This window comes from Gossypium raimondii, chromosome 13, assembly GCF_025698545.1.
Source record: "Gossypium raimondii isolate GPD5lz chromosome 13, ASM2569854v1, whole genome shotgun sequence".
NCBI lineage: Eukaryota > Viridiplantae > Streptophyta > Magnoliopsida > Malvales > Malvaceae > Gossypium > Gossypium raimondii.
In genome coordinates, this window is record NC_068577.1 from 49,189,304 (window position 1) to 49,261,392 (window position 72,089).

Genomic DNA, 72,089 nt, shown 5'->3' on the forward strand with positions numbered 1-72,089 from the left:
AGCCCAAGGCCCAAAATCTAAATTGGCCCAATTGGGCCCAAAAATTAAACAGCATCAGGGAACCCTTGGGTTTCCTGCCTTGCCTAGCGCCGCACCCACCCCTCTGCCGCCGCCGTTCGCCTTGTCCCATCTCCATCTGCCGCCACCAACCCTACTGCAGACAGCTGCAAACACGCAACAAGGAAAAAGAGAAGCAGACAACACAGAATAATAAAAAATATTGAATCTTTTATTTTCTGTTCTTTCGGCTATAAAGCCGAACATTTTGTAAAGAAACAGGGGGGATTTTTCAAAAAGAAAAAGATGAACATTCAAGAAATAAAAACAGAAAACATCTTTTTGTATTCTTGATTTTGATCTTCTTTATTTACTTTTCTTTTTTTCATCTTTTTATTTCTATTTCGTATTTATAATCAAATAAAAAGAAAAAAGGTAGGAACTCACCTGTGTTTGGTTAATATTTTGGGGATTTTAAAAGCGGATTCGGGCTTAGGAGGTTAGAAAGGGTCGGATCTGAAGTTTTTTCTCTTTTTCGGCCACCGCGTACGGCGGCGCAGGCACCGACGACCGACGGCCGGTGCGGTGGCCACTGATCGGAGTATGGCCGGCCAATGGGGCTTTTCAGAGAAAAAAAGGAGGGCTGAAATTTTTTTCTTCTGAAATGGTTTAAAGTGATTTTTTTTTTTCAAAGTTTTTTGGCTTTTATAGCCTTATAAAACGGCGCCGTTTTGCACCTAAGGGTCAGGTGCCAAAACGACGACGTTTTGGCCCTGACCCGCGCGGTGACCCGACCCTGGGTGAGGATCCGCGTGTTTTCCTAATATGGGATATTTGCGCGATCAGTCCCTCCGCTTTTACGACGCGTTGCAATTTGCCCCTTTTGCTTTCTTTTCCTTTATTTTAATTTAGCCTGAAAATTTTACTTTTGTTTCACTTTGGTCCACTGCAGCACTGCGTTTTGAGGCTTTGGTCTATTTACATTTCGGTCCCCCCTCTTTCGGCGCGTCTTACATTATAGTCCTTTTTGTCTTTTTTATTTCGAATTTGCCTAGTATATTTGTTTTTATTTTAATTTAGTCCCTTTTTAGCAATCTTATTATTTTGTTAATTTTTTTAATGTATTATCATTCATTCTTATCATTTTGTTTATTATTATTATTATTATTATTATTATTATTATTATTATTATCATTATTATCATTATTATTATTATTATTAGTACTATTAATTATTAGTTTTATTTTCCTTATTTTTCTTTTCTTTTCTTCTTCTTTTTTTTCTTTTTCGTTACTGTTTTGTTAGTATGATAATTAATTTCATAATATTTTAGCTTTATTTTTATTTTAAATATATATATACACGTATGCATTATGCATTTACATGTTTTTATAATAACCTAATTTATATACATACAAACGTCTATATATAAGTATTTTTTATATATATATATTCTACACTTTTTATACATATATACTTGCATATCTATATACATCTACATGCATCTTTATATATATACGTGTATATAAAGATATTTTTATACACCCTTATAATATATATATATATACTTACATATACTTCATACCGTCAAAATATACATTTTGTTTATATTCTTTATATTTCATAATTTTACATAACTACACATATATGAACATTTTTATATATACGTACATATATATTCTTTATATTTTAAAATATATTTTATACATATGTATTTTCTATATATTTTATGATTCACATATGCATACATATTTTAATTTATATCAATATACATATATATATATATATATATTTTACATTTTAATTGTATTCATTATTTATTTATTTCTTTTCATTATTATTTGGAATGAATCTTTTATTTTTATTCGTTTGTATACGTTGTTATTTTGCATGTTGTCGATTTGTCCTTTTATTTATTTTATATTAGTTGCAATTGCTCGTATCATTTTTATATTTTCGTGTTCATTGTGATTTTGCCATGTATAACAAAAAATGTAATCTGCTTTCACATTCTTTTATTACGACTTCGTGTTTTATTTTACTCGATATGTCAAAATTTGTCTTAAATTAATAGCATCTCGTGTTAAGTTTCGAGAAGGTCGTACCATAACTTACTGGGTTTCGATTTTCACAATATCTAAATACACGAATCTTTTCAAAGTCAAGTTTTTAAACGATCTCGGGAATTAAGAAAAGATCATGTTCTAACTTATTGGGCATGATCTTTTTTCTAAACCCGAGATAATTAAATGTCTTTTTAAATAAGTAAATTTTTTGGCATGTATTCTCGTATCGGGAATTCGATACGTCGTGTCCTAATGCATTGGATATGACATGTCGTTTTCTCAAGATGAGGATTTTTTCTAAAAAATAATAAAGGCAATGTTTTGCGTTTGGAGATTCGAGAAAACGTGCCCTAATGTGCTGGGTTTCGATTTTTCTCGTTCGATCAAATAACCAAATATCCTTTTAAAATTTCGAAGTAAGACAATATTTTACGTTTGAAAATTCGAGGAAATGTGCCCTAATGTGCTGGGTTCGCCAAATAGCTAAATATTCCCTTAAATCTCAATCCATGTCATTCAAGTTTTTTTAGGATCGTATTTTAAATCTCTTTAAAGTTTTCAGTTTTCGACACCAAGACATTAAGTAATCAACTAGGTACCAATTTTGGGCGTATCGAGGGTGCTAATCCTTCCTCGTGCGTAATCGACTCCCGAACCTGTTTTTCTAAATTTTATGGACCAAAAATGTTGTTTTAATAAAATCAAATCGTTTATTAAAAACAACCACTTTACAATGTGATCCGATCACACCTTATCAAAAAAGGATTGGTGGCGACTCCCACATTCGATTTCATTTTTCAAACCCCAAGTCGACCCCGTTTTTATTAAAAAAATGGTGTCAACAGCTTGGCGACTCCACTGGGGATCTAAAACTGAGAGTCAAGCCACGTGTTGATTACTTTTTGTCTTTTTCTCGAAAATCAAAAACTTGATTTAAATATACGATCCTTTCGTTGCATTTTATTCGTCTTTATTACGATCTTCATCATTGTGATTAGTTTAAATTCAGATATGTTTCTGCGCATTGCATTGCATTGCATGACCGTGGGTCACACCTTTTAAGTAGGAGTGAGAAGCTACGCCTTCGTGAGGTTTTCACCTTCGCATGGGATAGTGAATCGCTTTCGGGATACATCCGTACCTATGTCTTCGTGAGGTTTTCATCTCCGCATGGCCATAGGGAAATGTATTCCCCTGAACTGAACTCAATCCGTATGAGCCTATAATGGGTGAGGATCGAGGAATCTACTGGTTCAGGTACCCTTACTTTAGAACCGAACTACATATAATGAGCCTTAAGAGCCTACCCTAGGTAGAACCACACCGAATGCCTAGAGGTCACCCAAATTTTGGTTTAATTTTACGATCATTTTGTTGTATTTTGTCTGTTTTTGTTACGATTATCATTCCTTCGATTTGTAATTGCTCTATTGGCTTGAATTTTGATGTATTCCTGCATATTGCTTCCCTGACATTGCAGTTAAAAAGATTAAAGCCACAGCGGCGAATCCTACTTCCCTGGCGGTGCAGTGGAACAGATTAAAGCCATATCGGTAAATCTTGTTTCCCCGGTATTGCAGTTAAAAAGAATAAAGCCACAATGGCGAATCTTACTTTCAAAAGGTTACGAGCTAGTAATCCTATCTCCCTAAGATTATAGTGGAGTGGATTAAAATAAAGGATCTTATCTCTCTGAAGTTACAGTAGAGTAGATCGCATCAGGTCTTATCTCCCTAAGATTACAGTGGAACAGACCGAAGGATTTCAGATCTTATCTCCCTGAGATTACAGCGGAGCAGATTGAAGATAGTAATCCTATCTCCCTGAGATTACAGTGGAGCGATTAAAACTAGGATCGATTTCTCCGGGTTACGAGAGAGTAGATCGCACTGTGTCTTATTTCCCTGAGATTACAGTGGAACAGACCAAAGAATTTTAGATCTTATCTCCCTGAGATTACAGCAGAGCAGATTAAAGATTGTAATCATATCTCCCTGAGATTACAGTGGAGCAGATTAAAACCAGAGATCTTATCTCTCTGAAGTTATAGTGGAGTAGATCGTACCAGGTCTTATTTCCCTGAGATTACAAAGTGGAATGCATCAAGAATTTCGAGATCTTATCTCCCCGAGATTACAATGAGCGATTAAAGCTAGTAATCCTCTCTTTGAGATTACAAATGGAGCGAATTAAAATAAAGGATCTTATCTCTCCGGGTTACAAGAGAATAGATCGACGATCTTATCTCCTAAGCGAGAGTGGAGTAGATCGAAGATGGCGAATTTTACCTCCCTAAGGTTACAATGGAGTATATTGAAGCCATAAATTCTACCTTCCTGACGTTATGGAGTGGGCCGAAACGCCAATGCCTATACCTCTGAAGTTGCAGTAGATCGGATTAAATCTATCATAGCAAGTCTTATCTCCCTGATGTTGCAGTGGAACAGACTAAAACCACAAACTTCATCCCCCTGAAGTTGCTGCGAAGAAGATTGAAGCTACAAGTTAGATCTCTCTGAAGTGCAGTAGAGTGGATCGAAGCAACAAGACGCGACGAACTGAAAAGAAGCTATTTGAAGAGAAGCGTCAAGAGAAGTCAAGACTCGACGAGACCGGGCAAAAATTGGTCCCTTTTGATGTCTTTGCTCTATTCTCGTTACACGACAATGAGTAAAGAGGGGCAGCTGTAGGGCCCAATTTTATGACTCAGGGCCCATTTGAAACCCAAACCCTCTACCTATTTACAACAACAGCCCAAAACCAATACAAACCCAATAACCAGCCCAACTACCCTAAACCCTAACATTTTCAGAAGCCAAAAGCAGTAAGCCTAACCCTAGGTGCGCCGCACCTAGGGTCGGCCACTTGACCTGCCTCCACCGCCCTTGTCACCTCAGCCTCCTGCCGCACCTGCTCCACCTGTAAGGAGAAGAATACGCACAGAGAAAAGAAAAAAACAACAGAGAATGGAAAAAGGGGGATTTCGGCTTTATAAGCCCAGAGAAAAAGGATGTAAGGGGGACTTTTGTAACAAAAAACAGAGATTAAACGGAAAGAAAATAAAAAAAAAAGAGATTCAAGGTGATTTCCAAGTTTTTTTATTTTGGTTTCAATCTTTCCCTTTTCTTTATTTATATCATGGTTTTTTTTTTACATAACGAAAATATAAAAAGGGTGAAAAGAGGAGAAACTTACTTGAAGGAGGGCTTTAAAAGCCCGTTATCGCGCTTCGTCGGCCGTCGATTTGGTGCCAGTGCGGTGGATGTGCGAACGACGGTGGGAGGCCGATCGTTGGAGGGCAATTTGAGAGGGTGCTACAGTTTTTTTTTTAATGGGGGGATAAATGAACAAAAAAAATAAAAAGGGGACTTAAAAGGGAAAGCTGAAACGGCTACGTTTTGGGTGGTTTCCCCACACGCAAAAACGACGTCGTTTGGGGAGGCCGACTCGTGACCCGACCCGTTTAGCAGAGGATCCGCGCGTTTCAAGACCGAATGGGTTATTTGCGCTGCGGATCCCTTCGTTTTTACGTCGATTTCAATCAGGTCATTCTGTCCTTTTTTAGTATTTTCAATTTAAACCCATTTTTCGCGTCTATTCCAATCTAGTCCTGCGCAAAATGATGCGTGTAAGGAATAGGGATATTGCGCGATCGGTCCTCATTCTTTAAGCGCGCCTCTTTTCAGTCCTGCACCATTCCTTTGGTTTATTTAAAGATTTAAACCCCGAAGTTCGTTTTAAAATTCAATTTGCCCTTTTTTTTGACATTTTGGTTATTTCTGTTTTTTAAATTGATAAATTTGTTACTATTGTCCCTTATTATTATTATTATTTACTCATTTATATTTTTTAGTTTTAGTTTTTTTTATATATATGTGCATACCTTTGATTTATACATTAACATACGCGTATTTTATATATGATTCTATTGTTAATACAAGTATCTATATAGATCTATACAGATTTTACTTCCACGAATATGAATGTATACTTGTATGTATTTTTTACCATTTTATATATATTCATATACATACTTTTATATTTTATAGTTTATCTGCTCATTTATATATTTGTATTTATATTTTCATATAATATATATATACATACATACTTACATATATTTTTACGTACATAGATTTCCTCACATTTTCATAATTTTATGCACATGTATATATCTTTACTTTTATAATTTTATTTATTTATTTATTTATTTCATTTTTGATTTGAAGTAATGCTTTAATTTTATTTGCTTGTTTACATTGCTATTTCATATGCTATTGATTTGTATTTTTTCGTTTATCTTATTTTCGTTGCTTTTACTCGTGTTATTCTTACATCATCATATTCAATATTGTTTTGTTGCGAGCATTAACATCGTGTTTTTATTTCCACTATTTAGTGTTAGATTATTTTTATTCAACACATAAATTATGATTTTTGAATAAACAAAATTTTGTGTTTAGATTTGGGAAGGTCGTACCCTAATTTACTGGGTTTTGATTTTCACAATAAATCTGAATACACGAATTTTTTCAAACTCAAGTTTTAAACGATCTCGGGAATAAAAAAAGATCGTGTCCTAACTTACTGGTCGTGATCCCTTTTTTAAATCCGAGATAGCTAAATACCTTTTAAATAAGCAAATTTTCATTATTCATTCACGTTTCGGGAATTCGAGATATTGTGTCCTAACTTACTGGATATGATTCTTTTTCTTGATTAACGTGAAATATGTCCCCTTTTTTTTTAAATTTTTCAACATTTTAATACAAGGATCGTATTTTTAAAATTCTTCAAAGTTTTAAATTTTCGACACTAAGACATTAAGTAATCAACTAGGTACCAATTTTGGGCGTATCGAGGGTGCTAATCCTTCCTCGTGCGTAACCGACTCCCGAACCTGTTTTTCTGAATTTCGTGGACCAAAACCGTTGTTTTAATAAAATCAAATTGTTTATTAAAAATAACCGCTTTTAAAGGTGACCCAATCACACCTCATCAAAAAAGATTGGTGGCGACTCCCACTTTCGTTTTCATTTTTCAAAACCCAAGTCGACCCCATTTTCATCCAAAAAATGGTATCAACAATATTCATGGATAATCTCATCAACACAGGCAAGGATGTGGAGCTACTCCGTAAAAGTAGAATTATTGATAATTGGTTAGGAAACGATGAAGCAGTTACCAAAATGTTTAACAAACTGGGGGACTGCATTTATTACAGTCGAGAAGACGTCTACTATAAGAACATAGTTATTCAAGTGAACAAGCATTGCGAGATAAAATGTAACATATGGAAATGGAAGGCGAAATTGATGAAAGATTACTTTAACACTCCCTGGTCGCCCATATCATTTCTTGCTGCGTTTGTCTTGCTCGTGCTTACTATAGTACAAACTATATTTTCGCTTCTTTCTTATTATCACTAGAGGCAATAAGACTACTGAAGCCAAAGTTTATGATATCAAGTAAGTATAAGCTGCTAGACCTAACAGCTAATGTTATTTCTCATCTTCATGTATATGTATGATTCTTTTGTTTTGTTAGTCATGGATTCATTTTGTATGCATATTTCACAGATCATCGTCGCCTTTTTCTGGTGCTTTGGATTGATGATCAGGGGGTTGACTTCTGCTATATGTTAGTTTTTGAATTTCAGGCAGCACTTGGTGACTATCCTTTAAAGGTGTCATCTTGTTTCTAATGTAATTTCTAGACCGGCAGTTTACGTAGTAGTGCCTTTGTCATATCACTTAATTAATTTGATTCTGTCCAATAACCATCGGTCTAGTTTATTGTTCAAGGGTATTCATTCAACTTCATTGAGGTTGAAATTTGACTAAAAGAACCAAAAGTCTATTATGAGATTAGAAGAATTCCAAATAAATTAATAATAATTAGAATTTTTATTATCCGTGTATATATATATATATGAAAACCATGAATTCAGAATATAAAAGTGTGCTTAAAAATAACATATAAAAATTAATAAAATGTATAATTTGATATTAATTAATCATAATATATAAATTATGTATAATATTAAAATGCAAAAAATTAAATTAAATTGTTTATCTTGATATTATCATCAATTTTGAGTCAATGTAGAGTTAACGTGGCACTACTTCAGTCAAATACATTATAAATATATGTACAATTGATTGAGGTAACAAAGTGTGCATAATAAGATTAAAATGTACAAAAATATTAAAATAAATCTTTATTTTAGTGGTAAATTAAAATTTTACTAATGCAATTGGTATGAGTTTAAATCTCACATATTTTTATTAATTTTAAAATAAAAATTAAAATACTCTCGAATAATATAACTTATTTTAATTATGAAATGATATTTCTGTAATTTTCAATTGAATTGATGTCTAATTAACTCATAATATCAACTCAATCAAAATTTAAATAATAATATAAATATTATAACATTAGAAATCCAATTCATCATATTTGATATATAATTTGATATATAAAATATCTAATACTAAATAATAATTCTTGCTTTAGTGCAGAAAATGATATCAAAGAATAACGACTTGGCTACCACAGCGTCAATTAGAGTTCAACTTTCAACAGTTAATCCACCTTCCCAAGAGGAGGTATTTGAAAAAGTATTCTATTGCTTTTGCATTGAGTAAACTAATAAAATAACTAAAACCCGTTCCTTAATAAATTTGTTTAATGTTAACAAGAAAGTTTTACAATTTTCAAAGTGCCTCATCGACTACGTAAAGTAAATGAAAAAGCCTACGAACCAAATGTGATTTCAGTTGGCCCCTATCACTACTGTAAGCCACACTTGGCGAGGATAGAAGGTTTAAAAAAGAGGCAGTTTGAGAAGATCGCTAAGAAAACTAACCTTGGTCTCAACGAATTTCGAGAGGCGATGAAGTACTTGGAAGGAAAAACTCGCAAATGCTATGAACAACCTCTTCATCCTGATCTTGAAGTTAAAGAAAATTTTTTAGATATGATGGTGTATGATGGTTGCTTTGCTGTTCAACTAATCTGGATCAGTCATCTATATGATTTTAAGGAACTGGGACAACATGTTTCATATGACATTCGGTACGATTTGTTATTACTAGAAAACCAACTTCCTTTCTTTGTGCTTTTGGAGTTGTATCGCATGATAATACCAAATCCTGGACCTCGAGGACATTTGACTCAGTTGGTTGCATTTGCTCTTACTTTTTTCGGAAGGCATCCCATCTATTTACCCGAAAATACTAGTATCAGGCATCTTCTACAGTTGGTATTCCTAAAAGAAAAATCCAAAGCTCACAGAGCTTTGTTGGTGTATAGAGCAAAGAACAAGCAAGTTGGCTGAGACTTGAGTAGAAATGCTCGAGACTTGTAGAAGAAACAAACAGAATTCAAACTAGAAAATTGAAAAACAAAAGCAAAGAAAATGAAGAGTATATGGAACAAAATCTAATTGAATTCATTCATTGCTTGAATAATGGCATAGTGCCAATACATAAACCAAGCAATTTGCTTGTCAAAATCAGTGTATAGTTACCTAATCAATACCTACTACAACTAATACATTGAAACTTGTAAAAAAAAAAAGCTTGTACACATAAACAAAGTTAAGTTAACAGCTTATTCACCATCAAATTACATCAATCATCAACCTAACATAGTTCAAAATGAACTGAAATACATTACATCAACCTAAGCTTACAAAATAAACAAAAAATGAATAGTTGCACTTGCTTCAGCAGCTCCTGCATGGCTCGATCTTCATGGCCTGCTTCTTGACTGCTTTAGTTGTTACATGCTAACCAAATTTCAACACTCCTCCTTAGTTAGCATGTTACAAACTCGTAGTCTCTTTCTCAAGTCCTCATACTTTGTCACACTAAGAGGCTTGGTCAAAATGTCAACAAGTTGATCATTTGAATTGCAATGAACCAGTTTCACTTCCTGTGCTTGCTCCATTTCTCTGACAACATGTAGTTTGATGTTGAAATGATTTGTTCTTCCATGGAACACTGGATTCTTTGCAATTGTAACAGCAGACTGATTGTCACAAAAGATCTCTGTTGTTTCCCTTTGGTGCACATTCAAATCAACCATTATTTTCCTTAGCCAGATGACTTGGTTGACAGCACTTGCAGCTGCAACATATTCAGCTTCAGCAGTAGATTGAGCAACTACTGTTTGCTTCTTCGAGCTCCAACAAAACATAGCTGAACCGAGATTGAAAGCATACCTTGAGGTGCTTTTCATGTCATCCATCGAACAAGCCCAGTTACTATCAGTATAGCCAACCAACTTCAGGATTTTAGCTTTGCTATACAACATTCCATGGCTCACGGTACCTTTGATGTACCTGAGCACCCTTTTTACTGCATGAAAATGCTTCTCATTGCAACAATGCATAAACCTAGAAAGCAAACTTACAGCAAACATAATGTCTGGCCAAGTGGCAATCAAATATAGCAAACAACCAACTAAGCTTCTATAGTTTGATTCACATACCTTCTTAAAATCACCATGGCTCAATAACTTTTCTCCAACAACAACTGAAGTGTTAGTTGCTTTGCTGTTTTGCATGGAGAACTTGGTCAAAATCTTGGAGGCAAAGACTTTCGGACTTAGAAATATCCTATTCTGTGCTTGTGTCACTTCCATCCCAAGAAAATAGGTCATCCTTCCTAGATCAGACATCTCAAACATCTGCTGCATTTTGGTTTTGAAATCAATCAGCATTGCTTGGTCTCCTCCTGTCACCAGCAGGTCATCAACATACAAAGATACAATGAGCTGAGTCTTCACTCAATCCTTCCTAACATACAATGTTGGCTCACTAATGCTCCTTTCAAATCCTAGATTGGCCAAGTAGCTATTGATCCTGCTGTACCAGGCCCTTGGTGCCTGTTTCAAGCTATACAAGGCTTTCTTCAATCTGTAAACCATGTGCTCTCTACCAGCCACTTTGAAGCCCTCAGGTTGTTCAACGTAGATCTCTTCTTCAAGAAATCCTGATGCGGTCATTGAAAGTACCAAAAATATCCTATCCCTAATAAATAATGAAAAAGAATAGTAAATGGAAGTATGGTCAAATCCTCAGGGACTGGATTTGCATAATATCTTGTTTTGTGAAATTCCAAGCAGAATCTTGCCCAAGAAAACCTGCGTTCCTGAAAAAAAATAAGAAAATAACAGAATTAAAGGTTTGGATTTGAAAACGAAAAATAAAATAAAAACAGAATTAAGAATATTGAATCGAAAATTCGAGAAATTAAAAATAGAGTTGAGAGAAAGGAAATTTTTATGGGAGAAGCCTCCAGTTGTCTCGTTCCGCCTTGGGTTTAATCTTTGGCTTTTAGATGATCCTTCCCAGACCGAATAAGCCAGTTATAGTGGAAGAGGACGCCTACGACCACCAGCTCCAAGGATTTAGACTTACGATTTAGTAGAACCTGACTCTAGCCAACAATCGCTTCTGCGGGATTGTCTTATGCTAGATCAACAATTCTCAATGGCGAATCCCATGTCATTTTGTCTCTTGGGCTCGCCAACCTCTGACGCAGTAAGCTAACGAATCGACTGTGCAACCTTCCCAAAACATACAAAGCGGCTGCCTTTACGTACGTTGAAAAGATTACTTCTTAAGGGACATGGACGGAAGTGTCAGCCCCGTAGTGCAGAGAAACGATAAATACTCAGTGAAAAGGCTAAGTACAAAATCTAAGCCTCAAGAACCCTTTTTGGGGAATATTGACAACTTTCAACTAGATGGGTTTAGTGGCTCATGGTTGTGGTGAAAAAGAAAACAAATAAAATAAAAATGGAGATTTTATTGAAAGGAAATATGATAAGAACAAAAGCCTAGACTTTTGGGGAGAAAGTGTTTACAGAAAAATATGGATCTCTTTTGAGTCACTTCACCTCTATTTATAGTGCTAGGGGAGATAGTCTAATCCTATTTAAATTCCTAAAAGATAAATACATTTAATTGAAGAAAAATAAAGATAAATAAAATAAAATCCTAAAATTAAATAATCCTTAATAATTATCTTAATATTAATTATCCTAATATAATTAAAATAGAGTCTGATAGAATAAAATCTCTTCTTTTTGCATTTCAACCCTTGTGTCATCTATGCTTGCACTTTTGGCACCAACTTTTCCTTGTGTCGCATATTGGCCCATTTTATCTCTAAATTCATGCTTTTGGCCCTTAATTTTGCTTTTGCCTCAAATTTTGTCCCTATGAGATAAAAGATCATAAATAGCTCAAATTAGTAGGATCATACTCAGAATAAATACATAATTAATTCATAAAAATATGTTATTCTAGAATGTTATCAAATCCATTGAGGAAGGCTGACTTCACATCGAGCTGGTGAATTTTCCACTGCATTTGTGCTGCTAAGGCAACTAGCAACCTGATGGTGTCTAGCCTGGCCACTGGTGTAAAGGTCTTCAAATAATCTGTGCCACACTTTTGGCTAAAACCTTTCACAACTAGCCTAGCTTTAAGTTTGTTCAAGCTTCCATCAGCATTATGCTTAGCTCGATAGACCTATTTCACCCTAATAATCTTCTTGTTGGCTGGTCTTTCAACTAAATCCCAAGTTTGGTTCTTCTCAATCATGTTGATTTCATCAGCCATTGCCTGCTTCCACCCTTGCTGAGCTTCAGCCTCTTCAAAACAACTTGGTTCTGCTATGGCTACTTGAGCTTTTTCATAAATCTCAGCCAATGGTCTAGTGCCCCTGACTAGGGGTGAGCAAAATTTGATTTGACTCGAAAAAATTGAAAAAAATTTGAATTTCGAGTTAAACGAATCGAGTTATTCGAGTTAATCAAGTTATTCAAATCAACTTGAATTTTTTTTCAAATTTCGAGTTCGAATCGAGTTGAGTTTTCGAATTCGAATAACTCGAATAATTCGAATAATTCAAATATCAAACTATAATATTTTACATTTTTACCCTAAACTCTCAAACCTTTTTGCTTTTCCCTCAAAACTTTTACTCCTTCCCCCTTTTCCCCCAAAACTTTTACTCCCCTCATCTCCCAACCCCCTAATCGACCCATAATTCATTTCCCACCAAAATTTTACCCTCCCATTTAATTTTTCTCAAATTTTTACTCCCAAAAACCCTCAAACCTTTTATTTTCCCCCAAAATTTTTACTCCTTCCCACTTTTTCCCTAAAACTTTTATTCTCTTCCCATCCCACCTCTCATCTACCCCAAACCCTCCCCCCTCTATTTTTTTTTAATATTTTCCCTCTAAAATTTTACTCCCCCTATTTACTTTCCCTCAAACTTTTATTCCCCAAAACTTTTTATTATCCCCTAAACTTTTACTTCTCACCCTTTACTCTCAAATAAAAAATCAAAATTATCCAAAAATCACTAAATATAAATAGTAATAATTTTATTTATATCTACTATTTATATTATTAAATTAAATTTCACATTTTATATTATTTATATTATTGAATTGTTTAGTCATATTGAATATTTATATTAAAATTGAATTATTAATTATGTCATAAAATATTCGTGTTAAAATTTTATATTGGTATCAATTTCACATTTTATTTTTAAAATAACTTTTATTAAAAATCATATTTTTACATTTAATACATTTTTAATTCCAAAATGCAAAGTGACAAGAATCAAGATAATTGAAACAACTAAGTAAGCAAAGAAGCTAACCAGTATATAAAAAATTAATAAATAAATTATGAGGTGATAAAAGTTAATAAAAAATTGATTAAGGTGGACAAATTTTATTACGATGGGTGACAGTGGTTACAAGGACCCAAAATTATTTTTTTAAAATTTAACTCGAACAAATATATTCGATTTGATTCGATTCGAATTCCATCTCACTCGACTCGATTCGAGAAAACTTCAAATAAAGTTAGGATGATAAAATGATATTTGAAAACTCGATTAACTCGAAAATTTTCGATTCGATTCGATTCGATTCGATCGAATGCTCACCCCTACCCCTGACTGGTACATCATCAAAGTCCATTTCAGGACCATTCTGATTATTTTTAGTTTGATCTGTTATAAGATCTTCACAAACTGTCTCTGGCTCATTCTTCTCCCAATTCCAACTGGAGTTTTCATCGAATACTACATCTCTACTTACAAACACCTTGTTTGTTGAAGGATCCAAGATCCTATACCCCTTTCTGATAGTGTCGTAGCCCACCAGAATACCAGGTTAAGCCCTTTTAGATAACTTGTCCCTTTTAACAACAAGCACATGTGCATAGTAGATGCAATTAAAGACCTTTATGTGAGCCAATGATGGCTTGAATCTAAACCATGCCTCAAATGGAGTTTTTAGAGCCAAAGCTTTGGTTGGAAGCCTGTTTTGGATGTAAACAGTAGTATTGACTGCCTCAGCCCACAAGGTCTTGGGCAAATTCTTCTCAAACATCAAACACCTGGCCATATCCATCAAGCTCCTGTTCTTTCTTTCACTTACACCTTTCTGTTGTGGAGTATAGGTGTTGGTGAGCTGGTGTTTGATGCCTACTTCATCACAAAAGGCTTGGAACTGAGCTGAGGTGTACTCAGTCCCATTATCAGACCTTAGGGTCTTTAACTTGCAGCCTGTTTCACTCTCTACAGCAGCCTTAAACTTTTAAAACACAAAGACCACCTCTGATTTCTGTTTCAAGTAATAAATCTAGCAAAACCTCAAGTAATCATCAATGAACAAGATAAAGTACCTACTTCCATTTAGTGACTGAGTCTTCGTAGGCCCACATACATCAGTGTGCACAAGCTGCAGCCTTTCTAAGGCTCTTTAGGCCTGACTTGAGGGAAATGGAAGCTTGGCCTGTTTTTCTAGCTGGCATACTTCACAAACTTCCTGCTTTTCAACTGAACCAATGAAGTTTTCAGCCAAATCTTCTCTGGTTAGCTGGTCCATTGATCTGTAGTTGACATTATGAAGTCTTTAGTGCCAAAGCTTAGATTCATCCAATAAGGCTATGCAGGCTGAGTCTGAGCCATTTGTCCAGTAAACAACAAAGCTCTTATCAACCATAGTGACTAACATAAGCCTGGATCCATTTGGGTAATCGATTTTGCATTCCTTGCCTTTAAACACAACAGAATAGCCTTTCTCCAATAGCTGAGCTATGCTGAGCAGATTTCTGTCAAAACAAGTTTGTTGCTTATGGGAGTGTTTATCAGCACATTCCTTATTCCTTTAGCTTTAATGAAATGACCATTACCTATTTTCACCTTTGTTTTGAAGCTTCTATCAATTGTTTTGAAGATGGTAGCATTATGAGACATATGGTTGGTGCAGCCATTGTCTATGAGCCATCAGTTTGCTATTTTTTCTTTATTGGATGTGCATGAAACAACAAAAACCTATTCTGCTTGGTCACTGCCCTCTTTTGCTACTCGAGCTTCAGCCTTTAGCTATTGTGGTTGGTACTGCCTTGGTTTGCTTTTACTTCTGCAAACCTTTTCAAAATGGCCCGTCTTTTTACAGTGTTGGCACTGAACATCTGGTTTAAACCAACAGTTGGCTTCAAGATGACCAGGTCTTTTGCAATGCCTGCAGGGTTTATCCCTTTTTCTTACAACATCTGACTTAGACTTATCTCTCCAAGTCTTTCTGCCTTTGTAGGCAGAGGTGCTCGAGTTAGGTTTGGTTTTTACTTGGAAGGAAACTTCTTGGTGCTCCTTCAGTCTACTATCTCTCATTTGCTCTTATGCATAAAGAGCATTGATTAACTCTATCAATGTGATGCTAGTCAGGTCCCTTGAGTCTTCGAAGGATGAAATTTTTGCCTCATATCTCTCAGGCAGCGTTGAGATTACCTTCTCCACTATCCTTACTTCATTAAATTGCTCACCAAGGAGCCTTATGTTGTTTACCACAGCCATAATCCTATCTGAATACTATTTGACAATTTCTTCTTCCTTCATCTTCAAATTCTCAAAATCATTTCTCAAGTTTAATAGTTGTTACTGCCTTGTTCTCTCAGTTCCTTAGAACTCCTCTTTCAATCTGTCCCAGACTTGTTTTGGTGTCTTACATGTCATGATCCTTGTAAAGATCACATCTGACACAGAGTTTTGGATGCAAGACATGGCCTAGTGCCTCTTGGTCCTTTCATCAGCATGCTGCCTGATCTGAGCCACAGTTGGATTGGCTCTTAGTGGCTCTGGTTCAACATCTAAGTTGACCACCTCCCATAAATCGAATGCCTGCAGGTAGGTCTTCATTTTGACCACCCATATATGATAGCCCTCTCTATTGAAGACTGGTGGTGCAGCTGGTGAGAAGCTTGATGAAGCCATGTTTTAAATGTTGAACTATAACAGGTCCACTGAGATTGCAGCTCTAGATACCAATTGTTGGTGTATAGAACAAATAACAAGCAAGTTGGTTGAGACTTGAGTAGCAATACTCGAGACTTGCAGAAGAAACAAACAGAATTCAAACTAGAAAATTGAAAAACAAAAGCAAAGAAAATGAAGAGTATATGGAACAAAATCTGATTAAATTCATTCATTTCTTGAATAATGGCATAGTGCCAATACATAAACCAAGAAATTTGCTTGTCAAAATCAGTGTATAGTTACCTAATCAATACCTACTACAACTAATACATGTAAAAACAAGCTTTTACACATAAACAAAGCTGAGTTAACAGCTCATTCACCATCAAATTACATCAATCATCAACCTAACATAGTTCAAAATGAACTAAAATACATTACATCAACCTAAGCTTACAAAATAAATAAAAAATGAACAGCTACACTTGCAACAGCAGCTCCTGCATGGCTCGATCTCCATGGCCTGCTTCTTAACTGCTTTAGTTGTTGCATGCTGACCAAACTTCAACAAGCTTGATACCTAGCGCAACAGAGCTGGAAGATGCAGGAATCCATTTCTTTGATGTCTCTATCCAAAATATGCAAAACCAGGAGAAAGGGAAAACGAACATATTTGATATAACGTTTGATAATGGAACCAAAGAACTCAAGATTCCAACCTTAAAAATCGACCATTCCACAGAGCGTATGTTCTGAAATTATATGGCCTACGAATAATTATGGGGGGTGCAAAAATACTATGTTCATTATGTGCTATTCATGGATAAACTCTTCAACACAGGCAAGGATATAGAGCTACTCCGTAAAAGTGGAATTATTGATAATTGGTTAGGAGACGATGAAGCAATTACCAAAATATTTAATAAACTGGAGTATTTCGTTTATTACGACACAGAAGCCTTCTACTATGAGGACATAGCTGATCGAGTGAACAAGCATTGCAAGATAGACTAGAACATATGGAAGGCAAAATTGAAGAAAGATTATTTTAACACTTCCTGGTCCCCCATATCGTTTCTTGCTGCGCTTGTCTTACTCCTGATTACTATACTACAAACTATATTTTCGCTTCTTTCTTATTATCAGCAGAGGCAGGAAAACTACAGAAGCCAAAGTGTATGATACCAAGTCAGTATAAGCTGTTATTTCTCATCTTCATGTATAAGTATAATTCTTTTGGTATGTATATTTCACAGACCATCGTCGCCTTTTTTTGGTACTTTGGATTGTTGATCAGAGGTTTGACTTCTGCTATATGGGAGTTTTTGAATTTCAGGCCGCACTTGGTGATTGTCCTTTAAAGGTGTCATCTTGTTTCTAATTTAATTTGTTTTTGAATTTTGCTATATCGTCGCCTTTGTGGATTCCTCTTTTCATATCACTTAATTTGTATCTGTCCAATAACCATGGCTTTAGTTTATTAGTGAGGGTATTCATTCCATACAACACTACACCAAAACAGGCTTTTAGCGGCACTTTTAGCGGCATTTTTTATCCAAACGCCGCTAAAGATCGATAATTAGCGGCGTTTTTTAGAAAGCGCCACTAATGCTTAGGGATTTAGTGGCGCTTTTGGTAAAGCGCCGCTAATGCTCGGGGCTTTAGCGGCGTTTTTGAATTAGTGCCGTTAATGCTCTATTTTTAGCGGCGTTTTCAAAAAAGCGCCGCTAATGCTCAAGGATTTAAAATAATTTAAATTATTTGTTAAAAATAGAAAAATTAAAATAGTATAAGTTCTTTTAAACATAATATATGGCATAACCTTATATATGGAATAAAAGGCGGCATCACGTGTTAAACTAATTCAATTATTATTTCAAAGTTTATATAAATAAAATAGACATAATGATTTATTTATCCTTCTAACTTTACAAAAAATAATTACAACCCTTCATTTAATTTTTATCTTTTAACCCTTAAATTTATATTATGTATTAAATCAACTCAAAATAGATGGGAAAAATTATTCTTTATTAACTTTACTAAACATGGAAGCCAAGGCCCTGAAATGAAAACAATTTTCATCTAAGCATTTTTATAACTGATACACTTTTAAATTAATAATGGTAAATTTACTTGTTAATCCCCTAAAAATAATAAAAAAATTATTTAATCCTTATAAAAATATAATTAAAATGGTAAAATTACATTTTTAACTATCCTAAAATATATAATTTAATTCCATCTCCTCCAAAAAATAAAAATAAAAGAAAAACATTACCGTTAATCCAGTTCATAGGAAGCTGAAAGTGATACCCGGTTCGATGAAGCTGTTTTACAGTAAGTCCAGTTTTAGATTGTAAATGTGGATAAACCTTATGAAATGCTTCAACGACGCCATTCTTACTTATTATCTCACAAAAACACCCAATTATGAAATAAACTAACAAAATATTTTCTGTAAACTCCATTGAAATGTCGAAAGCCGAATGTTGAAACAGAATGGTGATTCATTTATATAGGACTGAAATTTAACAATTTCAATATATATATATATTAAAAATGTTTAGATAAGATAGATTTTTATTTGAATTTACCAGTAATTTATAATATAAACATTAAATCTACAATTCTTGATTTTCTTTTTTTAAATAATTAAAATTTTATTCTTATAGTATTTAAATAATTAGGGATTATAGATTATAGATTATGGTTTATGGTTAAGGGTTGGGGTTTAAGGTTTAGGGGTTAAGGGTTAGAGGTTAGGGGTTAGGGTTTATGTTTTATGATTTAGGGTTTAGGAGATAGGGGTTAGGGTTTAGATTAATTGGTGTAATAGATAGGACCAAATTATAACAAAATGGCGTCGTTTTATTCAAAATAAAATAATTTTTTGCAGGTGGGCAATAGCGGCGTTTTCTATAAAAACGCTGCAAAAATACTTTAAAACTACGCCGTTTTATCCACAAATTTTCCCCTAAAACCCTAAAATTTCCCCCTAAAATTATAAACTTAAATTTACCGCTTCATTTTAAAGGGTTCCCACCGAACGGAAGAAATAAGAGAGCATGAGAGAAGTAAAGGAAAAGAGGAGATTCCAGCACCGCCGTCCGAAGAGGGGGCACAACCATGAGCAGGGTCAGAGTCAGAATAAGGAGACCTCGTAGGCGATTGTTGCGCTAACTGACGATCTTAAAAACCAGTTCATCAAGCGGGTAAGAGCACAAGTTTCTCTCTCTTGCTTTGAAATCTAAACCCTAGAATATTGCTGCAAATCTTGAGATTTGAAAGAAGTTGGTTTCAGAGTATTAATCTCCGTTGGCTAAAACGTTAAAACCTAAAAGTAAATGGATGAAGCATGATTCGGCTCATTATCAACCAAGGTAACCAGCACTTCCGACATAAAAAAAATAAAGAAACAAAAGACCCACTTCGACATTCGAATAATACAAATCCTAAATCCAAATAAATACCCCCACGCAACCACAGTTTCTCTACACTTTCTAAAACCATTTCAATCAACGCTAATTTCTTTCATTTCATTCATCAAGGGAAAAGAAAAGCAGAGTTGAAAGATGGGGACTTATAGGATGTGCGGGTGCTTTACTAGGAAGTTCAAAATCATTGAGGCGGCACCACCACCGGATGTTATAGCTGCATTCGAGAAGTGCGCCGAAGGTGGGCCTCAAATGACGGCAGAGCAGTTGCATAGGTTCTTGGTGGATGCGCAGGGGCAAGGCGGTGCGAAGGTCTCCGACACGGAAGAGATTCTGCTGCAGGGTCTGCAGAAACGACACCATATGGCGAAGTTCAGAAAACACGCACTGACCCTCGACGATTTCCATCATTACTTGTTTTCTGCAAATCTAAATCTACCAATTGATAATAAGGTGACCCGTTTCTTATTTTCGATGATTTGGTTTTTTCATCTGTCCCATTTTGTTATTTATTTTTTTCATTATTTTTATGTTCTTTTAGATAAGCTTTTTTTTTCATTATTTAATTCTTTTTGCATTTGTTGATTATAGTTTCATTGTTATAATCGGTTTTTTGCAATTTGTTGGATAATTTTTATTTTTTGCAATTTTCTTTGGCTTGTTACTGCAAATCAAATAGATTCTTTTTATAGGCAGGCAGTGGTAGAAATTCAAGTGTTGTGCATTGGTATTAAGTACTATGTTTGGTGTTTCAATTTTCTATATTTTCGGATTGGTTGACACCAATCACTTGGATACATGCAGGCTTCTTTGGCGTTTACAAGCCTGGTCATTGCAGCTATTCCTACACTGTTTGTAAGTGTTCTGACATCATATTTGTAACTTTTGTCGTAGTTTTGATATGCTAATTAACAGTGATGAGTTAGTTTAAGGTTGTTCATGGGGATTTTGTCGTATGCCTACTATATACTTGATATTTTAAACTACCCCTTATACGATAATTAGGAAGTCTATGTCAGCCTCAATCAAAGAAAGGAATGCTTCAGTTGAAGATAAATTTGAGCAAAGGTTTTCAGATTCGATACAATGATTAGGTCTAGTTTGCATTTACAATAAATATCATTTGGTTGCACGATTTGTATCCTATTTCTGACTGATTTTTTTCCCTCATCATTTTGTTTGCATTGTCTATCCCAAGCAGCACTTGTTTATGTTATTTATGGTGAATAATTTCTGTTTGGGTTGAGGGTATATTGTTTAGACATATAGGCTGCTGAATATGCTGAAATACCTTGGTTAATTCAAAATGTGATTATTTGTTCTTTTATGGGTCGCTAGTTAATACTTTAACCTTAACATACTTTGAATGTTCAAGGTAACGATGTTTAGTTGTCTTCCTGTTCATGGCTGTTGTATTTGTATAGTTCTTCCAGATAATGTTGAATAAATTTAGTGACATCAAGAACTGGTCATTTTGATATAAGCTGGCTGCAAGTTTATGCCTTTGTATGTGTTCCAGTAAAAATTGGACAAAAATGTATGACCCAATTCATTACTGCACTATAAAATGACAAAATAATATTTACAATTTTACAAAATATAAAATTATAACTTAGTTTTCTAACAATATTTTGTAAATACAAAATATAAAATGTATGACCCGATTCATTAATGTATAAATTTGGTTGGTAGATTTTTACAATTTTTCAGCTAGATATATGCTAATGTATTTCCAAGTAACTTTCTCTAATATGTAATGACAAAATGGAAGCAATATCGTTAGATATATGCTATTTTTGCCTTTGAAGCCTAACATGTGATCACAAATATCTAATCCAAAGATTTTGAAACGCATGATGGTATCTATTCTTCCACTTCTTGGATTTTCTCATTTTTTATTCGATTTATTACTTTAAAAATATAAGAGATGTGATGGAATGCATTTTGTAGTTGTCCTTGTTTATGAAAGTTTGTAATGCCTTATACGTGTTGGAAGGGATCAGGTTAATTCTCACATTCTTGTTATAGTCAAGTACCTTTTTCATTCTCTTCTTAATTTGACACCCATCTCTTAATATGTTAATAGAGAGAAATTTTGAGCATTAACCAGACAATTATTATATCATGCTTTTCTGCATGTTTAAAGTTTTCCTTAGTGGCTGCGTTTTATTAGGTGATGATATATTAGAAACTTGTAGAAGCCAAAGCTAAAATTAGCAGACCTTGTTTGGAAACTGATTCAGCCCATAAATGGTGATTGTAAATTGTGTGAAGTTCAAATTACTAATTAGTAATTGGCCTTTGTATGTGAACTGTCCTTTGGGATCTGCACTTTATTGTATGTTTAAATATTATAGACGTTCAAATTACTAATTAGTAATTGGCCTTAGTATGTTCAAATTACTATAGACTTCAGGTGGTCATATTCATTTTCTTTATTAAAATTTTCTTCGCTTCATTTTCTTTGATATTTTATTTTGTTTTTCTAGTATTTTTCCTCTTTATTTTGATTTTAATATTTTTTCATATTTGAAGAATCTTCGATTGTTTTCTATATACTCATTTCTTGATCGGAGTTTGGCTTTAATTTATGCCAGTTTGAATGTCCCAACAGTACTGTGGCTTGTGGTTTTTCATAACTTTATTGTTATAACTCTTCTTCTAATTTCTTTAAAAAATTAAAAAATGTATAGTATATTTTAGTCGCTGATATTTTGTTTGAAAATTTATCTAATCTCCTTTGTACTTAAGTTCCTTTACTATGCTGCTATGTTTTATCTGGTACTCAATAAAAACCCTAGATAGTTGGCTATGAATTTTCGTTTTTTTTTTCTCAGCATCTAAAAGTATAGTTCTTTTTTTTTTATCATTTATTTTAAGTGAACGATTGTAGTAGAAGATCTCATGGGAACTTAGTTTAATTGTGGATTCACCATCTTCACCTCCTGAAGAGTCACTTGTGCCTTATAATGACGATGAAGATGATGAAAGGAGAGCATTGAATCACATAGGCAGCAGAGAAGAAGATGGTCACAGAGTTGAAAGTGAAGAAGATGATGAAGATGAAGATGATCCATATCCCTGGAGTTGATTACTGTACATTATGAACTTGTGCATTTTTTTTTTTTTGCAATCAATTAGTTGCACTATTTGAACTTGTAATTTTGCAATTTAAATATTAACATGATTTTTCAATATTTTGATTAAAAAAATTAATTTATTATATGATTAAATATTATCTTTTTGACTAAAAGTATATATATTTAATACTAATTAATTTTTTATATTAATAATGTTTGATTTTAATATTTAATGGTATTTTTAACGGCGTTTGTATCAAAGCGTCGCTAAAGGTCTTGAGCTATAGCGGCGTTTGCGGAAAAAAGTCGCTATAGGTCTGAGTCTTTAGCGGCGTTTGTGAGAAAAGCGCTGCTAAAGGTCCTGGTCTTTAGCGGCGTTTGTTTCTAGAAACGCCGCTAAAGTTAGCGACGCGGTCTTTAGCGGCGTTTTTTCCGGCACTTCTCAAAGCGCCGCAAATACTTTTAGCGGCGCTAAGCTCTTCTCAAAGCGCCACAAATACTTTTAAAAGCCTGTTTTGATGTAGTGCGATGATATACCTGGTCCAAGTAGAAAATTGTTTATCATGATATTTGTATCAATCTTGAGTCGATGTTGAGTTAATTTGTGATACCAATTCAATAAAATACATTATTAATATATATACAATTGATGGATATAATAAAGTGTACATAATAAAATTAAAATGTATAAAAATACTTAAACAAAGCTTTAGTTTAATTGTAAATTAAAATTTTACTAATGAAATTGGTATGCATTTAAATTCCACTGTATGCATATTTTTATTGGTTTTTAAATAAAAAATTGAAGTATTTTAAAATAATATAATTTATTATAATTACGAAAAAATTATAAGTTTTCCAATTAAGCTAATATTTGATTGGTTGTAATATTAACTCAATCAATAATTTAAATAATAATATAAATAGTATGAGGTTAAGAAATCCAACTCACCACATTGAATGAATCTACACAGAGAGTAATGTTTAGTTTTTAAAGAATAAATTAATTTAATTGAACATGTTTTTGTTATAAATTTTCAACCAAATTTTTTAAAAATCGAAACGTTTTTGTTATTATCTCTACGAATTTCAATAAATTTTAGAAGGTTTTTTTTTGTCTTATATTAAATATAATTTTTTCTTAAATAAACTAGTGTCTAGTGCGATTTTACACATCTAATAAATACATTTCCATTTGTAAACAAATAAGGACACAATTTGCTGAAAATATTTTAAGAAGTGTAAAAACCAAAATTTGTTAAGGATATCTATGAAAAAACTGAAGTAGAAAACCCATACAATACGATTCAATCACACAAGAAAGACTGCAATGTAATACCAAAAAGCTCCACGGTTGATTCATGATCCACTCAGGAGAACTAGTTTTAGCATAGCACAATAGAGACATATCATATGCAATAACAGGATTGTGAAATAAGCTGGAAAGAATTTCCTGGTTGCAACTTGCAACTTAAAATGAGATTCGAGAAGAAACAATAAGACCAATAATGTCACTATCGCTAACCTTATAAATACACTCGAGCAGATTGGCCTTGATGTTATTAAGGAACAATTTGCAATTTCAAAATTAATCTTTAAACCAACATCTATATTAATTAACCATCAAGGTACAAAGATTTCAGAGGAGATCTTACAGTTCCAGCTTGGGCTTGCATTGCCTTAAACTCTGCAGCTCTTGCAGCCAACTCAGCTTGCCTTGTCTCCTCTTACTTCTTCATAAATTCAAAGGCCTACAACAACAACAACAAGAAGCCATTAGCATCACATAACGAATAACCAAACAGGAAATATACAAAATATATAACTCAACCCTCCTCTAAAACAAGCAAAAATAATATTTAAAAAAAAAAAAAAAAAGACATTCTGGTATGCAATGTGAAGAAACCTTTTTGGCATTAGAGGAGCTGCTGATTTCCCTCAAGGCCTTGGCAATGTAATACCAAAAATCGATTGAACCAAGTGGTTGGACCAAATTGTTCAATTTATTTTTACCTTTCTAGTTTTTTAATAATTTTTTATCAAACCAATTAATCCTTGCAAGTGAGTGCATGCATGCTAGATATTTTGGAAACTTGCTTTCATGTTAAGTTATACTGATAATGTTTTTAAGAAGGTTAAATCGTACATAATAGAAATGAAAACAATAAAAATGAGTTTCCCCCCGCCCAGGATACTATACCACGCTCTTTTTAGTTCTTTGGTAGAATTTGATGACCATCGATGTAGCTCAGAAACTGATGATCGTCGGAGTAGCTCAGAGTTCTACTAGACTAGGCAACATTTAACGCAAGTAAACTCAATTTTACTTACACTAGAACTGAATTGTTGTTGATACAAATATGGCCCTAAGTGTTGGATAACTCCATCGACCCCTCCTCATTTCAGAAACAATTTGAACAGATAATAAACTTACAATCAACTTCAGCATCAAATATATTAAAGCTTAGTAAGAAAGTGTTGGATCTGGTATCCTGAGTATAGTATATTCGTTTGTAAACTTGTAATTTTTTCAAAAAGATTGAATAATAAAACAAATTTTATTGATTATAATTAATATATTTTGTATTATTGTCCTCATGTGGTTTTTGCACACAAAGTAAAATAAAAGCAAATATTGTTCATTGATTGTCTAATGTTTAAACTGATACGAAGGGGTATTACGTGGATGAATCGTAATACGGAAAGACATCATGTATTAGTAGATGAATCTAAACATATCCTTAGTCTAATCGAAAATGAACAAACTAATCGAAAGTCTAATATGTTGTCCATCAAGTTCAATTGGGAAGATGTTTTGTCTTAATCATCAGAGCGGATGACTCCTAAAAGATAAAGACATAGATGTGATTGACAGTACATCGGACTAAGACCCAAGAAGAATATATTTTGAATCTATTTATGGATTTATTCACTTGTGACATTCATCGTGTGACATACCTAAATCTTGAATGGATGGCGGACTATGTATGCGTGACTCGTAAACTTTGATGTAAGTAAAAGCTTGAGTTAGAATAGATGAGGAATCAAAAGCTGGTGTGTTGGGTGTATGACTTTTACAATATGTAGTGTCATTCACAATAGTGGAATTTATAGTCCGAGACATGGGTAAATGATATCCTCTCATTGGCATTACATAGTTGACGAAAAGTAAACATGATCATCAGTCGTTCTTCTTTGTGACGAATGACTTAATTGCTATTTGATAGTAATCGACTTTTCACAAAAGAAGACATAATGGTTACCATGAGATAAAATAGGATCATGTTGGAAGAACATATATTATCCCAAAGAGATTAAAGATACCCTAAGGGTAATACACTTATTACAAGGTTATTGGACGAGCATTGATCGAGTTGCTTTCGTAATGGTATGTTGTGAGGGAAAACGCAATCCCGATACTATAATGGAATGACTTTGTGACTAAATGAGTTTATAATTAATAGGTGAAAAGTTGGCACTTAATTATAAATCATTTGAGCCCTAATTGCTTATATCCAGTCGGTCCCTCCTCTAGCTCGTTGAAACTAGTAATTAATTGCATGTTGAATCAAAATGAACGAAATGAATAGAAATGAAGAAATGAAAAAATATTCGTAAATGATTATGGCTTTCTCCAAAATGGAGAAATGAAATCATTTGAAAATGAATTTGGTTTTCTCAAAATGGAAATGAAAATGAAAATGAGAAATAAATCCATATAAAATGAAATTGGATTTTTCAAAATGATCAAGAATGAGTTTATGTTTTTGTACTATTTTAAAGCCAAAAGATGAAAATAAATCATTTGGTCATAGTAAACAAGTTGAATTGTGAAATATTAAATATATTTTCTCGAAAATTTTACTAGGGCTAAAATTGTTATAATTATACAGGAGTAAAATTGAAATGAGAAAATTACTTAATTGAATATAAATAGTGAAGTTTATTTTGAAAAATAGAAAAAACAAAATCAGGTTGGATCAGATTACAAAATACTGGTCAAAAAGTCCAAGAAGTACTTACAATTGGTAACGATGTGAGAGATGCCCAAAATCCCCTTATAGAATATAAAAGGGCGGCCACCCTAATAGGAATACTAGGGGATGTCGCCCACCCTACTCCTACTCTAAGTAGTTATTTTTCTATTTAAAATAAACCTTTCAAATTTAGTAAAGGTTTTACATTCTGTCCCTATAAATAGATGGCATCGGTAGAGTTATAAATATAACTTTAAGATATTGTCATTCTCCCCGAAAATATAGAGACTTTTATTCTTTTAAACTTAAATATTTTTTCTAGAATAATGATTTTATTGGTTGATAAAAATCATTTAGTCGAAAACACAATTATGAATTCGATCTAGGGTTTATTGGAATAAATATCACAAACCAGGTTGATTTTCAAAATTTTAATTTTTCGCTGTATAAAAAAATCGTTTTCGACCCGAATTTTTTCCAATGGAAACTTCTAAGACTCTTCCCTGGTATGCCAATGCCAACCTAAAAATAAGGACAACATTAATTGGACCACATGATTTCGACCTCCATTAGCAACAACCGGTTTTCTTCTCCGTTGATGTTCTCTAACCTTATAATCCACCACTTCACGAAATAAGGTGGGGTCATAAGTTTGGCTATTTCCCTTAAACTCCTTATAAGTTTTTTTTCTCACTCCCGTAAACTTCTACTTCAACACTAGCCACAAGTTTGGCTATTTCCCTTCCCCAAAATCCTTTAGTTTTAGCTGCGACTTTTCTTAATATATCACCACTCAATTTGCTGCTGCATTTTGAAAATATTCAGAAGCACGCCAAGTTGTCATAACCCAACCTGAGCCTTAAGCTATGTACTTGTCTAGGTACAACTTTAGCAATTTGACGCGTTCACCTTCCTAGGGCAAAAGGTATCTTTAGGTCCAGATTGTGTATTTTTCTATAAAATTATAATATATATATATATACACACACATAGTTGGTGGGTTACGTCAGTTCAATCAAACACTTACGACATGCTTGGTTTGCTGGAATGGAATAGAGTTGTGAAGGAATGTTATTATGTGAGATTGAAATAGAAATGTTATAGGTAGATGTGAGCATTCAATCAAATCGTATGAAAAAATTTTGAATTAATTGAGTTGACGAATCCTATTTTATCATCCTAACTCGATTTGAAATTTTCTCGAATCGAGTCAAGTGAGATGAAATTCAAATCAAATCGAATATATTTGTTCGAGTTAAATTAAAAAAAAATTTAGATCCATGTAAACGCTACCATCCATCATAATCAAATTTGTTCTTAACTTTCATCTCCTCGTAATTTATTTATTAATATTTTATATACGGGATAACTTCTTTGTTATCTTCGATTTTTATCAGTATGTATTTTAAAATTAAAAATATATTAAATATAAAAATTTATATTTTAATAAAAGTTATGTTAAATATAAAATGTGAAATTGATAACAATATAAAATTTTAACACGAATATTTTATGACATTATGAATAATTCAATTTTAATTGAAATTTATAAAGATTTAATATAATTAAACAATTCAATAATATAAATAGTACAAAATGTGAAATTTAATTTAATAATATAAATAATAGATATATATATATATATAATTATTACTATTTAAGTTTAGAGAATTTTTTTGAATGGTTTTTTATTTGAAGGAAAAGGGTGAAAAGTGAAAGGGGAAGGGAAAAACAAAAAGTTTTGAGAGTTGGGGAGTAAAATTTTTGGCGGAAAGTCAATGGGAAGAAAATATTCAAAATAAAATTTGGGGTGGGATGAGAGGGGAATAAAAGCTTTAAGGGGAAACTGGGAGGGAGAAAAAGTATTGGGGGAAAGTAAAAAGGTTTGGAGGTTTTGGGTAAAAATGTAAAATATAATAGTTTGGTATTTGGTTTATTCAAATTATTCGAATTTGAAAATTAAACTCGATTAGAACTTGAAATTCGAAAACAAAATTAGAGTTGACTCAATTAACTTGAATTTTAAAATTTTTTATTTTATTTTTTTTAGTCGAATCGAGTTTTGCTCATCCCTAATTACATGACAAGATGTAATAACTTTAACAATAGCTTTGTTAGATGAAATGAAATAAAGATGGAGCATTTGTCTGATTGAGTAAAATATGGCATAATGTCAAATTTAGCTCTTAACGTTTATATCTTTTGTCAGTTTAGCATTTTTCTAACTAAATTTGGCCCTTAACTTTTTAAAAAAAGTTGAATTTGTCTACCATCAATATTTTGAAAAAGAGTCAAAATGATATCTTTTTAATGAGAATAAGTAAAATGTTAAAATTTTAAACACAACAACCTACATGAAAATTCATAAGTACTCCATGCTAATTTTTTAAAATTTTTTAAAATTTTTTAAAATTTTTATTTATTTTAATTTTGATCCTTTTATCTTTATAATTTTGAATTATTTTTTATGTGACATATAAGACAATTGATATTATGTGACATATCAGTAGCTCCTCTACGCCATTGGCCACCGCAGTTCAACCAAAAAAAAATAATTAGGTTTTTTTCCTTTAAATCTTATCTTCTCATATTATTTTTTTAAAAAAAATTAAAAAGAATCCATTTATGAATTTATTCACTTGTGAAATTTATAGTGTGACATACATAAATCTTGAGTAGATAGCGGGCTATGTATGCGTGACTCGTAAACTTTGATGGAAGTAAAAGCCTGAGTTAGAATAGATGAGGATCCAAAAGCTAGTGTGTTAGGTGTACGACTTCCACAATATGTAGAGTCGTTCATAATAGTGGAATTTATAGCCCGAGACATAGGTAAATGATATCCTCTCATTGACATTACATGGTTGACGAAAAGTAAACATGGTCATGGGTCGTTCTTTGTGACAAATAACTTGATTGCTATTTGATAGTAATAAAATTTTCATGAAAAAAGATGTAATGGTTACCATGAGATAAAATATGATCATATTGGAAGAACAAATATTATCCTAAAGAGATTAAGGATATCCTATGAGGGTAACACACTTGTTACAAGGTTACTAGACGAGCATTGATTGAGTTGCTTTCGTAATAGTATGCTATCAGGGAAAACTCAATCACGATACTATAATGGAATGACTTTGTGACTAAAAGAGTTTATAATTAATAGGTGAAGAATTGTAACTTAATTATAAATCATTTGAGCCCTAATTGCATATATTCAATTGGTCCCTCCGTTAGGTCGTTGATGTTAGAAATGAATTGCATGTTGAATCAAAATGCACGAAATGAATAGAGATGAATAAATGAAAAAATATTAAAAAATAATTATGGTTTTCTCCGGAATGGAAAGATGAAATCATTTGAAAATGAATTTGGTTTTCTCAAAATGGAAATGTAAATGAAAATGATAAATAAATTCATTTACAAATGAAATTGGATTTCTCAAAAACATCATAAGAATGAGTTTATGTTTTTGAGCTATTTTAAAGCCCAAAATAAAAATAAATCATTCGATCATAGTAAACAAGTTGAATTGTAAACTATTAAATATATTTTCTCCAAAATTTTACTAGGGTAAAATTGTTATAATTATACATGGAGTAAAACTGGGATGAGTAAATTATTTAATTGAATATAAGTAATGAAGTTTATTTTGGAAAATAGAAAAAACAAAATCGAGTTGGATTAGATTATAAATTACTTGGTCAAAAAGTTCAAGAAGTACACTTAATTGGTCCCGATGAGAGAGAGACCCAAAATCCCCTCATGGAATATGAAGGGACAGCTACCCTAATAAGAACATTAGGGTGTGCCGCTCTCCCTACTCTTACTCTTAAGTAGCAAGTTAGTTTTCTATTTGAAATAAACCTTTCAAATTCAACAAAGATTCTACATTCTCTCCCTATAAATATATGACGTCAGCAGAGCTATAAACATAACTTTAAGATATTGTCATTCAACCTGAAAATAGGGAGACTTTTATTCTTTTAGACTTAAATATTTTTTTTGGAATAACTATTCTGTCGGTTTTTATTTAAGAAGCAAAATTTCCTTTTCACCCTAAAAAAATAGAAAATGATTTATGGTACTATGTTTTGATTTGAATAGTTCGAGCCCACACTCGAAGTTGTTCGTGGTACAAGAATAGCGAAGAAGATCACTTGGTTAAAAGCCCAGAACGATAAAAACCATCTAGCCGAAAACACAATTATGAATTCGGTCTAGGGTATATTGCTATAAATATCACAAATCAGATTGATTTTCAATATTTTAATTTTTCGTTGTACAAAGCACTTTTTTCGAACCAAATTTTTTCCAACAGAAAGCGCTAAAACTCTTCCCTAGTATGCTAATACCAACCTAAAATAGTGACAACATTAATTGGACCACATGACTTCGACCTCCATTGGCAGCAACTGATTTTTTTCTCCGTTGATGTTCTCTAACCTTATAATCCACCACTTCTCGAAATAGCATGGGGTTATAAATTTGGCTATTTCCTTTAAACTCCTTATAAGTTTCTTCTCACCCCCATAAACTTCTGCTTCAACACTAGCCATAAGTTTGGCTATTTCCCTTCACCAAAATCCTTAAGTTCTAGCTGCGACTTTTCTTAATATATCACCACTCAATTTGTTGCTACTTTTTGAAAATATTTAGAAGCACACTAGGTTGTCTTAACCCAACCTGAGCCTTGAGCTATGTACTTGTCCAGGTACAACTTTAGCAATTTGAAGCGTTCACCTTCCTCAGGCAAAGGGAATTATCTTTAAGTCCAAATCGTGTATTTTTCTAGTTTTTCTATAAAATTATAATATATATATGTAACTAGCCCAATTTGCCTAGGCCCAAGAAAAATAAAATAAAAAATATTACAATCCAAATTACAATAGGCCTATATGGCCTAAACCAAAAAAAAAACCCTAGAGGCCCAGTGGCCCAAACTATTTTAGAATGCCAGAAACCCTAGGGTTTCTGGCGCCGCACCATAGCCCCAACCTTTCTGCCGCTGTTGCTTCCCCCACGCATCTGACGCCCTCTGCCACCACCGCCAGCCTCTGACACCTGCAAAACAAAACCTCACGCAACAGCAGAAAACACCAAGTAGCAAAACGACAAAAAAATAGAAACACAAAGTTGTAATACGGCTATAAAAAAGCCACAACCCACAATAGCTTTTTTTTCTTCTTCTTTCCGGAGGACTAAATACAAAAAAAAAATCAAAGATTTGAACTTATATTTTTAAGGTGATATTCATTTGATATTTCTGTTTATTTTTACATTTAAGTTTGATTTTATTTATTTTTATTTATTTTATCTACAAAAATAAAAAGAAAGAAGAAGAAAAACCTTACCGGAATAATCCCGGGGTCACGTCGTCGAAGGTCTCTTCTCCGTCGTTGGAATCGGGCCTAAAAGGGAGGGGAAGGGACCTTTTCTTTCGATTTTTTGGGGGTTGAGAAGGTTTGGCCTTCGAATCGTTGAAAACGGGGCTAAAAAGCCCATTTTGTCCGCCGATGGCCTTCTTGGTTAATTTTTGGGTTTAGCCCAAAGAGAGAGAAGGAAGAATAGAGAGTTTTTTTTTAATGGGTTGAAAGAATGCATTTTTTGTTAAATTTTTTATATTTATAAAGGGACTATACTACGTTGTTTTGTGTCCTAGTTTCAAGCGCCAAAACGGCGTCATTTTAGCATCTATTCGCGCACGACCCGACCCGTTCCAGGGGGATCCGCGCGTTTTTGGCTAATGGGCTATTTGCGCGAATAGCCCTTCCGCTTTTACAGCGCGCTTCAAAGCAGTCCTATTCACTTTTTATTCTCTTTTAATTTCGCCATGCATTTTATTTTTTCTTCAATTTGGTCTTTTTGGAATGATGCGTTTTGGAGGGCAGGAAATATTTCCCATTTGGTCCCCCATATCATTCGCGCGTTATATTTTGATCCTTTGCTTTATTTTATTCCGTTTTTCCATTTAAATTCTATTTTGATTTCAATTTAATCCCTATTTAATTAATTTGATTATTTATATTTGATTTATCAATTCATTTATTTATTTATCATTCTCTTACTTTTAAAATATTTAAATTTAATATTAGGTATTATTTTATCTTTTTTTACTCTTAAAATATTTAAAATTAACATTATGTATACATTTTATCTATTTCGTTTTTGTCTTCTATTATTTTTATTATTATCTATTATGTATTTATTCACTACTTGCTCCTTTAACTTGTTTTTTTTCTCAAGAACTGTTTCATTTATTTTATTTGTTTATTTTTTAGTTTCAAATTTTTGTTATCAAATGTCTGATTGATGGTCACTTATTTGTTTATTTACTTAACATTTCTTTTATTTTATTTTTATAATCGGCTTCTTTTTATTTATTTTCTTTTATTGTGTCTTTTATTTATTCTTTTATTTATTTGCTACTTTCTATATTTCAAAATTTAGATATTATTATTAAAAGTATTATTATTATCACAATTATTATTTTTATTATACATATTGGTATCATGATTTATTGTTAGCATTATTTTTTTATGTTTTATTGTATTACTACAAATTATGTCGCATTATCGTTCTTCATTAAACATGACATTTTTTTACGTTTTAGCCGCTTTTTTACCATAATCAAATAAACTAAACTTATATCAGTTTAAATATTGCATTAAATTTATTGTTTACCTAAATTCGTAAAAAAGGAAATTTTAAAGAAAAAAAGATAAAGGCAATATTTCGTATTTGGAACTTTGAGAAATTGTGCCCGGGTTTCGATTTTCTCATCAAACCTAAATGGCCAAATATTCTTTTAAATTTCAAAATACATGGAATTTCAATAAAAGTTAAAGGCAAGCTTATTCTCGAGGATTCAAATGTTGCATCCTAACTAACGGGATGTGACATTTTGTTATTGCGGGACGAGAGGGCCTTTGATGCTCGTTTCAATTTAATTCAAGTGTTTTTTTAATTAACATTAATAGAAAAGGGGATCGCATTTTAAAATCTTTTCAAAATTTCAACTTTCGACACTACGACATTAAGTAATCAACTAGGTACCAATTTTGGACGTATCGAGGGTGCTAATCCTTCCTCGTGTGTAACCGACTCCCAAACTCGTTTTCTGGATTTTGTAGACCAAAAAAATTATAGTTTTAGTAAATTTAAACTTTTATTTAAATGATTAAATTATGAGGTGATCCGATCACACCTAAATAAAAAGGATTGGTGGTGACTCCATTTTTGCTTTTTAATAAAAGTCGACCCCTTTTACAAAAAAATGGTTTCGACAGCTTGGCGACTCCACTGGGGACAAAATAAGAGAGTCAAGCCGTAAATTGATTATTTTCTATCTTTTTGTCAAAAATTGAAAGTTCAATTAAAATTTACAATCCTTTCATTGCATTTCATCCGTCATTTTTGTGGTCTTTATCATAATTTGTTTATTTTATTGGTTTGAGCCTTTTTTTATATATCTCTGCATATTGCATTACATGACCGCTCGATTATACCCTTTTAAGTAGGTGTAAGAAACTATTCCTTTGTGAGGTCTTCACCTCCGTACATGATAGTGGATCACTTTAGGGATACATTCGTACCTATGTTTTCGTGAGATTTTTATCTCTGTGCAACCATAGGAAAATGTATTCCCCTAAACTGAACTCAATCCATATGAGCCTATAATGGGTGAGGATCGAGAAATCTGCTTGTTTAGGTACCTTTACTTTAAAACCAAACCGCATATATTGAGCCTTAAGAACCTACCCCAGGTAGAACCACGCCAAACCCTAGCGGTTACCCGAATAGATGCTTTATTTATTTTTTCGTTTGCTTTGAATCCTAGCTTTGTGTTTAATACTGACTTGCTTTGTTTTGCTTTGACTGTGATTGCATGGAATTTTTATCATAAAAGAGGTGTTGATTCACGTTCAGTATCTAAATAAAGAGCTTGCCATGGAAAATGGATTTTTTGATAAAGTGGAAGACAATGCGGTCATCCGAATATGGTCCGAGAAAACGTAACGAGGTAAAGGTGATAGTCTGATGAATGAGTACACGACTTTGCTTCGTTGGCCGAGTATTCAAGATGATAAAGATTATTTGAAAGCCACCAAAATTTCTTAAAGAAGCTAACAAGCATCATGAGGATGAGTGAACAATGGGTCACGGCTCGGATCAAGAAAAAAGGAGATAGAAGAGGCACCCCTTTGGAGAATTTGCGAGGTTCGATATTAACAAACGGATATGCGGAAAAGGATCGATGTCTTCACTTTGAGTATTAGGGCAAGACCATATATGTAAATATCTGTTTTATGTAAAGATATTTATTTTCTAGTAAAGTTGTTCTAATAAAATTCAATCAGAATCAACGCCTCTTTTTGCATTCATTCCATTCATCTGCATAAAATTTCACAAAACAACCCTAATTAAACGATATTATTTCAGTTAATCTGAAATCCAACAAGATTCAACCAACCAAACATCGCTACAGTACCCGCTACAAAACCAAAGTAATGGATCAAAGATTAGAAAGATTAGAACAAATGCAGAAGGATATGCAAGATCAGATGCAAGAATAATTGGCCAAAATTCAACAAGACATGCAGGATCAGATGTTAGATTCCCAAAGAAGTATGATGAGCCAATTAACGCAGTTACTAGTCAGAGGGCTTGAAAAAGGGAAAAGCCCAGTGGTCAATTCTGGGGATAATATGAAGACCCTGCCTATCCCCCAGGTTTTTCCCCGATAAGTGTCCAGGCCGAACCAGACGTACGTCCACAAGGAACACCCATTACTATCAGACCTCAACAATATCAGACTAATACCTCGGCACCAATGAATTACCCGACAGGCTCAAGTTCCAATTCGGGGGACAATTCAACCAATTATGTAGTTCTTGATTTAGACGAAATGGCAAAAATAGAAAAAGCAAAAGTGGAACTGCCAAAACAACTCGAATATCGGTATAAAAGGTTGGAGGAAAAACTCAGAGTAATGGAAAATTCTGATTACCACTGCGGGGTTGACGCCAAGGATCTGAGTTTGGTACTAGATTTAGTACTCCCACCAAAATTCAAGGCTCCAGAATTTGAAAAGTATAATGGGACTAGTTGTCCTAAAGCTCACATTATGATGTTCTGCCTAAGAATGATGGGATACGTTAATAACGATCAACTGTTAATTCATTGCTTCCAAGATAGTCTGATTGGGTCAGCTGCCAAATGGTACAACCAACTGAGCCGTGTCAAAATTCACTCATGGAAGGACTTGGAACAGACTTTCATGAAGCAATATGGCCACATGACAGACATGGCGCCCGACAGAATCACACTACAGAATATGGAAAAGAAGTAAAGTGAGAGCTTTAGGCAATATGCCCAAAGATGGAGAGAGGTAGCAACATAAGTCCAACCACCTCTTTTGGAGAAAAAAACCACGAAACTTTTCATCAACACTCTGAAAGCCCCGTTCATTAACCACATGTTGGGAAGCGCTACCATGAGCTTCTCAGATATAGTAATGTCTGGCGAGATGATTGATGTAACACCCCAGACCTGGCCTAGACGTTATGGTCGAATCTGACGATGTCACAAGGTAGTACTTTTCGAAAAATATGTAGTCACTAAATCCCTTTTTCTATTTAACCATTTTTTTTCATTATCTTATGTTAATTTCAAATCGTGCCATTCGTTTCCAAAACATTATTCATTTACAAATCATTATTCAATTTCAAAACATTTTCTTACTGCAGAAGCTTTTAAACAATTTGCATATTCGTGGTATTTTTGATAAAACGTTAATTTCATTTGAAAACCCGAGTTTTACCTAACACTAGCAGATTTAAATCATAAAAATTTATAAAAACCAAATTTAAACCAAAATCCATAAAGGCCATAATTACAGCAAAATACTCCCAAATAAAAGTAAAATCATAAATAGGTAATAAACAGTGTAAAAGAAGTCATGTGGCCACCACTGAGTCCTCCACCGTACCGATCCGTCTAAATCTAGGGATTACCTGTACAGATTAAATAGAAGGGGTGAGTTTAAGTAAACTCAGTGTGTAATCCCCATACAAATGAACAGACAGTAAACAAATAATCATAGTTTGGGCCTTAGCCCATCTTAGTACAAAAATAGTCATGCAGCAAGGCTTTAGCCCATCACAGTATCAGTAGCAGTAACAGATATGCATCACAAATATCCTACCCATCCAACCTTTACACACCATCTCCGTCCAACCCTACACTCCATGTGGGGATATAATTAACCCACCCATCCCTACACTCCAAGTAATACCAAATGTGGCACTAGACAGTAGTTTGCAGCTGATCTGCCAGTAAATTAGGCTCGAGGCATTTCAATACACTTCCTCCGACCATTATAATCCCTCAATCCAATGCAATGCATTATACAGATATGACATGCTATAACATAATATCATGCTTGTAAACAGGGCATACAGTATCAAATCAGTGGGACATCACCAGGCTTAATCATATTAGTCATACAGTCATTTCAGTCAATTAGGGGTCTAGGTAAGCTTACCGACCCTACAGTAGGTTCACAGTCGACTTGGGGGGCCCGTGCAACCTTATTAGTCAAACAGTGAAAATGAGCCTACAAGCCCATGATGTTCGCCCGTGTGGGCTCACACGCCCGTGTAGCACACATGACCCAAATTGTTCTTCGCCTCGTGATCCATTTTAATGTAACCCAAGATGTCTACTTGAGTCACTGTTACTAAATTATTTGTATCTTAAGTTACAAAATTCCGAATTAAGATCTGCAAATTTTTCCTAAAACCAGACTAACATATCTTCTTACCATAAAATTTTTAGAATTATTGTTTTAGCCAATACGTATAATTTATTCTTTAAATTTTCCTCTATTCTGCTGTCTAATAGTTTCGACCTTTTTATAGTAAAATTGATTATCTTCTTGTACGTAATTCAGATAATGTTCTCGTTTGTTTTTTTCGGAAAGTATACTCATTTAAGAGTTTAAACATATAAATTTAACCCATAATTAATTTTATACAATTTTTAATATTTTTCCAAAGTCAGGATAGGGGACTCCAAAATCATTCTGACCCTGTCTCACTAAAATTCAAATATATCATAATATGAAATTCTTTTGCTTACTTCATTTCATCTATGAGAAATTAAACTCAAATATCTTTAATCACATATTTCTTTTCATCCTCTAATTCGATTTTCATAATTTATGGTGATTTTTCAATGTTAGCCTACTGCTGCTATCCAAACAGCAAGCAATTTCAGTTTTTCGCCGAATCCCTTATTTTTATGTTTCGAGTACACACCTAGTTTTGTTTGGTGCTAAAACAGTCCCTGAGCACTCCAAAGCCTATAATTAAACAAATAACACCATAATCAATCTTACCTCGCGATTAATCAAAATCACGAAACCAAAATACTTACTTTTAAAATAATGAACACTTACCGCAAAAACTTTAAATCGGTACGTTTACGAAAATCACGAGGAGAGCCCTAATCCTCGCAAAATGCTACTGGCAACACCTTAGAATTAGACTATTGAACACAAAATAATCTATTAAAATGACACCTAAAAACTTACTACATTTGCACAAGTGCTGCTTAACGCTACGAAATCAAGAGGGAAAGAATGGTTTAGGGGGAACAAGGAAATTTCTGTAGTAGAGGAAGGAAAAGAAAAGATAACCGAGTAAGAAGCAAAGACAAAAAAAATTTTGGTAGAGATGGGGGAGAGAAAACGTCAGAAAGATGGAGAGAAAAACGACTCTCTCTCTCTTTTGAAAAAGGAAAAAGTGATCAGATTTTGGATATTCTCCCCTATAATCCCCTAATTCACTCCTCAAATTGCTCCCTCACTTCCCACTACACATCTAGCACTCATAAACCTAATTCGGCACAACTCTTGCCGAAATTAGGAGCAAAAATATAACCTTTACCGTCCCAAATATTCGAACCCATGACCTCCCTCACACCAACACTCTACTTATCCACCAGACCAGTAGGCTCATTCTGTTAATTATTTGCCAACTTTTACTTAAAAGTCTACTGACTAAAGATAGAGCTTATTCATAAAATATCAAAATTTTCCCAAGTCCTGACTTGGACTTGGGACCTCCCAAACACTCCCAGAACACATAACCACTAAAGCTGACAAATGCTTGTGTCACACATTCAAAATACCCAAAATTAAAATTTTAGGGCGTTACAATTGAAAACGCGGTAAAAAATGGGAAAATAGATGCGAGGGAAAGCGTCAAAAGATCAACTCCAAAGAACAAGGAAAATGAAGTGAATAACCTGAGCATGTATAATAAAAGGTACTCCAAATCAGTCACTGTAGGCCAGCCGAGGGCCTTGACTATTAGTTATTAAGGCACCTCAAGACAAGAATCAAACTCGAGGCCAAACATAGAAAGACTCCAGTTCACACCCATCTCAATGACATATAGAGAGCTGTATCAAAATCTGTTTGATACGCATGTTGTATCTCTGTTCTACTCAGAACCCGTGCAACCTCCGTTCTCGAAATGGTATGATGCAAATACCCAATGCGAATACCACGCAGAAATAACAGGGCACTCAATTGAAAACTACACTACATTTGAAAAGTTAGTTGAAAGGTTCATCAAGATGGACATCGTGAAGTTTGACGATCCATCAGGACCTAATGTGGCAAGAAATTCGTTACCCAGTCATCCAGACCCAGGGGTAAACGTGATAATTGAGAATGGAGGAAAGAGAACCAAAACCAATGTTGCAGAAGTAAAAACCCTACTGAAATGGGTTTTGAAACAAATGATAGACATGAGATTTATCATTCAGAATTTGGAGAAGAGACCAAAAAGGATGAGGAGCAATTGTGAGTTCCACGCTGAAGAAAGCCATGAAATCCAGAAGCGCGCTGAATTCATAGCTTTGGTGCAGAGCCTAATGGATAATAAAGAGTTGGAATTCCTTGAAGAAGTCAAAGGCACGAAAAGAATGTTGGGGAATTTGAACGTTAACGCAGTATCCGAAGAGGGAGCCGGGAAAGAGAATTTATCAGGCATTTGCCCTTACACACGTGTGAGTGTTTTGAACAATGGGACTATGGAAGAGATCCCTGAATTTTTTTAGACCTAATTTGGAGTAATGTCCAAAACATGCTTATTTCTCTAAGCCTGGGAGAAATAAGAATCCTTTTGTGAGATAGACTTATGTTCAACATCTTTATTTCAATAAAATTTATCTTTGTTTCTCACTTTGAGCAAATATTCTTTTATTGTTTTCATTTCATTCATAATCATACTATACAGATAAATAATCTTAGATTTTTTTATTCTTTGAATCTTCATTCGTTTTGAGTGACACTACTATTGACTCAAAACCTTATTTTGAGCAAGATATGTGTTCAGAGGAACCATAGGACTTTAAAGATAACCAAGACTATAACTTATCTCCTGATTTGTTAAGGATGGTAGAACAATATGAGAAATAAATCTTACCTTACGAAGAATCCATGGTTTTTCTCTATGTGGGGCATGGATGTTATTGGGCCGACCTCACCAAAAGCTTCTGGCGGTCATCAATCTATCTTTGTGGTCGTCGATTGCTTTACTAAATGAGTGAAGCTACTTCGCATGCTAATGTCACAAAGTCAACAGTCAGTAAACTCTTGAAAAAAAGAAATCACATGTCGGTATGGAATGCCAAAAACATATCTGACAAATGCACTAAATTTGAACAAACACCATATCGCTCCAAAATGAACGATGCAATGGAGGCAAAAAAAAAAGAACCTCTACCAGAGCAACGCCTTTCTCATTAATTTATGGATGGAGGCGGTTTTGCCCGTTGAAGTCGATATTCTTTCTCTTCAAGTTTTACCAGAGTTGAAGTTGAATGAATTAGAAGGGATCCAATCCCGACATGATCAGCTGAACTTGATTGAAGAAAAGAGGCTAAAGGCTATCGTTATGGTCAAATGTACCAAAAATAAATGATGCGAGCTCACCAAAAAAGTTCGCCTCAGAGAATTCCATGAGGGGAACCTGGTATCAAAGAAGATCCTTCCCATACAAAAGGACTTTAGAAGAGAGAAAATACTAAACTGGGAAAGACCTTATGTGGAAGGCCTTATCTGGAAAAGCATCGATATTGACCAAGATGGATGGCAAGAACCTGCCTGATTTTGTGAACTTTGATTCAAGAAAGAAATACTCCACTTTTTTTTAAAAAAAAAAGAGAAAAAGAAAAAAGAAACAAAAAGGAAAAAGGAAAGAAAAAAAGAAAAATGAGAGGCCAAGGCAAAAACCCACAAAGGGTGCCTTGAGACCAAAGGAGTTTTTAATTGAAAACCTAGGAATAAGCAATTCAAATTTTTTATCCGGCATAAGGTAGTCTTGTTTTCTCTGAATTAACAAGAAGGAGGGATGCTACATCTTGGGGCATCAATAAAATCTTCTAGAACTTCTAAACACGTGTCAAGTTCAAAGGGTCCTCGAGAAGTTTTGTGCAGAGAAGCTCATGCTGCGATATCTGGGGTACCTGTTTTCATCTTATTCATTTCGTATCTTAGCAAAATTTTCTATCTTGATTAGTTTATTCATTTTGAGCTTTTCTCTCAATAAAATTCCATCTTATCCGTTGTGATACTCTTTTTCAAGCATTTTTCATTGAAATAATGATTAATGGACCAATAATACTCAAGCAAGAGGAGTTCTGCATATTACTCTGAAAGATTTTCTAAATAGTATAAGGGTCTGAAAACAATGCCACTATTCAGAACTAACCAAACGTAAGGGTTGGAAACATTTGGGAAAGAATAGTCTAAATTGTAACTATTTCTTCAGGTTTTCTGTTAAAGATACCAGCTAAGCAAGAAGGCAATGTAATAAATCATTGATAGAACCTTGATGAACAATGAGCAATGACAATCCAAACATTAGAAAGGGATCATTCTTATGACATTCTGTATTCATGCAAATATCATTCATACACATCTAATTAGGAGCATTTGATTCATTTTGATCAGGACATCTTAATCACTAGGCATAAATAGGTCCATGAAATGGATCCTATAGGTCATGTTACCCAGAGAATGGTGTAACAAGTCAAAAAATCACTGATCCTATACCCCTGAAGTTGTAGTGGGATAGATTAGAGTCATCATGGCAAATCTTATCTTCTTGAAGTTGCAGTGGAGCAAACTGAAGATAGCGAATCTTATTTCCCTGAAGTTATAGTGGAACAGATTAAAGCTATAAATTATACATCTTATCTCTCTGAAGTTGCAGTAGAGCAGACTGAAGATAGTGAATCTTATCTCCCTGAATTTGCAGTGGAGTAGATTGAAGCCACAAACCTTATCTCCCTGAAATTGCAGTGGAATAGGTTAAAAATAACAAATCTTATCTCCCTGAAGTTGCAGTGGAGTAGATTGAAGTTACAAATCCCATACCCCTGAAGTTGCAGTGGGATGGATTGAAGATCATAGCAAATATTATCTCCCTGAAGTTGCAGTGGAGCAGATTGAAATTACAAGTCTCATCTCCCTGAAGGTGTAGTGGAACAGCCTGAAGATAGCAAATCTTATTTCCCTGAAGTTGTAGTGGAACAGATTAAAACTATAAATTGCAGGTCTTATCTCCCTAAAGTTGTAGTGGAACAGACTAAAGATAGCGAATCTTATTTCCCTAAAGTTGCAGTGGAACAGATTAAAGCTATAGATAGCAAATCTTATACCTTTGAAGCTAAAGTAGGTCAGATCAAAGTTATCATGGCGAATCTTATCTCCCTGAAGTTGCAGTGAAGTAGATTGAAGCCACTAATCTTATCTCCCTAAAGTTGTAGTGGAGCAGATTGAAAATAAGCTATAAGTCTTATCTCTCTAAAGTTGCGGTGGAGCGGACTGAAGATAGTGAATCTTATCTCCCTGAGGTTACAGCAGAGCAGTTGAAGACACAAATCTCATCTCCTTGAAGTTGTAGCGGAGTAGGTTGAAGCTACGATTCGTATCTCTCTGAAGTTGTAGTGGAGTGAATCGAAGCAACAAGACGTAGTAGACTAGAATGAAGCTACTTGAAGAAGAGAAGCACCAAAACAAGTCAAGACTCGGTGAGACTGGGCAAAATTGGTCTTTCTTAAAAGTCTTTGCCCTGTCCTCGTTACACGACAATGAGCAAAGCCATCTAGCCGAAACACAATTATGAATTCAATCTAGGGTATATTGCTATAAATATCACAAATCAGATTAATTTTCAAAATTTTAATTTTTCGTTGTACAAAAAAACTATTTTTGAACCAAATTTTTTCCAACAGAAAGTGCTAAAACTCTTCCCTAGTATGCTAATACCAACCTAAAATAATGACAACATTAATTGGACCACATGACTTCAACCACCATCGGAAACAACTGATTTTCTTCTCTGTTGATGTTCTCTAACCTTATAATCCACCACTTTACGAAATAAGGTGGGGTCATAAATTTGGCTATTTCCTTTAAACTCCTTATAAGTTTCTTCTCACTCCCATAAACTTCTACTTCAACACTAGCCATAAGTTTGGCTATTTCCCTTCCCCAAAATCCTTTAGTTTTAGCTGCAGCTTTTCTTAATATATCACCACCCAATTTGCTGCTACTTTTTGAAAATATTTAGAAGCATACTAGGTTGTCTTAACCCAACCTGAGCCTTGAGCTATGTACTTGTCTAGGTACAACTTTAGCAATTTGAAGCATTCACCTTCCCTAGGCAAAGGGAATTATCTTTAGGTCCAAATCGTGTATTTTTCTAGTTTTTCTATAAAATTATAATATATTTATATATGTAATCAGCCCAATTTGCCTGGGCCCAAGACAAATAAAATAAAAAATAATACAGTCCAAATTACAGCAGGTCTATATGGTCCAAACCAAAAAAAACCCTAAAGGCCCAATGGCCCAAACTATTTTAGAATGCCAAAAACCCTAGTTTCTGGCGCCACACCATAGCCCCAACCTTGCTGCTGCCACTGCTTCCCCCACGCGTCTGACACCCTCTGCCACCACCGTCAACCTCTGACACCTGCAAAACAAAACCACACGCAACAACAGAAAACACCAAGTAGCAAAACGACAAAAAAAATAGAAACACAAAGTTGTAATACAACTATAAAAAAGCCACAACCCACAATAGCTTTTTCTTCTTCTTCTTTCCGGATGATTAAATACAAAAAAATCAAAGATTTGAACTTATATTTTTAAGGTAACATTCATTTGATATTTCTGTTTATTTTTACGTTTAAGTTTGATTATATTTATTTTTTCTTTATTTTATCTACAAAAATAAAAAGAAAGAAGAAGGAAAACCTTACCAGAATCATCCCGTGGTCTCGTCGTCAGAGGTCTATTCTCCGTTGTCGAAATCGGACCTAAAAGGGAGGGGAAGGGAACTTTTCTTTCAATTTTTTGGGGGTTGAGAAGGCTTGGCCTTCGAATAATTGAAAATTAGGCTAAAAAGCCCATTTTGTGCACCGCCGACCATCGGCCACGGTGGCGATGCGGTGGTGCGGTGGCTGACCGCCGGTGGCCTTCTTGGTTAATTTTTGTGTTTAGCCCAGAAAGAAAAGGGAGAACAGAAAGTTTTTTTTTAAAAAAGGCTGACAAAATTTTTTTTTTGTTAAATTTTTTATATTTATAAAGGGACCATACGACGTCGTTTTGGGCCCTGGTTTCAGGCGCCAAAACGGCGTCGTTTTAGCATCTACCTGCACGCGACCCAACCCACACCAAGGGGATCCGCGCGTTTTTGACTAATGGGCTATTTGCGCGAATAGCCCTTCTGCTTTTGCATCGCACTTCAAATCAGTCCTATTCACTTTTTCTTCTCTTTTAATTTCGCCACGCATTTTATTTTTGCTTCAATTTGGTCCTTTTGGAATGATGAGTTTTGGAGGGCAGGAAATATTTCCCATTTGGTCCCCCAAATCATTCGCGCATTATATTTTGATCATTTGCTTTATATTATTATGTTTTTTCCTTTTAAATTCTGTTTTGATTTAAATTTAATCCCTATTTAATTAATTTGATTATTTATATTTGATTTATCAATTCATTTATTTATTTATTTATTTATCATTCTCTTACTTTTAAAATATTTAAATTTAATATTAGGTATTATTTTATCTGTTTTTTTTACTCTTAAAATTTTTAAACTTAACATTATGTATACATTTTATCTATTTCGTTTTTGTCTTCTATTATTTTTATTATCATCTATTATGTATTTATTCACAAATTGTTCCTTTAACTTGTTTTTTTTTCTCAAGAACTGTTTCATTTATTTTATTTGTTTATTTATTTAGTTTCAAATTTTTTAATCAAATGTCTTATTGATGTTCACTTATTTATTTACTTAACATTTCTCTTATTTTATTTTTATATTCGGCTTCTTTTTATTTATTTTCTTTTATTGTGTCTTTTATTTATTTGCTACCTTCAATATTTCAAAATTTAGATATTATTATTATAAGTATTATTATTATCACAATTATTATTTTCATTGTTATTATTGTCCTATTATACATATTGGTATCATGATCTATTGTTATCATTATTTTTTATGTTTTATTGTATTACTACAAATTACTTCGCATTATCATTATTCATTAAACATGATATTTTTACGTTTTAGCTGCTTTTTTACCATAATCAAATAAATTAAACTTATATCATTTTAAATATTGCATTAATTTTTTTACCTAAATTTGCGAAAAAGGAAATTTTAAAGAAAAAAAAAAGATAAAGGCAATATTTCGTATTTGGAACTTCAAGAAATCGTGCCCTAACTTACGGGGGTTTCGATTTTCTCGTCGAACCTAAATGGCCAAATATTCTTTTAAATTTCAAAATACATGGAATATCAATAAAAGTTAATGACAAGCTTATTCTCGAGGTTTCAAATGTTGCATCCTAACTAACAAGATGTGGCATTTTGTTATTGCGGAACGAGAGGGCCTTTGATGCTCGTTTCAATTTAATTCAAGTGTTTTTTTAATTAACATTAATAAAAAAAGGGATCGTATTTTAAAATCTTTTCAAAATTTCAACTTTCGACACTAAGACATTAAGTAATCAACTAGGTACTAATTTTGGACGTATCGAGGGTGCTAATCATTCCTCGTGCATAACCGACTCCCGAACCCATTTTCTGGATTTTGTAGACCAAAAAAAATTATCGTTTTAGTAAATTTAAACTTTTATTAAAATGATTAAATTATGAGGTGATCCGATCACACCTAAATAAAAAGGATTGGTGGGGTGGCGACTCAATTTTCGTTTTTAAATAAAAGTCGACCCCTTTTACAAAAAAATGGTTTCGACAATATATATACACATAATTGATGGGTGATGTCAATTCAATAAAGCACTTACGACATGCTTGGTTCGTTGGAATGGAATAGAGTTGTGAAGGAATTCTGTTCTATAAGAATGAAATAGAAGTGTTATGGAACGGGATGTAATAACTTTAATAATAGTTTTGTTAGATGAAATGTAATAAACATGTTGCATTACTTTGTTTGATCGAGTAAAATAGTATGGCATAATGTCAAATTTAGCTCTTAATGTTTTTATTTTTTCTCAATTTGGTCTTTTTTTAAACTAAATTTGGCCCTCAATATTTTAAAAGAGTTGAATTTGACCATCAACGTTTAAAAAAGAGTTGAAATGATATCTTTTAATGAGGATGCTAAGTAAAATGTTAAATTTTTAAACACAACAACTTGTATAACCCATAATTACTCCATGCTAATTATTTTAAAAAATTTTGTAAATTTTTTATTTTAATTTTGATTCTTTTATCTTTATAATTTTTGAATTATTTTTTTATGGGACATATCAACAGCTATTCTACGCCATTGGCCACAGCTGTTGAACCACAAATTTTTTAGGTTCTTTCCTTTTAATCTTGTCTTCTCATCTTATTCTTCTTTTAAAAGAAAATTTAAAAGAATCCTGGATGTAAAAGATTAGAATGAGATTTTCACCCAAAAAATTCTAGTTGCTCGTTTTACTTTTTGTTTCTTTGGGTTTGTGTTATTCAACCTTCTGTTGAAGATTATTTGATGTATTATTAGGAAAAAATATGAGAAATATATATATATGTGAGCGAAAAATAATATTTTTGGAGGCCTCATCAAAGCAAAAATTGCTTATAATTTTTTAAAAGATGAAAGTAAAGAAGAAGGACTATGTTGGAAGCAGATGGTCTGAATAGGCGATTCAAAGGGTGGGTGGCTCGAGAAATAATCCTAGAATGAGGAATGGAAAATGAAACAGTAGACCCATTCAATAATGGCTCTGTTAAATATATAAATTCAAGTAATAACAAAACAAGAGTCGTTAGCTTCTTGCTCCATTCACTCGTTATTGACATAGAAATTATAAAATTAATAATAATATGTACTAAATGAAATATGAAATGTGTGGGAGAAATTTTGTGTAATAATATTACAACTAACAACTCGGTCAATGTTAAGAACGGTGTAGTCAATTTCTTGAAGAAACAATAATTGCTGAGAAAATTCTTAACTGATAGACATAGGTTGGTGGCAAACTGGAATTGATTCTCCATCACTCACTCATATTCTTCACCAAAATTAGCATTTATGCGTAAGGAATTTTTACATGGGGACAATGAAAGCTATAGATAGCAATACAGCATAAATCCTCTGTTGAAAGTTGCAGAGTTGAATATTTCTTCATTCCCTAACTTTCCCCCTTTTCCCCAAAGTTATTTTCGAGTTAAAATGTTTCAGAACAACCACCCAGAAATTAATCCTGGTGGAGTTGTTAACTTTTCCAATCAATTCTTTGGGAAACAAAAAAATCAAATTTCAGACAAATGTTCCCCATTTATCCTTTGTTTAAAGTTTAAGAAAAATGGCTTCTAGACGTGAATATGTCGATGTTTTGTTGGGTAATTTGGGGTTGGGTGAGTGTTGGTTCAAGTCGAATTAAGTGAAAAAATTTTGAATTAATCGAGTTAACGATTCGTATTTTATAATCCTAATTCGATTTGAATATTTTTTTAATCGAATAATTTTTTTTGTGTTAAATTAAAAAATAAACATGTCAAATTAAAATAATACTTTAGTACAACTAATTTCATATTAGACCCCATAATTTTGAAACCGTATATATTTAAAAACCTTTTCAAAGTAAAATAATAAAAAATAAGATACTTTAATATGATTAATTTAAATTATTAATTAACTTATTTAGATCTTAAAATTATTATTTTAAAAAATTAAAATTTAACTTCCTTTATATTAGAAAATTTTAAATTTATTATAATTTTAAAATATATAAATTTGGAATTTTTCATAAATATTTTGATTTTTAAGAATTACTTTTAATTTTTAATTTTGTTGAGAGAGACTAATTTGTTTATTTTCAAAATTGACAGGAATCGAGTGGGTATTAACTCTAATTTGTTATTCGAATTATTCAAATTGTAAAATTTAACTTGATTCGAACTCGAAACTCGAATTACTTATTTAAGTTGACTCGAATAACTCAATCCGGTTAACTCGAAATTTAATTTTTTTTTGAATCGAATCAAGTTTTGCTCACAATTTTTTTGGGTGGTGATGAAAATTGCTTCTAGACATGAAATTTTTAACGTCAGTTAGGCTTGAGTTTAGTATCTATAATTTGGGTCGTGGCTTGGGCAAAATTTTACTCTCATTTTTCGAATCAGGTCAAGCTCAAACCTAAAAAATAGATCTAAAATTTTGTTGATGTTTGAGCTAAACCCGGCCTGACTCATTATCAAGTCTAGCTTTAAGGAATAAAAAAATTCAATAGTTAAATATCTATTAATATAGACAATATTTTAAATCCATATGATAAAAATATCATATCAATTAAAAAATTTAGGCTTAAGGGTGTAAAAAACCGTTAAACTTTTTCAAAAAAAGCAATTAAACTCCTCCTCTCTTTTTTTGCACTCAATTGAGCACTTGAACTTTCAAAATGCATTAAAAAGGCCCTCAAATTTCTTCAAAAAAAAGCAATTAAGTTCCTTTTTTTTTTACACTCAATTGGATACTTAAACTTTCAAAATGCATCAAAATTACCCTCAAAATTTTTCAAAAAAGCAATTAAGGCGCTGCTCTTATTAAAAATTAGAAAAATAAATAAAAATAAATAAATTTTAAATTTTAATAAAAATATAAAATTTCCAAATTTATTAAAAATTAGAATTTTTATAAAATTGTAAAAAGTAAAAAATTGTAAAATTTTGTAAAATCATAAAAATTTATAAAATGCATCAAAAATCCTTTTAACAATTAACTTTAACTATTGGTCGTTAAAGTTAACAGCCCTTAGTTTTTTTTAAAATTAAAGTTATCATGTGTCGCAACATAATGTGACACATGGCGAAAAATGATAAAAATAAAAATCAATAAAAGTTATAGAAAATTATAAAATGATTCTTTATTTTGTACGATAATTTTATAATTTTTACAAAATTTATATTTTTTATATTTTGTATAATTTTCTTACAACTTTATAAAATTTTATAGTTTTTTTATATTTCTATATATTTCTATATATTTTATGATTTTTATAAAATTTTACAATTTTTATATTTTTATAATTTTAATATTTGAAATTTTTATTAAAATTTAATAATATTTATAACTTTTAATTTTTTTAATTTTTCTAATTTTTAATAAAATAGAGGCTTAATTGTTTTTTTAAGGTTTTAAGGTCTTTTTATGCATTTTGAAAATTCAAGTATCCAAATGATTGCAAAAACAAAAACAAAAACTTAATTAATTTTTTAAAAAATGTGAAGGTTTTTTGCCCGTCAAAATTTTACATGTATGATAAAAATAAATATAGTAATAAATTCAAGGGTGAGTTTTTAAAATATTACTCATATAAAAAAAATTATAAAATTATGTAAAACTATATATAATCTTTTACTCTCACTTCATCCTCACCACAACTTTCTCTCACATCCAATTTCTCTCCTTGTTTATTTGATCATCTTTGTTCATCTTATTCTAGAAAACATCACAAACCCAGAAGTTCATCTCTCTAAAGGGTATGATGATTTAGTATGCTTTTCTCATCCTTTTCGTAAAAAAAATTCTTTAACTAAAACTTCAACATCTCTATCCCTCTCTTTTTTTTTTTTTTTTTTTTTTTTTGAGATAAAATTTTGGATTATTGTGGCATTAGACGTGACGCAGGGACTGATAGTGGTCTTCGCATTCCTTAAAAACCATAACTTTTAATCTGGTCTCATAAGTTAATCAATGATAAATAAATTTATTTTTTCATGTTTAGTGACTTCATAAATTAATATTTTAACCTCTAACAATTTCATATTTGGGTTTCAATCCTTGAAGAAAAAGTTTCTATTTAATTTTTGAAGCTTAATTTGAATTGATATTAATAATTGTATAGAAAATGTGAATTTGATCGTACTAAAGTACGTTTTTCGATTATGAATAGTTTTTATTCTTTTCTTGACAAGAAATGGAAAAATTGAAAACCATTTGAACCTGGATTCATTTTGGTTGGTAGTAAATTGGGTTAATTCGATTTTGTATTTCAAAGTTAAAATTATATATTTAATTTTATTGATTTGATTATAAATATTATATAAATTAGTTGAGAAATGGAACAGATGGGATCAAGTTCGCCTGAGATGACGCCTTGGCATTCTATTATTGAAATTGAGCATGGACATTCCTCCTCCCAAGAGGTATTTCAAACACTGCTGTGTGAGTTTGAACTAAATGTATAAGAAAGAAAAAGAAGTTTGATCCTCCCAACAAAAGGTAAGTTGATTAAATTGGTCCAAAGAAAAAGAATAAAGTGATAAAATGGATAAATGTTAGCGATTAAATTTTTCATTATAGTAATTTCAAATAATCTAAACTAAAATTTAGAGGGAAGATTATTAATTGAGTTATATAAGCAGTTTAATTTTATATAATAAAAAAATCATTGATTGAGTTTTAATTTGTTGGTATTAAAATTGTTGTTAGTATAAGAGGATGTAGGTTTTAGTGTGTTCAAACCCGTTTTATTTTCTTATTTAAGAGTTAAGAAAGATTATGGATAATTATAAACATTATATCAAAATTAATATAAAATTTATTTTCTACTGTTTCTCATTTTTTTAATTTTCAATAACCATTAAATTTTAGTTAAATAACCTACATATTATTTTTGTATTTTATTTTCGCCTGCAAAATGAGTGGGTTGTAGCTTATATGTATGGAGTTATGATTTATAAAATTTTATTTCTATTTAATTTTTTTAAAATAGATTTTATATTTTTGTTGATTAAGTTTTGGCTTATTTTGTATCGATATTGTTTTCAGTGCACTGAAGCACGTTTTTCCGCTTATCTCTTATTGGGTTAGGAAGAGATTATAGATAATTTTATAAAAAGATGATATTTTTAAAATGTTTTTTGGTTTTTTTTTCTTGACAACAAATCAAAAAAATTGGAAATCATTTTGACCTATAATGGTTGGGACTAAATTGGGTTAGTTTGATTTTCTGTTTCAAAGTTAAAATTTTATGTTTAGCATTAATTATTTTTTAAATTTTTTGATTATAAATATTAAATACTTGGTTGACAATTGGAACAGATGACATCAAGCCCGCCTTTGCATTGCCTTTCGCCTGATATTGAGGAAGGTGATGTTAAGCATGGAATTTCCCCCTCCCAAGAGGTATTTCAGACACTGCTACATTTGTTTTTTAATGCATTGCGTAAATAAAAGAAGCAAAAGGCTTAGTTAATAAAGGAAACAAAATGTTGTGGGTTGAAGTAAAAAGGAGGGAGAGACGTATGTTAATCCGAGGAGGTATTTGAACAAGTATTCTATTGCTTTTGCGTTGAGTAAACTAATAAAATTACTAAAACCCGTTCCTTAGTAAATTTGTTTAATGTTAACAGGAAAGTTTTACAATTTTCAAAGTTCCTCATCGACTACGTGAAGTAAATGAAAAAGCCTACGAACCAAATGTGATTTCAGTTGGCCCCTATCACTACCGTAAGCCACACTTGGCGAGGATGGAAGGTTTCAAAAAGAGGCAGTTTGAGAAGATCGCTAAGAAAACTAACCTTGGTCTCAACCAATTTCGAGAGGCGATGAAGCACTTGGAAGGAAAAACTCGCAAATGCTATGAACAACCTCTTCATCCTGATCTTGAAGTTGAAGAAAATTTTTTAGATATGATGGTGTATGATGGTTGCTTTGTTGTACAGCTAATCTGGATCGGTCATCTATATGATTTTAGGGAACTGGGACAACATGTTTCATATGACATGCGGTACGATTTGTTATTACTAGAAAACCAACTTCCTTTCTTTGTAATTTTGGAGTTGTATCGCATGATAATACCAAATCCTGGACCTCGAGGACATTTGACTCAGTTGGCTGCATTTGCTCTTACTTTTTTTGGAAGGCATCCCATCTATTTACCCGAAAATACTAGTATCAGACATCTTCTACAGTTGGTACATGATCCTTCTCAAGAAATCCGAGTAGCAGGAACAAAAGAAGTAGAATACTACTTTCCTAAAAGAAAAATCCAAAGCTCACGGAGCTTGATACCTAGCGCAACAGAGCTGGAAGATGCAGGAATCCATTTCTTTGGTGTCTCTATCCAAAATATGCAAAACCAGGAGGAGGGGAAAATGAACATGTTTGATATAACGTTTGATAATGGCACCAAAGAACTCAAGATTCCAACCTTAAAAGTCGACCATTCCACAGAGCGTACGTTCCGAAATTATATGGCCTACGAACAATTATGGGGGGTGCGAAAATACTATGTTGATTATGTGCTATTCATGGATAAACTCATCAACACAGGCAAGGATGTGGAGCTACTCCGTAAAAGTGGAATTATTGATAATTGGTTAGGAGACGATGAAGCAGTTACCAAAATATTTAATAAACTGGGGTATTTCGTTTATTACGACACAGAAGCCTTCTACTATGAGGACATAGCTGATCGAGTGAACAAGCATTGCAAGAAAGACTGGAACATATGGAAGGCAAAATTGAAGAAAGATTATTTTAACACTCCCTGGTCCCCCATATCGTTTCTTGCTGCGCTTGTCTTGCTCCTGATTACTATACTACAAACTATATTTTCGCTTCTTTCTTATTATCAGCAGAGGCAGGAAAACTACAGAAGCCAAAGTGTATGATATCAAGTAAGTATAAGCTGTTATTTCTCATCTTCATGTATAGGTATAATTCTTTTGGTTTTGTTAATCATGGATTCGTTTTGTATGTATATTTCACAGACCATCGTCGCCTTTTTCTGGTGCCTTGGGTTGTTGATCAGGGGTTTGACTTCTGCTATATGGGAGTTTTTGAATTTCAGGCCGTCCTTTAAAGGTGTCATCTTGTTTCTAATTTAATTTGTTTTTGAATTTTGCTATATCGTCGCCTTTGTGGATTCCTCTTTTCATATCACTTAATTTGTATCTGTCCAATAACCATGGCTTTAGTTTATTAGTCAGGGTATTCATTCCATACGATGATCTACCTGGTCCAAGTAGAAAATTGTCCCAAAGCAGTAAAGATCGACCATGAAGTTAGGAGAATTCCAAATAAATTAATAATCACTAAAAATCATATCACTCGCTTATGCATCAAAATTATAAATTTAGAATATAAAAGTATGTATAAAAATAACATAAAATAAATAACAAAAACATATGATTTGAAATTAATTAATAATAATAAATGAAATATGTATAATATTAAAATGAAAAAAAATTAAATTGTTTATCATGATGTTGTCATCAATCTTGAGTCGATCTTTGAGTTAATTTGTGATACCAATTCAATCAAATACATTATTAATATATATACAATTGATGGATATAATAAAGTGCACATAATAAAATTAAAATGTATAAAAATATTAAAACAAAGCTTTAGTTTAATGGTAACTTAATTTTTTACTAATGAGATTGGTATGCATTTAAATTCCACCTTATGCATATTTTATTGGTTTTTAAATAAAAGACTAAAGTATTTTAAAATAATATAATTTCTATCATAAGATAGACCATGAAATAATATTAAAATAATTTTCTTACGGACTCAAATTTGTGGTCCTGAAATCACTGTTCTGATTTCACTGAAAACGGGTTGTTACAACTCTCCCCCTTTAAAGAATTTTCGTCCTTGAAAATCTTACCAGTACAGAGGTTCGGGTATTGCTTTCTCATTGTTTCCTCAGGTTCCCAAGTTAGTTTCGTCTATACTGTGTCGTTGCAAGAAGACTTTTACTAAAGCTACCTTTTTATTTCTCGATTCTTTCGTCTCATGTGCCAGAATTTTGATCGGTTCCTCACTGTAAATCATATCAAGCTGAATCTCAATCTCCGTTAGAGAGATAACATGTGAAGGGTCTGACTGATACCGTTGTAACATGGACACGTGAAAAACATTGTGAATTCTGTCAAGCTCTGGCGGTAGGGCTAATCAGTATGCAACAGGTCCAATTCTCTTAATGATCTCATATGACCTGATATATCGTAGGCTCAATTTTCCTTTACAACCAAACCGAAGAACTTTCTTCCAAGGCGAAACTTTCAATAATATCTTGTCGCCAACTTGAAATTCTATTACTTTTCGTTTAAAATCCATATAGGATTTCTGGCGATCAGAAGCTGCCTTTAAACTGTTTCGGATCATTTTCACTTTCTCTTCGGTTTCATGGATCAGATCAACTCCATGTACCTTTTTCTCACTGAGCTCAGTCCAATACAATAGAGTTCTACATTTACGACCATACAGAGCTTCGTACGGTGCCATCTTTATACTTGACTGATAACTGTTATTATATACGAATTCAACTAATGGCAGATATTTTTCTCAATTGCCTTCGAATTCTAAAATACAACACCGAAGCATATCTTCTAGAATCTGTATTACATGTTCAGACTGAATATTCGTCTGAGGATGAAATGCAGTACTAAAATGTAATTGCGTACCCAGAGCCTCTTGCAACTTGTTCCAAAATCAAGATGTAAACCGTGGATCTCTATCAGAAATGATAGAAACTGGCACACCGTGTAATCTGACAATCTCAGAAACATATAATTCAACCAATCTATCTAGGGAGAAATTCGTACGTACCGAAATAAAGTGTGCAGACTTCGTCAAACAGTCAACGATTACCCAAATAGCATCTTTCTTTTTCAGAGATAAGGGTAACCCCGACACAAAATCCATAGTAACTCTTTCCCATTTCTATTTCGGTATCGTTACTGGCTGTAAAGGTCCCGAAGGTACCTGATGTTCAGCTTTAACTTGTTGGCATATCAAAAATCTAGATACGAATTCAGAAATATCACGTTTCATTCCTGGCCACCAGTACATTTGTTTCAAATTATTGTACATTTTATTACTACCCGGATGGATAGACATAGTATCACTGTGAGCTTCATATAAAATCTTCTATACAAGCTTTGAATTTTTCAGTACACAGATCCTGCCTTGAAATAACAGACAATCATCGGGTCTAATTTAAAACTCTTAATCGGGATTTAACCCATATTGTACTCGTTTAGCTTGTAATTCATCATCATTTTTCAGGCTTTACAAATCTACTGTAGAAATGTTAGTCTAGCTTTTAACTCAGCTAAAATCGAACCATCATCAGACAATGTTAATCAGGTATTCATTGCTCGTAAAGCAAGCAAAGACTTCCTACTCAGAGCATCAGCAATCACATTTACTTTTCCCGGATGATAATCAATAACTAGATCATAATCTTTTAATAATTCAAGCCATCTATGCTGTCTCAAATTCAAATCTTTTTGCGACATTAGATACTTTAAACTTTTGTGATCAGTAAATATATGGCATTTTTCACCAAATAGTGTCGCCAAATTGCCAATACAACTACAATTGCTACCAATTCTAAATCATGTATCGGGTAATTCTTTTCATATGGTTTTAGCTGTCTAGAAGCATAGGCTATTACTTTACCTTCTTGCATCAAGACACAACCTAAACCATTCAATGGCGCATCACTGTAAATCACAAATTCCTTACTCGATTCAGGCTGAACTAGAATTGGTGCTTCAGTTAATAGGGTTTTTAACAAGTCAAAACTTTGTTGACATTTATCAGTGCATTCAAATTTTACATCTTTCTGTAATAACCGTGTCATTGGTGAAGCTATCATCGAAAACCCTTGTACAAATCTCTGATAATAACTAGCTAATCCCAGAAAACTTCTGACTTCAGACATATTTTTCGGTGTTTTCCAGTTAACAATTGCTGAAATTTTACTTGGATCAACTCTAATACCTTCAGCCGACACTATATGTCCCAGAAAACCAATTTCTCGAAGCCAGAATTCACACTTGCTAAATTTAGCATACAATTTTTTTCACACAGAGTTTGTAGGACAATTCTCAAATGGTCAGCATGTTCATTTCTTCTCGAGAATATACCAGGATATCATCAATAAATACCACTACAAATCTATCCAGATATGGTCTAAAAATTCTATTCATTAAATCCATAAATATTGCAGGTGTATTAGTTTAACCAAATGGCATCACGTGAAACTCATAATGTCCATACCTAGTTCTGAAGGTTATTTTCGGTACATCTGACTCTTTCACTCGTAACTGATAATAACTAGAACGGAGATCTATTTTTGAAAATATTGTAGCACTCTTCAACTAATCAAACAAGTCATCAATACGAGGCACTAGATACTTATTCTTAATTATGACTTTGTTGAGCTGTCTGTAATCAATACATAACCTCAGGGATTCATCTTTCTTCTTAACAAACAGAACTGGTGCACCCTAAGATGAAGAACTAGATCGAGCAAAACATCTATCAGTCAGTTCTTGCAACTGTACTTTTAACTCTTTTAATTCTGTAGGGGTTATTTTGTATGATGCTATAGATATCCGTGCTGTCCCCGGAACAAGATCTATAGAAAATTCAACCTCTCTGACCGACAATAATCTAGATAATTCTTCTGGAAACACATTAGGATACTCGCAAACTACTGGCACTGCCTTAATTTTTGACTCAGATACTTTAGTGTCTAACACATAAGTAAGATAAGCATCATACCCTTTCCTGACATATTTCTGTGATGACACGGCTGATATTACATTAGACAACCCGTCCACTTTATCAGATTCAATACAGAGCATTTCACCATTCTGACATTTCAATACAATATGCTTTTGTTTGCAATTTACCATGGTATCATGCTGAGTTAAACAGTTCATACACAAAATTACATCAAATTCATCAAACAATAATAACATCAAATCAGCCGGAAAGTAGTAACCCCGTATCATTAGAGGATAATTCTTACAAATTTTATCCACCATCACATACTGGACCAAGGGGTTTGATACTTTAACCACGAATTCAGTAGACTCGACAGACAAATTTTTATTATTCACTAAATTCATGCAAACATATGAATATGTTGAACCAGGATCAATTAAAGCAGTTATATTAGTATCAAGAAGAAAAAAAGTTCCAGTAATCACATCGAGTGTTGAAGTATCCTCTTGTGCACGAATAACATATGTTTTGGTTGGTGCTCGTGCCTTAGATTTGACGGTTGAATCTTTTGCCATACCCCAGCTACCACTCACATTGCCAGAATTACGTGGTGGTCTACCTCTAGTAGCTGTATTACTCGGTCTTGAAGTCTGGATTGTATCTTTTTCAGGCTTTTCCAAGAGTTTCTTAGATAATGGTTAAAAGAACCACATCTAAAGCAAGCTCCTCTTTTCATGCGGCACTCTCTAAAATGAAATTTATTACAGTGTTTGCACCTGGGTTTGATGTTTCTAACACTACCTGCACTTGCTACAGATGTAGCCTGAGATTTTGGACTGGAGCATCAGGTAACTTTATCTCTGCCTGAATATCCCGCAGAGGTAACATAAGGGTCATGATATTTCTTTGATTTCTTGGAAGCCGATTGATACAATTTTTCCGTAAATCTTTTACTTAAAGTTCTGGTTTCCATCTCGACTTGTTTCTTTTCTTTATTTAGTTCTTCAGCTTTGTAAGCTCAATCTACCAGTACAACAAATTCTTTTAATTCTAAAATTCTATTTGGAAGAAAGCTTCTTTTGCCTATCCTCCTCAGCCCTCAGATACGGGTCTTCTACTACTAGATGTTGCTCTTAGTATTGAAGCTTGAGCATTGCTCTCAGCTTCTTCGAATTCAGCTTTGTTGGACGACATTACTATATGAAAAACATGTTTAAAATGGTCAGGAGATATCACACTATCACAAGTTATATAATGGCATGTATAGTTAGACTCGTACTTGCTACGTTAGTCTGAGAATCGACTAAATTGTAGCTCTGATACCAATAAATATAACACCCCTAACTCGTATCCGTCGCTAAAATAGAGTTACAAAGCATTACCGAAATTTACAGATCAATTAAACAAATATCCCACCTCATATAGTATTTATATCAGAAATCAATTATAAAGTCCCTTATATGAACCCTCGGGGTCCAAAATAAACATTAGAAACAAGTTGGGACTAAACCAAGTACTTAGAAAATTTTTCACAAAATTTTAAAAATTTTCCAATGTGTCTCAGGTCGTGTGGGTATTCAAAATAGGGCACACAGTCATGTCCCAGCTCGTGTCTATACCCTTGTAACTCTCTTTCTTGGGTCACACAGCCAAGTCATACGCCCATGTGCTAGGTCGTGTGTAGGTGCAAGGATCACAAGGCCAAGTCACACGCCCGTGTGCCAGGCCATGTAAAAAATATTGAGCATTCTGTTTTGAATTTTAATGATGCAGGGGACACACAGCCAAAACACACGCCCATGTGCTAGGCCATGTTTCATACACAGCTGAGACACACGTCTGTGTATCTACTCGTATGGACAAAATAAGGTCATTTCTAAGCCATATTTCTCACCCAAATTTACCTTTCACCTAAATAAACACTTAAACATATCCTCAAACCAATACAAAACATTCAAATCCATTCAAAATCAAGTCTTATACATGATATAATACCTCTTATAACCAAGTATACAAACTTATCTAACTTACTAAATTCACATATATCCATATTTTACCAAATATGCTAACTCAATTTAATCATTAATAAACTAATATGATTCTATCAATCAACCATTTCAAACACATATCAAACACAATATAGTCTCTTATATTTACATCAAAATATATCCATCACAAGCCATTCCAATGGCTAGTTGCAACCAAAACATTAATATGCCAACATTGGCCAAGTTAACATATACATGTCATTATAACCAAAATTAATTTACTAAATATACCGAGATGAACCGATGGATAGTGTGATGATATCTCCGCCAAGTTTCGAACCCAACAAGCTTCCGAATTACTATAGAATAGAGGAAAATAAAACAAAGTAAGGATTTTATGCTTAATAAGTTCGTATAATGGGAAATTAACTTACCATTCATTTACATTTAAAGTAAGCATGCAAAATTCATCCAAAGAAATTTAGCAATTTGCCTAAACACATATAACCTCAAGAAACGTGTTAGTCATATACTTCATGTGAATATCAAGAAACAAGGATGAGCTCATCATGTAACAATTTTCATATACATATGTTTTCCACATCATATATTCATATAACATATACATTTTCATAATAATTCATCCCAAGTTCATATTATCCCATGTCGGAACTTTTCTCGTTGAATTAATTTGAAATATCGATTGATACATAGGTAGTACACTTGAAGTGTAAAAAACTGTAATCCGTCAATTCATATTCGGGAATGCTCATACGAGCACATAAACAGGAAGCTCTCTCTCGAGCCATATAATAGGAAGATCATGTAAGCTGTATAACAGAAAGCTTATCCGAGCTGTATAACGAGAAGCTTATAAGAGCCATATTCAGAAAGCTCATGGAGCCAATAACGGGTAACTCCGAAAAGCCATTAATCAAGAAGCTCCTGATAGCAATATATCGGGAAGTTTAAGTGAGCCACTATCGGGAAGCTCATAAGAGCTGCGGTGTGTCCACAACACATGCAGGATCACAATCGATCGAGATGCTCCAAAGAGCTATTAACAGGAAGCTCGCAGGAACCATATAACGGGAAGCTTGATAGGACTAATAACGGAACGCTCTTTCGAGCTGTGGTGTGTCCACAACATATGTGGACCACAACCAATACGGGAACCCCGTATCCATCGAATTTTATTTATTTAATTCAGACTTAATGTTTGTTAGGCTTTGTTGGATATAAGATTAATTTCAAATACATAGCAATAATAAAATCACATACATACAATTCAATTAACACATATGAATTCTCAATTTAGTTACACGAACTTACCTCGATAAGTGTTCGTGTATTTGCAATCTACTAATCCGACACTTTTTCTTTTCCTCGATCCAATTCCGTATTTGGTCTATCTGGATCTATATGAATGAATTTAACATCAATTCATGTTCATTACAATTCAATTCACATCTTTGGTAAAATTACCATTTTTCCCTATACTTTTGATTAATTACAATTTTATCCCTAGGCTCGAAAAATGAAATTCATGCAATTTAATCCTTATTCCAAGCCTAGCCGATTTTTACATGTAACAATAATAGCCTATATATTTCACAAAATTTAGAATTTTTCTATTAATTTTACATCTTTACAATTTAGTCCCTAAATCACACTTTCATAAAAATTCGCTTTACAAAAGTTGTTTATCTATCAACAACCTTTCATTTTCTACCATAAAACTTCATAATCCATGCATATTCATCCATGTAAAAACCCTAGTGAATAAAAACCCTAGTACTTTGATAACTTTACAAATTAATTCCCGGGATAGCTAAATTAAGTTATTACGATCTTGGAAACATAAAAATCATTAAAAACGGGATTTGAATACTCACCTACTTGAGCCAAATAAGCTTGCTACCTTCAAGCTCTTCTAACTAGGGTTTCCATGTAAAAATAATTTGGGAAAGAGGATAAAATAATGATATTTTCATTATTTTATCATTTATCATCTTTTAATATTTTACTTTCCAATTTCATCATTTTCTTTATTTAATTTTCTATGGATGAATCATCATACTTATCTACTAAATCCTCTTAATGGTCTATTTGTCATATAAAGACCTCATATTTTGAATTCCATAGCCATTTGATCCCTTTAGCTACTAGAATTCAACTTTTTCATTTTATGCAATTTGGTCCTTTTTATCATATTGGACATAAAATCAATAAAATTTCTTTACAAATTTGTATACAACATTTCTATCATTAGGTAGACCATGAAATAATATTAAAATAATTTTCTTACGGACTCGAATTTGTGGTCCCGAAACCACTGTTCCGATTTCACTGAAAATGGGCTGTTACATGGAGATTGTGTATTGCCTACAGACAGTTCAACCAACTTACAATAAAATATAAGTTCCTCATCCCTGTGATTGAGGAGCTTTTGGATGAACTAAGCCAAGCCACTATTTTCTCTAAATTGGACCTGAGGTCAAGGTACCATCAAATTCGGATATGGGACAAAGACATCTGCAAAACAACCTTTTGAACTCATGAATGACATTACGAGTTTATGGTAATGCCATTTGAACTCACAAATGCCCTCATCCAGTTTTCAATCCTAAATGAATGATGTCTTTATGAACTTGCTTAGGAAGTCAGTTTTGGTGTTCTTTGACAATATCTTAGTCTATTCTAAGGGCTGGACAATGCACCTACAACACTTGAGGGAAGTATTACAGTTGTTGAGAAGAAACCAGTTATTTGCTAAAATGAGAAAATGTCAGTTTGGCACTAGTCAAGTGGAGTATCTAGGCTATGTCATTTCTGGTGGCTAAGTGAGCATGGATTCCTCCAAGGTAGAAGGGGTTCTTAATTGGTCTCCACCACAATCCATTAAGGAATTGAGAGGCTTCTTGGGACTGTCAGGGTATTATAAGAGGTTTATCAAGGGTTATGGAATTCTAGCCAAACCACATACCAATTTATTGAAGAAAAATGTTATATGGTAGTGGACTGAAGAGATATAGAAGGTTTTTCAAGAGCTCAAAGAAGCCATTTGTCAAGCACCAGTGTTGAGTCTGCCTGATTTTTAGAAACTTTTATGTGTGGGTACCGTACTAGTGGTATAGGAGCTGGGGCAATACTTTAGCAACAAGGGAAACTAGTAGCCTTCTTTAGCAAAGCTTTAGGCATCAACCATCAGGCTCTATCTATATATGATAAGAAATGCTCGCAACCCTGCTAGCAGTTAAAAAAGGGCATCCATATTTAGTAGGAAGACACTTTTTAATTAACACAGACCACCAAAACTTGAAGTTTCTTTCAGAACAAAAAGCAATCACCCATTTTCAACAGAGGTGGGTTGCCAAAATGTTGGGGTATGATTACTCCATTTATCGAAGGGGGATTCAAAATATTGTTGTTGATGCTCTCTAAGAAAAATGTGTGTTATTGAGGCCCAATTATTTCAATGTACAAGAAACAGTACTTTATCTTAGTCTGAGCTATGGGAACAAACCATACAAGCTAGTAAAAAAGATCCCATTTTGCAAAATAACGTGTAAGGAGGTGCAATAACAACCTCATTCCCACCCTAAATACTCTTGGGATGGTACAATTTTTCGAAGGAAAGGAAAAGTAATTGTGGGGAACCTATTGGAATTAAGAAAGGCCATCTTCCAACTTTTTCATAGGGAAACAATTGGCAGGCATTCTGGAATACATGCCACGAGGCAAAGAATAGAAGGTTTTCTTTACTAGAAAGGGCTTTCAAATTATGTCAAAACATGGGTGTGTGAATACTCTATTTGCCAAAAATGCAAAAGTGGCAATGCTGCCTATCCTAGCCTGTTAACACCATTACCTACTCCTGATCGAGCATGGGCTGCCATCGGCATGGACTTCATCGAGGGACTACCAATATCTAAGGGTAAAACAGCCATCTTAGTGATTGTAGACATGTTGACCAAATATGGCCACTTCATGGCTTTGGCACATCTATATACTGCTACCACAGTGGCTCAAGTTTACTTGGATCATGTCTATAAACTACATGGAGCTCCTGAGTTGATTGTTTCAGATCGAGACAAGGTTTTCCTTAGTCATTTTTGGCAACAACTTTTCAAGCATTTGGGCACTAAACTCCACTTATCTACTACATACCATCCACAAAAATATGGTCAAACAGAGATTTTGAACAAATGTTTGGAAGGTTACCTCCGATACATGGCAAGAGAGAAACCATCTAAATGGGCCACTTAGTTGCCATTAGCAGAATGGTGGTACAACACCACATTTCATTCTACAATCCAGACTACTCCATATGAAGCCTTGTATGGCCAGGCACCTCTCATTCATTTGCCTTATTTGGTTGGATCCTCACAGGTAAAGAAGGTTGACAAAAGCCTCCAACATCGAGAAGAACTCAGAAGGTTGCTCAAGTTCCATTTAAAAAGGGCACAAGAAATAATGAAGCAATTGACAAATAATAGAAGGTTAGAACAATAGTTTGAAGTGGAATACTTGGTGTATTTAAGGCTTCAGCCTTATAGACAACATTCCTTGAGGAAACTGAGGAACCAGAAACTTTTACAGAAAAATGGCCCTTATCCTTTAGAAGCCAAAGTTGGAGGGATGGCTCTATTTTGAAAGAACCAATCAGAATCATTGACCGAAAGATGACTAAGTAGGGTAACCAAGTTGTCATTGAGATGCTTGTCGAATGAGCTGATACATTTCCAGAAGATGCAACTTGGGAAGTTTAGAGTATTTTCCAGCAATGGTATCCAACTTTTGATCCTTCAGGACAAGGACCAGGTTCACGAGGGGAGTATTTGTTATGGGTGAGATCGAGACACTAGCCGGCTACTGCAAATGTCTTTCATTTTTGTTATTTTTGTTAGTTTAAATGATATGTAAAATGTTACGTTTCTTTACTTGTTTTAATTGCAATTATACGGAGTCGTTTGGGGAGGAAGGGCTGAAACATTAAAATGTTGCGTTTAGTGTTTTTAGTCCTTTATTGAAACGAGTCGTTTTGGGAACACCTGGAGGGTTGTTGCCAAGTTGTTTCTCAGACAGTTACACGCAATAAAAACATAAACAAATAGTGTAAAGGATTATATGAATTCAGAATACAGTTTTTCTTTTATCCTTTTTCCCCTTCTTTCTAAATTTTTCTTCCTTTCTTCTTCTCTCTACTGGATCTTTCTTTCTTCCACCGTAACAGAAGACTGGGGAGAATAAGAAAATAAGGGAAAATTGAAGGGGCCGTTAGCAAAAGCAACATTGTTATTGGGTTGGGATAAAAGAGAAGCAGCAGCAGAGGCGGCTGCAAAAGCTGAGCTTAGCCCATTATATATGGTTTTCCCATTTTTGTTTTGAACCAGGATTTTTTTTTTAATGTGGGTTTTGGATTTAACTTCAAAACCCTTTTTATCACAATTTACTGGCTTGAACAGCAAGAAATTTCAAATAATATTTGTCGAAACCGTTTTTTTGAAAACAAAAAATTTTAGTTGTCGACTTTAAAAAACAAAACTGGAGTCGCCACCGATCTTTTATTAAGGTGTGATCGGGTCACCTTAAAAATTATTTTGGTCTACGAATTTTGAGAAAACGAGTTCGGGAGTCGGTTACGCACGAGGAAGGGTTAGCACCCTCTTGACGCCCAAAATCGGTACCAAATTGATCATTTAATGTCTTAGTGTCGAAAGTTAAAAAGATTTTAAAATAAGCTTGAATGATGGAATTTGCGAAAGGATAACAAATTGTTCAAGTCATGTAAAGAAATCGAGTCCCAATACGTTAGGGTACAATTCCTCATAATCCCCGAACTTTGAATATCACTTTTATTTCATGCGAAAATATTCATTTCGAGAAAGTAACATGCCACACCCAATACGTTAGGGCACGACAAGTTAAGTTCCCAAAAATGATTTTTATGCTCATGCATTTTGAATAAAGAATATCCTTGGTTATTTAAGATTAACAAAGAAAATCCGAACCCAATACGTTAGGGCTCAATTTCCCTCGAAAATCTCAAGCTTCGAATATTGCTTTTATTCAAAAAAAACCTTCAATCAAGAAAACATGATTTTGATTTATCGAAAAAAAACCAAGATTTATTTTCCAAAGGGTATGTTAAAAAATTAATGTACAATATGAAACAAATACTTTAATTTAAAATATATGTATATATGTGTTTTCAAAATATAAGTATAAAGCATAAATGAATTTTGAAAACATGTATATGCATACATTTTAGAAAATATAAGTGTACATAAAAGGAATGAAATATACAAAACAAAACTTATAATAATATGCATGTATATATGTATGTGAAAATAAAATAAAAATAGAAAAAGTATGTATATGTGTATATATTTACAAAATAAAAATATAAATATACATGCTTTAGTAAAACAAAAATAATAATAGTATATGAAGAAATTAGGAAAATGTGTATATAGATATACATATATATAAAAAAGATATATTTACAATAATTTTGAAGGGCGACGTGTATATCAATATCTATATATGCATATATATATTATAAAATATGAAAAAATATATAAATATAATGGAAATATAAATGTATATACGTGTATATGTAAGTATAATTATAATACTATATAATATAAAAATGATAATAGTAATAATAATAACAAAAACTAAAAAAAAAATTACAAAAAAGCCTTTAAAAGGACCATTAAGGATTCAACTGAAAGCTAAACGAAGTTAAAAGGCCAAATTTAAAAAACAGGAAGGACCAAATTGATACGCGCGCCATGATAGGAGGAATTAAAAAGCAATTTTCCCTAGTCACTCAAGCACTGTGCACTGATATGGATTAAATTGTCACGCGAGAAAAATATTTGGGCCGAATTTGAAGGAAAAAAAAGCTTGATTAAACACATCGCAAAATGGGGAGGGCTAGACGCGCAATTTCCCCACGCAGGGCCAGAAAGCGCGGATCCCCCCTTCCGGGTCGGGTCGACGCGCGGGTCATGGCACCCTAAACGGCGCCGTTTTGATCTGCTATTTAAAGCAGTTTTTTCCCTCTAAAACCTTGTTTTTGCAGTAGAAAAAGGAAAAAAACAAAGAGACCCTCTGCTAGGGTTTTGTCCATTTGCTAATGCCGCCGCCGTTCTCCGCCAATCGGCCTCCGTCGACGCCCCGGTCTCCAATCGCGACGGAGAGGGGCACCAACTCGGCGATTCTGGCAAAAAGGTGAGTTTCTCCCCTCCTTTCCCTTTTATTATTTTAAGCAAAATAAAATAAAATAAAATAAAACAAAAGCAAAAAAAAGTAAAAGATCACCTTTGTATTCCAAAAAAAAATCTGTTTTCTCTCCGTTCAGTCTCTTTTTTACCCTCAAAATCCCCTTATTTACTGATTTTTCAAGGCTTTAAATAGCCGAAAATGGAAAACAAATGAACCCACTAAATCTAGTTTGTTATTTGTTGGCATTATATTGCCCGATTTTTGCTATTCTGTTTGGCTTCCATTTCTTTGTTTGTTGTTTGCTGTTGCAGGTACAAACGTGGCATACGGAGCGGCACGCGCTGAGGAAGGTCGTGCTGCGACATTTGCGGCGGTGGGCGTGCAGACGGAGGCGCGCAAAGAGGTAGCAATTGCGGCGCCAAGCTGCTGGTGGCTGCTTTAGGTTTTCTGCTGATGTTTTCTTTTTGGGCTAAGTTTTGGGTTAGTGTTTGGGCTATGTTAATTTGGGTTTTGGGCCTGGTAATTGTTTTGGGCTGCTTATTTGCTTGGGCCCGGGCATAAATTGGGCCCTACAATATTCTCTCAATCCGTTAAAAGAAATAGAATGTATTCACTGAGAAAATGAGAAGGTAAACAAAGACCAAAGGGCAGGGTTTTGGTAGGGTTTGTGCTCTAAGGCGTCGAAATTGGAATAGCGTATTTTTTCGGCTGGTTTTATACTTTTCCTCCTTTGCATTGAACCAAATTCCAGTTGAACCGAGTATAGAACTCGGCCAAACTTTTGAGACCAAATATTGCAAGCGAAATATTAAACTAGTAAAAATATTATCTAAGGAATATTTCAAGGTTTTTTTCATTTTTAAATGTGGAAAAAAATATAAAGTTGCACTATAATATTGTTTGAATTGAATCCGAATGGTCAGTCGGACCGGTGGAATCGAAAACTAACCAGATATCAATTCAAAAAAGATTTTGAATCGATTGACCCAAAAACGATATAGACTGGTTGAACCGAATAAAAAATGAATTAAATCAAATTAATTGAACTAATCAAACCGATAACCTAACTAAGCACCGGTACGGTTTAATATCACAATTTTAAGAGTAACTGAATGATCTAAGCGTTACTGTAAATTATAGTGATTGCATCTAAGCTTGTTGAAGCACAAAAATATATAATATTCTTTAATATAATAGAGACATTTTTATTTGATAATATATTTGACATGAAAATCAAATAATCTAAAATTTCCATTGAAATTTTAATTCAATGTCCATAATTTTGGACACATCACATCACCATCCCTGTTTTTGCATTCAAATATACATATCACAACTGTAATTTTAATCTCATGGCAAAAGAATTAATGTTAATTGAATGCAGCAGATATCAAGTCATGGATATGAGAGCCATCCCATCCATGTACACTCTCTACTCATCAAATATTTAAGTAAACAAATCCAGACATGAATTTACTTACACATAATTTGCAGGGACAACCAATCCAATCCAATCCAATCCTAGTATACTAAAGAAAAAGTCAACAATCTTGTCGTGTGTTTTTACTTCCTAACTTCGGATAAATGGCTACAATGGCCCGGCATAGGCCTTCCGTCCTAATATTATGGAATTAGAATGTGATTAGATCATCTTTAGGTGCTTGCTGCTTCTTTGAATCTTGCCCCCCTTCAGATGAACCCCCACCTTTCTTACCAAAAATCATTTCATCAAGATCATCCATCATGTCATCGTTGCTTCCGCCATGCGTCCCATGTCGAGTACCACTTGTTTTCCTAATCAAGGCATCTTCGTTTGTATGACGGGGCGAATCATCAGGTTCAACAGCCACAGGAATCATTGCAGGTTCTGGCTCGTGACGAACTACTGATGGCTTCTTCAACTCTTCATACTTTGAGAGAGCTTTCTGGATCTCATCATTCACATTCAAAGCTTCAAAAAGCAGGGCCTCGTTATCTCCAGCAGTCTCGATGATTCTTAGAACAGTGGACTGGGACTGACGACATTGTTGGACAAGCGTGGTTGTCAGGTCATCCTGACATCAAACAGACAAAAATTACTGGGACCTTAAAGAATGACATCATTATCATCTGAGTCTTAACTGGAATCGAACTACATGTATTGTGAAACTGTCATCTGTATGTCACATTGTCGATGATAATCAGAATAAGCCCAACTTACCATCAACAGTCACCAAATAAACCAAGTAAATTTAAATCTAATCTGCTGATACGTCATCTTATCACAAAGCATTAATTCTAATTTACCAGCTGCAGAGCAAGCAAAACAAGTCGAAGACATCCCCTTCAAACTTTAAAGTGAAAACTTGGTACTGTTGCACACGTCAGCATTCTCATCAGTATTAATTATTGAGGAAATTTAACATGCATTAGCTACAAGCCTTCAAGTGCGACTGTCTGATACATATCATAAACAGATAACTGAAAGATTTAAGAGATCTAAAAGGAAAGTAATTTCCTCCTTGAAAACAGGGAAAAAGGAAAAAATAGACTGACATAAAATGAGCTTTTGCACATTAAAGGCTCACTGCACCGAACAGACTGAACATCATTAAACAAAGGAATGACTCATTAAGCCAAAACTCAATTTTTAAGCCTTGTTACTTGGCAGCAAAGAACAAAGCATAATTTATTGGTACATGAAATGAGCAACTAAAAAGTGTTATAAAGAAGACGATAATACCTCAAGAGCATCTTGTTGGGGTGATGAGGATAACACAGTTGAAAGAAGCTCAATGCAGTTTCTTGCCACATCAAATGCTTCCTTTGTTTGTTCAGCAGAAAAGCTTGGAACAGGAATATCATGCTGAAGCTGCACATCACGCTGTAGCTGCTGTGCAAGTCTGGCATCCACTTCTGCCGCTGAAACTGAACGAGCAGGGGTAAAAATAGGTGCCAAACTCTCATTATCACGACCAGGAAAGTGAATACCCCTTGATTTTAAACTCTACAGAGGAAAAAAAAGGATCATTGGAGAAAATCTTAAAATTCATCAATCGACAAGCCACAAGAAAAGGTTTATCTTTCACGGCTACATTGCATTGCATATTTTAGAATGCATGTTAAATCCTAATGTAACACAAAGCATAAATAGCTCAAGAGACATTGATGCAGACAAATGTTACTAGCCAAGAATTTAATTGTTTGACAAAGCTTATTCAAGGATCATACGAATTGATCTTATATTCCAAGCAACAAAAACAATAATATATTTTTTTCCTTTTACGGGAAAAATTCCAATTCCATACGTTACTAGCAAAGAATTTAATTGTTTGACAATGCTTACTCAAGGATCATATGAATTGATCTTATATTTCAAGCGACTAAACAAAATAAACAATAATATAGTTTTTCCTTTTACGGAAAAAACTCCAATTCCATGATTGAATGAAGCTTTGTACGCTAATTCCTAAACTACGATTCCAAGGCTGTAATAGCAATCAAAGGAATAGATTTCACATGACTTTCACTCAGATACACACCTCAGGAAACCTAGTGAACAAAATTATATGATCATATTTTCTCAACTCACTTCCACAGCTGCAAAGAACTAGATAAATAGTTTATGCTGTTACCTTGTAAGTTTCTTCAAAAACAGGTAAATAGCGGAGCTCGCTGGTTGACTCCCCCCAAGCTTCAATAAGAATTAAAGCTTTGTTCCGATTATTGACAACAGTTTGAGGATCATCAATTAACTTAACCATCTCACCAAGAACCCCTTCAGCTGCCACCTCCGAGAATGCCTTCTCACAATTCTTGACAAAAGTTTCAAGCAAGACCAAGGAGAAGTATTGAACCCGAGGGCTCTTCAACATTATCCTCCGCTTTATGCCACGGATCAATTCAACACTGTTCACTTTTTCATGATTGACCATGTCACAAATATCAAGATTCAAGGCCCAGTCAGGCTCATCAAGGGCCTCAGATGTAGCATCCTCAACAAGCTTATCAGTTGGGTTCGGGCCTTGGAAGAGTTCCTTCACCTTAAAGCTCATTGAGCTCATGCCAGCGCTCATCTTTCTGCCCAACTCAGCTCCTTCAACCTTGATGCGTTCACCAAAGGCACCAACTTTATCCATCAATTCTTTTTCCATTTTCAACAAACCTTCAAAACACAAAAAAATTACATCTTGAATAAATGTCTGCAAAAGTTAATGCCTAAATGCAACCACCATAGATGCAGAATTTCCGCATAAGATTTCTTCCATGTAATCTTCCAAAAAAAAAAAGGATTCCCAAATGCCTCAAAACGAAATATATGTTGCAATATAATCAAACAGAGAAAAATATATGATTTGCCCCATCATCCTTAATTAGAAAACTAAATATCTGGCTTTTTGCTGCTTTCACTTTCTTCCCTAGGATTTATCCACAGAAATTCACGTAGATCTAATAAATGATCTGGACATTTTCTAATAGCATCAAAATTATTCAAAACCCTAGTACCCAAATCTTCAAAAAAAAAAAACCCACATTATAAAAAGATATATTGACTTCAAAACCTCCAAAACATTGATCAACTAGCTGAATAAAGAAAACAAAAGAAAAAAATTACCTAATTTAAAGCAAATAATTAAAGTAAAGATCATTTATTCTTCCATTATAGCAGCAGTTGAAATACAGCTATAGATGCATAAGTGCCCAAAATCTAAACTTAGATAAGCTTAAGATGAAAATAACTTATAGAAAATTGTAACACAAAATTATTTTCTTAAAAAAAAAATGAAGTTCAGAATGGTAACTGCAGGGCCAGCTAAACCTAGATCCTAAATACATCAATTTAAAAAATCAGAAAAAAAAAATCATAGGAAAATTAAAATTCAAAAAAAAAAAAATCCCTTTGCCCTTTGCTTACAGTTATTATAGAGGCGAAGTAGATGAGAGAGCAAAGCCCAAAGAGATTTGATAAAATATAAAAGAGAAAAATGGAAGTTGAAAAAAAAGAGAAGCAATTACTTTAACTTTGAATTTGAATTTGAGATAATAAAAAAGAAAGAAAAGGAAGAAGACGGCAAGCGTAAGGAATGAGTTTAACTTGGTTGGACTTTGGGAGTTTCAATTCTGTGCTATGCCCTGGCGTTGCCACTCGGGACCTCAGAAATATAATTTTATTATTTGACCCGAGAGTATATCAGGTTTTTTTTTTTTTTTTTTTGACTCATGGCCTATCAAAATCAGGCTCATGACTCCTCTTTTTACCCTATTTCAGCATGATATAGTAATAACTTTTAAATATATATATAATTTTAAAAATAAACATTTAAACATTTTAAAATATTTAAACATTTTAAAATTTTAATAAAATATATATTTTATAAAAATCTCAAAATATAAAAATCAATTAAACATTTTAGAAAATGACAAAATATATAAATTCTAAAAATCAAAATTATAGAATTTTAGTTAAAATTTTAGATAAACCTTTAGGAAATTTCAAAAAAATCATATATTTATATATATATATATATATATATATATATATATATTCTGCTAAATTTAAAACTAAATCAAGCGTTGACTAGAGTTAGACCGATAATCGTATTGATTAGGTATTGATCAAGGTTGACTAATGTTGACCGGGTATTAACCAAACCTTGATTGATTACCGGTCAAAGTAAGTATTGGACAACCAATATGGTCAACTTTTAATTTAATTTTTTTAATTTTAAATCTTTTTGAATATATAGTTGACATGTCATAGGATAGATTGAGTACGGGTTATCTCGACTATATGTCGATGAGCATTGGGCACATTTTTCCTTCAAACATTCCGACGAGTGCAAGGCACAATTATTATTTTCATTAAACTGATAAGCGTTATGCGCAATTTACTTATTTCGGATGTTCTGATGAGGCACTGAGTGCTAAATTGGTGT

The 72,089-nt window shown here is 33.3% G+C and overlaps 4 protein-coding genes and 1 long non-coding RNA gene across 14 annotated transcripts; 3 read left to right on the plus strand and 2 right to left on the minus strand.

The window, feature by feature from the left end:
• The first annotated feature begins 19,377 nt into the window (after positions 1–19,377).
• LOC105783803 (phosphoinositide phospholipase C 5) lies at positions 19,378–23,036 on the plus strand. Of its 3 annotated transcripts, none has more exons than XM_052626051.1 (4): positions 19,378–19,581; positions 19,918–20,256; positions 20,608–20,658; positions 22,755–23,036. In XM_052626051.1, the coding sequence occupies exons 2-4, from the start codon at positions 19,942–19,944 to the stop codon at positions 22,803–22,805; spliced, it is 417 nt and encodes a 138-aa protein (XP_052482011.1). In that variant the 5' UTR covers positions 19,378–19,581; positions 19,918–19,941; the 3' UTR covers positions 22,806–23,036. The 3 variants fall into 3 exon arrangements, with proteins under 3 accessions (XP_052482011.1, XP_052482012.1, XP_012464913.1); XM_052626052.1 differs by having other exon boundaries at positions 19,379–19,581; positions 22,697–23,036; XM_012609459.2 differs by having other exon boundaries at positions 19,381–19,581; positions 22,684–23,036.
• A 26,771-nt stretch (positions 23,037–49,807) lies between these two features.
• On the plus strand, positions 49,808–54,251 carry LOC105783800 (UPF0481 protein At3g47200). 6 transcript variants are annotated; one of them, XM_012609452.2, is made up of 5 exons: positions 49,808–49,953; positions 50,542–50,619; positions 51,518–51,601; positions 51,829–53,097; positions 53,191–53,422. In XM_012609452.2, the coding sequence occupies exons 2-4, from the start codon at positions 50,542–50,544 to the stop codon at positions 53,089–53,091; spliced, it is 1,425 nt and encodes a 474-aa protein (XP_012464906.1). In that variant the 5' UTR covers positions 49,808–49,953; the 3' UTR covers positions 53,092–53,097; positions 53,191–53,422. The 6 variants fall into 6 exon arrangements, 5 of the variants coding, with proteins under 5 accessions (XP_012464906.1, XP_052482036.1, XP_052482037.1 ...); XM_052626076.1 differs by having other exon boundaries at positions 49,848–49,953; positions 50,526–50,619; XM_052626077.1 differs by having other exon boundaries at positions 49,868–49,953; positions 50,542–50,695.
• Positions 54,252–56,727: 2,476 nt separating this feature from the next.
• LOC128036214 (uncharacterized) lies at positions 56,728–58,144 on the minus strand. The gene is made up of 2 exons (XM_052627132.1): positions 58,058–58,144; positions 56,728–57,636 (listed from the first exon to the last, which is right to left on the minus strand). The coding sequence occupies exons 1-2, from the start codon at positions 58,142–58,144 to the stop codon at positions 56,728–56,730; spliced, it is 996 nt and encodes a 331-aa protein (XP_052483092.1).
• Positions 58,145–65,551: 7,407 nt separating this feature from the next.
• On the plus strand, positions 65,552–66,893 carry LOC105781798 (uncharacterized). The gene is made up of 2 exons (XR_001129614.2): positions 65,552–66,180; positions 66,486–66,893. It is a non-coding gene; the product is annotated as an uncharacterized LOC105781798 (long non-coding RNA).
• A 669-nt stretch (positions 66,894–67,562) lies between these two features.
• Positions 67,563–71,384, minus strand: LOC105783261 (TOM1-like protein 1). 3 transcript variants are annotated; one of them, XM_052626364.1, is made up of 4 exons: positions 71,249–71,384; positions 69,789–70,318; positions 68,897–69,160; positions 67,563–68,228 (listed from the first exon to the last, which is right to left on the minus strand). In XM_052626364.1, exons 2-4 carry the CDS (start codon positions 70,305–70,307, stop codon positions 67,806–67,808), a joined length of 1,206 nt encoding a protein of 401 aa, XP_052482324.1. In that variant the 5' UTR covers positions 70,308–70,318; positions 71,249–71,384; the 3' UTR covers positions 67,563–67,805. The 3 variants fall into 3 exon arrangements, with proteins under 3 accessions (XP_052482324.1, XP_012464067.1, XP_012464066.1); XM_012608613.2 differs by having other exon boundaries at positions 71,170–71,333; XM_012608612.2 differs by having other exon boundaries at positions 71,069–71,308.
• Positions 71,385–72,089: the final 705 nt, after the last annotated feature.

Excerpts from the sequence above, each read along its gene's own strand:
- LOC105783800 (XM_052626076.1), top strand. The coding sequence starts at position 50,533 with ATGGAACAGATGGGATCAAGTTCGCCTGAGATGACGCCTTGGCATTCT. Across the intron at positions 50,620-51,517 it reads GACATTCCTCCTCCCAAGAG|ATGACATCAAGCCCGCCTTT; the intron begins GTATTTCAAACA and ends CAATTGGAACAG. Across the intron at positions 51,602-51,828 it reads GAATTTCCCCCTCCCAAGAG|GAAAGTTTTACAATTTTCAA; the intron begins GTATTTCAGACA and ends TAATGTTAACAG.
- LOC105783803 (XM_052626051.1), top strand. The coding sequence starts at position 19,942 with ATGGGGACTTATAGGATGTGCGGGTGCTTTACTAGGAAGTTCAAAATC. Across the intron at positions 20,257-20,607 it reads ATCTACCAATTGATAATAAG|GCTTCTTTGGCGTTTACAAG; the intron begins GTGACCCGTTTC and ends GGATACATGCAG. Across the intron at positions 20,659-22,754 it reads CAGCTATTCCTACACTGTTT|AGTCACTTGTGCCTTATAAT; the intron begins GTAAGTGTTCTG and ends CACCTCCTGAAG.
- LOC128036214 (XM_052627132.1), bottom strand. The coding sequence starts at position 58,144 with ATGTCGTCCAACAAAGCTGAATTCGAAGAAGCTGAGAGCAATGCTCAA. Across the intron at positions 57,637-58,057 it reads CATCTAGTAGTAGAAGACCC|AAACTCTTGGAAAAGCCTGA; the intron begins GTATCTGAGGGC and ends CCATTATCTAAG.
- LOC105783261 (XM_052626364.1), bottom strand. The coding sequence starts at position 70,307 with ATGGAAAAAGAATTGATGGATAAAGTTGGTGCCTTTGGTGAACGCATC. Across the intron at positions 69,161-69,788 it reads TTTTTGAAGAAACTTACAAG|AGTTTAAAATCAAGGGGTAT; the intron begins GTAACAGCATAA and ends TTTCCTCTGTAG. Across the intron at positions 68,229-68,896 it reads CCCAACAAGATGCTCTTGAG|GATGACCTGACAACCACGCT; the intron begins GTATTATCGTCT and ends GTTTGATGTCAG.